At 49.3% G+C, this 71,538-nt stretch overlaps 1 protein-coding gene across 6 annotated transcripts; it reads left to right on the forward strand.

The window, feature by feature from the left end:
• The first annotated feature begins 2,605 nt into the window (after positions 1-2,605).
• Positions 2,606-48,441, forward strand: GJA5 (gap junction protein alpha 5). Of its 6 annotated transcripts, none has more exons than XM_084867132.1 (2): positions 2,606-2,665; positions 45,518-48,441. In XM_084867132.1, the coding sequence occupies exon 2, from the start codon at positions 45,542-45,544 to the stop codon at positions 46,622-46,624; it is 1,083 nt and encodes a 360-aa protein (XP_084723258.1). In that variant the 5' UTR covers positions 2,606-2,665; positions 45,518-45,541; the 3' UTR covers positions 46,625-48,441. The 6 variants fall into 6 exon arrangements, with proteins under 6 accessions (XP_084723258.1, XP_084723260.1, XP_084723261.1 ...); XM_084867134.1 differs by lacking the exon at positions 2,606-2,665 and adding an exon at positions 31,347-31,370; XM_084867135.1 differs by lacking the exon at positions 2,606-2,665 and adding an exon at positions 31,565-31,591.
• Positions 48,442-71,538: the final 23,097 nt, after the last annotated feature.

Genomic DNA, 71,538 nt, shown 5'->3' on the forward strand with positions numbered 1-71,538 from the left:
AGTGACCCCGGCGAGGACAGTTCACTCATTCCGCTGGTGTCCTTGGGCCTCACATGTGCCGGGCGCCGTGCTCGGCCCCGGAGACCCAGCAGTGAATTCAAACCTTTCCTCTCAGAAGCTTGCATTCTAGTTGAGAGAGACGAGTAATGAGCAGGGGGGTTGGGGGAGGGGCTTGCTGGGGTTTACCGTTTATTTATTTATTTTTTTAAAATATATTTTATTGGTTGTTTTTTTTTTACAGAGAGGAGGAGAGAGGGACAGAGAGCTAGAACCATCAATGAGAGAGAAACATCGACCAGCTGCCTCCTGCACACCCCCTACTGGGGATGTCCCTGCAACCAAGGTAACTGATCAGCCCTTGACCAAAATCGAACCTAGGACCCCCGAGTCCGCAGGCTGACGCTCTATCCACTGAGTTAAACCGGGTTCGGTGGGGTTTACAGTTTAAATCAAGATGGTCCAGTATGCCTCCCTGACGTGCCCTTTGAGAAAAAAAGAAAAAAGAAAAAAATGGAAAGAAAGAGAAGGAGATAAGGGTATCTCTCCCAGAGGAACCGGGCCGCCTGGGCCCCGGAGGTGGTGGACCAGGGGGAAGGGCCTGGCAGGAGGAAGGGTTGCTGCCAGGTCCCTGGCTCCATCCGGCCCTTCGTGGCTGGTGACGTCAGAGGGCAAAGGGCAGCAGGTGCTCACAGGGATCCTCTCTTCTCCCGGCGGTGGCCAGCGCAGCCGGCTCTTTGCCTGCCTCCAGCAGCCTGGTCTTGAACACGGCGGGTGGACCAGCCCCTCTCTGAGGTAGGATTGCTGTGTGTGGTTGTGCAAGTTGGACGCTGCTCGGGTGATACCTCTGAAGGGGTGAGCTCACACCTCGACATTCTAGATGGGTGCATTATGGCAGGTGGCCATAGTACCCATTACAACAAAGGCCATATATTACCTGACTTTCCCGACACTCGGAATAAAGCATCTGAAAGGAGGGGAACCTTCTCATTCATAAGGGGCACCTGGCAGCCCTGGCCGTCCAGATTTCCAGGAGGCCCTCCCGGTGGGTTTGGGGACAGATCTTGTGGGTTAAAGTCAAATGGCTCCTCTGCTGGGGTTTCTAGTGTGGCTCCATCACACACTGGAGAGACCTCCCGGGACAGGCATTTAAGTGGTGGGAATTCCAGAATTCCTGGTGGGAAGGGCTTAATGCAGCGATCCAACTGGAGGCTGAGGGAGCCAAGGAACTCTGCAGAGAAGCTGCCTTTGCAGGGCACACATCCAGCGAGGGTATAGTTGAGGGAGCAGCTGCTGGAGATGCGGGCAGTGAAGTCCACGCCCCTGAACCCCAGCCCTGCAAACCGGCTCCTCAGCTTGATCTCTGCCGCTTCCCTGGCCTCCGCTCCCCGCCCTGCACCGAGTCACCCCAGCTCCTCGAGGTGGAATCACTCGCTTACATTTGCACAAGATGCTTCAGCTGCTGGGTGGGCCTGGGCCCAACCGCTCCTGCCCCGAGGCGGTGCCCCGAACCAGCTGCCCGGCTGCCCGGAGTCTCTGCTCCCTTTGAGGGCCTTCCCCGACGCCCAGATCCTCTTCGCCCACACGTGGTCGCTCTGTCCTGGCGCTCACAAGCATTTCACAGGAGTTCCTTTCAAGCACCTTTTTCTCTGCATTAAAAGAAATACGCTTCTGTCCATTCATTTCACCGCACCACGGGCTTCTCAAAGGCTTCATGCGTCTTGCCAACCGAGGCAACTGTCCCTGAGGGTGGATAGTTGTGCTGGGGCACTAAGTCCGCTTTTGGCAGGACAGTCCCAATTTTAACAATTTGTCCCGTGTCCCAGTCAGGACCTTTTTAAAACGCCAAGGGACGTGGGACAAATTGTTAAAAATTGGGTTAAATTGGGACCTTTTTAAAGCACCACAGGACTTGGGACAAATTGTTAAAAATCGGGACTGCCCCGCCAAAAGAGGGACGTCTGGTCACCTTACACTAAGCGCAACTGATCAACATCTTCTGCGATGATAGAGAAAACGGTCCTTTCAAAGTCTGCATTTCAAAACGCGGGCACGTGCCCCAAGCTGCTTCTAAATCCCTTGCGTCCCAAGAGGCTGCTTTTCCCACCTGACCCGTCAGCGCCCAGCCTGACCACCTCTCAGTGCCCGGGACGGAAACAGGCACCGAACGTGCAGGTGCAGAAGAGAGTAACTGGATCAGACGTTCCAGCGGCAGCCTTCACACGTGAGGGTAGATGCTCACGCCCCTTTGGGGAGAGAGAAGAATCCCATACCCAATAAGGCAAGCTCGCGTCCCCGGAGCCCTGCGCCCATACAGCTGGCTGGGCAGCCCCCTGGGTGCCGCTGCGGCCCCGATCACTGGGGAAACACACAGAGTATGTGGCCTCGTCACCCCGGCGCATAAGTCCTCATGGAAAGTTGCCATTCTCAGGCACCAGGCATGCCCCTGAGCGCGCTCCCCAGGGTGACGCGGGGACAGAAATATCCCGATGTAAAAATATTCTCCAAGTGGTACAAGTTCAATTACCCTTGGCCCCCATGTGCTGTGGCAGCTGGACTGTCTGTGTTTATTTGTTCCCCGGCCTGAGTATTCCGAGGGACTGCATTTGTCTCCCCGTCTCCTCCCCAGCAGGCAGGGAGCCCGTAGACGAGGGGTCGGCAGCCTCAAGTAAGTGGTGGGCGCCGGGGTGGGGGCGGCTGGGCCCCGGGGTGGAGATCAAAGGAGGGCTGCTCCTCCTGAGGAGACGGAACGGTCCGGCCGGGCGTCCATGTGGCCACCAAGGGAGGGGCCTCCCGGGTCCCACTTACTGTAGATGGACAGCCTGCTTCTCTGTGTCCTCGGCGATGTGGGAGGGAATCGCTCGTCTAATAAGGAATAGTGTAAGGAGAGTTGGCAAAGACAACCAGTGATTTAAGCAGTGGGACCCATGGCTGTCTCTGACTCCCCTTTGGCTGGCCGGTGAGGAGTAACAAAACAAAAACAAAAAAAGAATACCCTGATTGGTGTTGTTCAGTGGTTAGAGCATTGGCCTGCACACCAGAGAGTCTCTGGTTCAATTCCTGGTCAAGGACATGTACCTGGGTTGCAGGTCATCTCCACTCCCATCAGGGTACATGCGGGAGGCAACCAATCGATGTGTCTCTTTCACATTGTGCCCCTCTCTCTCTCTCTCTCTCTCTCTCTTTTTCCTTCTCTCTCTTTCTTCTTCTTGTTCCCTCCCTTCCACTCTCTTTAAAAATAAATGGGGCCGAAACCGGTTTGGCTCAATGGATAGAGCGTCGGCTTGGGGACTGAAAGGTCCCAGGTTCGATTCCGGTCAAGGGCATGTACCTGGGTTGTGGGAACATCCCCAGTAGGGGGTGTGCAAGAGGTAGCTGATTGATGACTCTATCTCATCGATGTTTCTAACTATCTCTCTCTTTTCCTCTCTGTACAAAATTAATAAAATATATTTAAAAAATAATAAAATAAAAATAAATGGGCAAAATATCCTCACTAGGGTGAGGATTAAAAAAACAAAGAACAAAGAAATAAGAAAGTGGAGTCCCTTGGCGTAGCCTGCTGGGATTGGGCCGAAACTGGCAGTCCAATGCCACCTGCCACTCCTGCTCATCCCGGCCCTCTGCGGCTGCCGCTGCTGCCGCTTGGTAGGTTACTTCCGCTCCTCTGGGGTCTCCGGGAGGCTGTGGCCAGCCATGAGCCCTGTGTCTGTTGGTCAGCTGAGAGGCACTCCTGGTGTGGGAGCACACTGACCACAAGGGGACAGCTTCTGCCCTGAGTGTCTGCCCCTGGTGATCAGTGTGCACCATAGCAACCGGTCAACTGGCCGTTCAGTTGTTCAGTCACTTAGGCTTTTATATATATATATATATATATATATATATATATATATATATATATATATATATATATATATATATAATATGCATAGCACAAGGACACAGACAATAGTGCAGTAAAGGCATGAGTGTGGGTAGGAGGGGTGGAGGGGGCCAGTGAAGAGGAAAAGGGCAATATCTGCAATACTTTCAACAATAAAATTTAAGAAAGGAAATAAGAAAGAGCTAATAAGCAGCCATGGAAGCTCTGGCCAGGAGTCAGACCAAGGCAGGGTCAGCAGGGAGAGGGTTCGGGAACTGCCCCACAATCACCTGGCTGCTGAGTGGTCACTCACTGAGCCTACAGTATGAGAAAGACGAGGGCTCAGTTCATGCTGCTTCTGTGATTTCAGCAACATCACTCACTGTCTGAGCTCCCACCTCTGTGAGAGGCTCCGGGCACAAGAGGCTGGGCTCTGGAGCTGGATTAGTTACAAAGCTCTGGGAAGTTACTCACCTCCTGGGTGCCTCGGCTTCCTCATCTGTCAAGAGGGGATAGAAACTGTGACTGCTTCATTGGGCCCTTGTAAGGATGGAACGCAGGAAGGGCTGCATATCCTTACTATTGTTAGAACCATTGTTTCCTCTGCCATCCTCTTCCTAGACTGATGGGGTCTGAATCCCAGGGCCCCAGCGCCCCCATTTCCATCTCTCACTCCATCTCAGAACACGTCTGAATGCAAAGGTTGCCACATCCCTTTCTGGTGGGGATGTGAAAAAAGGGCAAACAGTTTTGCCACATGCTGCATGTGACAGGAACACAATCCGATGGGAAGAGTGGGGTGATGACTCAGGAAAACAGATTTTAGTACAAGTCCAGCCACACTGGACACGTCTGCTTCCCTGGCCCCAGTTCCATCGTCGCCAAAGGGAGTGATTGGGAGCAGGTGATCCGAGGGGCTCCTTCCAGAGCTGACATTCTGACTGTGGTCTGATTTACTTTGAGGTGTGATTAGTTGTAAAATTTTGAATTTCAAACACTCTCCTAGATTTAAAAGCTGATCATCAGATCTTCTCCTTATCTTAGCTCGACATATGCCACATCACCACGAGCCTCGTGGCATATGCCAGAGTAACCTTCAAAATAACAAACTACAAATATGTATTAAACTTTAAAAAAAGACACAAATGTGTCACATTTTTTATTATACATACATGATGATGGGTGGGTTGATAATAAAGGAATTCATACAAGGATAGCAAATAAAAATAAACAAGTCATATAAGCTGAACTCTATTTATGCAGTTGTATAGAGCTAGCCGTATATATCTCTATCTACAGATAGATATTTTGTGATACATATGTCTAGTAATATATAGGTAGATAAATCTAAGATACATCACACATAGCCACCTAGTTCCTGGACCCTTCTGTCATAATTACCTGGAGCACTGCACTTAAGAAAAAAATGTTCATGATTTAAAAAATCCACCACTTTTATGAAGTCACATGTGTCTATATAGTTTATATAGACATTTAATGGTGATTAAATGACTTTTAATGGTGATTATTTCAAGATGGTAGCATTTCAGATGATTTTTAACTATTATCCAATGGTTTATGCATTGTGAATTGTTTTTTACATTGAGTATCCTATATAATAAAAGGCTAATATGCAAATTGTCCCCTGATTGGGGAGGGCTGGCTGGACCCCACCCATGCACAAATTCATGCACTGGGCCTCTAGTTATATATACAATCAGAAGAATGAGCCCTTTTCGTGGTGAAAGAAGAGTATCTAAAAGTCACTCATTCAGAGACTAGTATAAAGATAAAACTTTGAAAGGGAAAAATCAGCAAAAGGTCTGATGTAATAACCAAACTTCACAAAAACTCTGAGTCTCCCAAGGTAATAAACCCCTAACACGTGTCTCTAAATGCGGAGTTTATGATATTTTGTTCCATGGTTGAGTTCAAGGGCTTCATGGACAGCTCAGGGGACTGACTACAGTGGAAAAGGCTCAGAAATGCTCAGAGTTGGGCAGTCGAGCCTTTGAAGACAGTGGAGTACTTCAAAGTACTTCGAGAAACGCTTTTCTTTGTGTAGATTATTCATTTTCTTTCACTTTACAAAACTATTCATCATCACGTTTGCAGTGGATGCTTCAAAATGTTAATACTGGGGAACCCTTACACTGGGCCCCCCATCTCAGCCTGTCCCCCCAAAACACACACACACACACACACACACACACACACACACACACACCCCTACCTCAATCCTCCTATGAAAGTGCCCCCTCCCAACTGCAGTCCTACCCCAGCGTGGCCCAGGCAGCGTGGCAGCCGCTCCCACAGCCAGGCTGTCGGAAGAGTGCTGAGTGCTGAACAATGGTGGAGGAAGCTGGAACAGGGCGCTGGGCTGATAGCCTCACAGCCGGCGTCTGGGGCAGGTGCGGACCTGGGCCCACTTCCTCCACACCGGAGCTTGTCTGGATCAGGCTCTTCTTGGGAACAAAGAGTCTCAGCAGCCACGGCTCCGAGAGTGGGCAGGGGGAGGCGAGGCTACCATCGTAGGAGCTGGTGCCTCCAGCCCTGCTCATTCCCCCCTGTGAGCTCATGTGAGGGACCTTCCAGAAGCCACTCAGCAACATCTGGGTGGCCTGGAGAATTCTCCTTAATGAGGGCAGCCCTACACAGTCCTCTTGCTTCAACTCACTCTTTTTTTTTTTTTTTTGAAAAGAATTCTGCTAAAAAATACCCACTCAGTGCTTAAAACAGTAATAGTAACAAATGTCTATTAAGCACTTATAAAGTGCCAGGGGTCAAGCTTTATGTGTGTAAGCTAATTTAATCTTCACAGCAGTTTTTGCCACTTTTATAGATGAGAAAACTGAGTAATAGAGAGTCACTTTCTCTAAGTCCCATAATGCGTGAGTAGCCGATAGAATTCAAACCCAGGTCTAGCTTTCCCTTGAACCCATGCTCTTGACCTCTGCTCTATGCAGCCACATGCTGCCCTCAAGCTGTGAGCAAGGCAGGCGTGGCCCTGTCTCCCTGGAGCTTACCCTCCAGCAGGAAGGAAGGACCAAAGAGTTGACTGTGGTGAAGCATGGTGAGAGAGGAGAATGGAAGGACCCACAGCAAAGAGCTGACCACGCTGGCCAGATGGAGACATGTTTTCGTGAGACACACTCTAGAATATTTCATGGACATAAGCCAAGTTTAAAAGCATACTCTGGCTTGCCAATACCTTGCCTGAATCTTTGATGTTAAGGAGCTACCTTCCTTGGATGATTCAAGGCTCAGAATCAGTTGGGGTTGGTGGGTGGGAGCAAGGTGAGGAAGAAATTCATGTAAATTCAACGTGGAGATTAGGAAACTTTTCTCCTTCAAATCCTTTATTTCATCTTGTCCACAAATTGTGTGTGTGTGTGTGTGTGTGTGTGTGTGTGTGTGTGTGTTTTAAATATATATTTATTTATTTCAGAGAGGAAGGGAGAGGGAGAGACAGAGAGAAACATCAATGATGAGAGAGAATCATTGATGGGTTGTCTCTTGAACGCCTCCCACTGGGGATCTAGCCCGCAACCCTGGCATGTGCCCTTGGCCAGAATTGAACCTAGGACCCTTAAGTCTGCAGGCCAATGCTCTATCCACTGAGCCAAACTGGGTAGGGCAGTGGTCAGCAAACTCATTAGTCAACAGAGCCAAAAATCAACAGTACAACGATTGAAATTTCTTTTGAGAGCCAAAATTTTAAAACTTAAACTTCTTCTAACTTAAAGTTTTTCTACTTCTTCAAAATAGACTCTCCCAGGCCGTGGTGTTTTGTGGAAGAGCCACACTCAAGGGGCCAAAGAGTTGCATGTGGCTTGTGAGCCGCAGTTTGCCGGCTGCAGGGCTAGGGCATTGTCCGATAATTTTGGAATTTCCTCTGGCAAGGAGAATGGGAGATTCTCTTCTCCCCAAAACATTTCTTTTGACCACTACTTGGGGATTCTAAGTGTGCAGCAGTGAGTTGGCCTTCTGGAATAGAAACTTAATTACAAGAAGATACACGATTGTCCATATTTCTTTCTGTCTACATGAAAATCAAACCTTACCTTTTTCATTCTAAGAACTCTGGTAAATAAAGGATTTGCTCCCTTATCTGATTCTGCAAAGACAGCAAAAGATAGTGTCAAACATATTGCAACTGCTGGAGCCTCTCCAAAGCAGGAACATGGACGGGAGCGTCATAGAGTGCCTACGGAGGGATGGAGAATGTCCAAGGTTTCCTAGGAAGCTTGTAATTGCCAAGTCAACAATTCCGGGGAAATTGCAATCGAACTCTGTGCTGGCTGGCGAATCCCCTCTGGCCATTTGATTCATTTCAACCCGCAACTACTTAGCCCCTACGGCATAATGCAGGGGGAGAAAGAAGCGTTAACTTGGAGTCCAAAAGTCTGGGATCTAAACCCTGTTGTTAGCGACTTGACCTTGAGTAAATTCTTTAAACTCCCTATTCTTCAGTGACTTTATCTGTCAAATAAAGGTTACGCTTACCTGACAAGATCATTTAAAGGATCAATACAATAATTGTAGGGGCCCAATAAATGACATCCCCATTCTCTGTCCAAGTCCGGAAACAATGGGAGAGCTGGGTGCAGGAGTGGGCAGAAGGGGGTCAGGATAGGACCTTTATTACTGCCGAAGCCTAGTTCCAATGCTTAGCTTACTGTGTACAGCAACAGTGAGCTCTTCTTCAGGGTCACCAGCTATGCCACTCAGATTGGTAACTCAGGCTCTTTGTGCCTCAGTTTCTTAATTATAGTAGAACCTACCTCATAGGGCTATTGTGAGAAGAAAATATGTGTAAATACAGTGCTTAGAACAATGCGTGGTAGAAAATAAACATACCATAAATATTAGCGATTTTTATCATCCATCTTTCTCATAGCTAAGATGAGGGGATGTTCTTTTCCTGACACTCATCTTGAGCAGCATGGGAAAGAAGACAAATTTCAGATACAGCTATGCCACTGTCAAATAGTGAGCAAAGAGGAGCAGGTTAAATGCTAGCTTCCTGCCCACAGGAGGCTCCCTAGGAACAAAGTGTGTGTGTGTGGGGGGAGGGGGGGCGGGAAACTGGGAGGGGGGAGGCAGAGATACTCATACCCATGTGACTGGTGGGTCATTGAAACTTTTGCCTTCAGGGGCCCCTTCTGCATAAAAAGGGGTGAAAATTACATATGCATTGGCATACTAGTAAAGATAAATATACTAAGATGATATTTTAAAACATTTTATTTGACCTAACTTAAATGTTTCTTTTCTTATTTAAAATTTTTTTTAAAACATTTTTTTTTTTGTGGCTCCTAAAACTATTAGGGACCCTAGCCACTGTGCCAAGTCGATAAGTTGGCTTTGCATGTCCAGTCCTTGTTCCCAAATTTCCCAAAATCCCCTCCTCCTTTCTTGGGGAGTATTGAGTGAGGCCCAATGGAGAAAGGTATTGCTCCAGAGGAGAGATGAATTCAGGAGATAGGGTGGTTCCTAGACCCCCAGCTAACATGCTAAAAAGAAATGTGTGACATAGCCGAGGTGAATAAGACATTCTCACTACTCCCAAGAACTAAACAGAACACAAGGCAGAGGGAAAGAAATGCAAAGTTGGAGAACAAGTCATATGCTGAGGAATTTCTAGAAACAATTCCTTCAGGGAATGATTGAGCTTGGCCTTGAAGTATCAAAGATGTTTTCTAGACAAGAAAGGCTGGGGTGGGAGGAGAGGTCATTCTGGACTGTGAGACTGGCTAAAGATATGGTTTCACACACAGGGATGTTCTGGGAATTGAATTCAAAAGCATCCACTTACCTTATTCTTCTGGCTCAGAGGACTCTCTGTTTGATGTATTGTTGTTGTGTAACAATGGGTAGAAGGCAGGAAAGTTATCATTTATTCAGTATCTGTTGTGGGGTTGAACCCTGGAGTCAAAAATAAGACCACCGGAGGCTGCTAATTGATTTAAAAAGCAGGCAAGGATTTATTGAGCTGGCCAGCAATGGCCGCGAGAGCACCACACGCAGGTGGAGTCCACCCTCATGACCATGCCGTTCCAGGTGTAGGCAGTCCCTTTAAAAGTCTAAACCACAAAATTTTTCCTTTGTTCTAAATTCTAAATCCTACATGCTGGGAACAGCCGGCAGGGTCATTCCCAGCCACATCCTGCTGGACGTAGGAATGTGGACCCATCTTGCGAAAGCAGATAGTTCAGAAGCAGAACTGAGCAAAGTTAATCTCTAAAGGTTATCTGCACTTTCAACTCCTGGAGCAACTGAGTCAATAGGAATCAATTTCCTGTGGTCCTGGTCCACAGGCTCAGGAAAGTTACCTTTGTGAGTTTCCAGGTCTCAATCTGGAAGCTGAGGCAACTGCCCTATTGTTTAAGCAAGTAAGTGCGTGCAGAAGCCAGAATAGCAGGGTTAAAGCTCAAACAGCAGTTTTTACCTAAGTATGGTTGCTCCCATACTTCAGTATTTCCTATGTTTCCAGTGCTTTATAGGGGGCAACTCATTTAATCTTCACCCAGTGGTTTCAGGTGGAACTCATTGTCCCCACTTTTTCAGACGAGAAGGTTGAGACCCTGAAAGTATAAATGACGTACCGAAGGCCACAGAGCCTGGTTGGCATCTTCAGAAGATACAACAGGACACCTGAGTGCCGAACCAGGGCTCTGTTCCCTGCTTCCTTGAAGGTTTCAAAGGGGTTTCCTAAGGGGTCTACAAAGGGAGTTCTTACAATTGCATTGTAGATAGAAGTTGTCTTGGGGCTTCGTTTCTGTCATTCCACTAACCACTCTCTCAGACCCCGGGGCATTTTCCCTCTCTTCACCCCATCTCTGTTGGGGGCCCCTCCGTGCCTGCTTTCATCTGTTGACAGTGCTGCCCTTTAGGACCCAGAACTCTGCTCTTCTAGGATCTCTGCGTATGATTCCAAGAGGGATTGGTTCTAGGCATCCAATCACGGATGCTCCTGGTGCCTGAACCAAGACCGTGCTGGGTTTTGGGAGCTGACATTTCATGTTCAAGTAGCTCATATTTAGCAAGTGCCCGCTCTGTGCCAGGCACTGGGCTTGGCATGTTCTCACATATCTTCCTACCCTTTCAGCATTCCTCTGACATAGGCATTATTAACATTTTACTGGGAAGGACCCTGGAACTCGAAGAGATCATGTAACTTGTCCAGGTGACATGAATTTAAACCCAAAAGACTCCAAACTACTATCTTTAGCCACAATGGGGTCCAGCCTCTTTTAATACCTAGAGCTTTACATCAAATCCTTCTGCTATTTGTGAGTAACCGGCCTCTCTGCCTTTCTCCAGTTAATTTCATTTTCTCAAAGTTGTTCATTGCTTTCAAGTTATCTTTTACATGGCTCTTAGTCTCTCAGAGTTTTGTCTTTTGGCTATTTCCTGTGAAAAATTTATTAATTATCTTATATCTGTATTTCATTCATCCCTTTTGTTATAGATATACAACAATCTAATTGCTATGTATCTGTTTTTTAATTGTCTTTTTGCTTCTTGCTTTCTTTCATCTTCTCCTTGCAATGACCAGAAGAGAAGGATGGCAATTTGAATGTGGAATTCATGGGCAGGAAGATTCTTTAAAAATAAATAAATAAATAAATAAATAAATAAATAAATATATATATATATAAAATTGATTTCAGAGAGGAAGGAAGAGATAGAGATAGAGATAGAGACATCAATGATAAGAGAGGATCACTGATCGGCTGCCTCTTGCACCCCCCTCCCCCCCATTAGGGATTGAGCCCACAACCAGGCATGTGCCCTTGGCCAGAATTGAACTTGAGACCCTTCAATCCACAGTCTGATGCTCCATTCACTGAATCAAATGGGCTAGGGCTGGAAGATTCTTTTCCCTCTAGCAGGACCAAGCCATGAGAAGGCATCTGTGGGTTTTGTCTCTTAGCATCCATTGCCCTTCTTCATCAACACCAACATTCTGCTTGGGGGGCCCTCTCTTTCCTGTTGCTATTAGAGGGAGTGTAGCGATGGTGAATGTCTCAGCTTGAATCCCAGTTCTGCCATTAGACCACCTGTGTAATCTTGGATTGGTAATTCAAGCTCTTTGTGACTCAGTTTCTTAATTATAGTAGTATCTACCTCATAGGGCTATTGTAAGAAGGAAATATGTGTAAATACAGTGCTTAGAACAATGCGTGGTAGAAAATAAACATACCATAAATATTAGCAATTTTATCATCAGTCTTTCTCAAGGCTAGGATGAGGGAATGTTCTTTTCCTGACATTCATCTTGAGCAGCATGGGAAAAAAGACAAAATTCCATTAGAGCTGATTTATTTGGATAATCGTGCCTTGAAGAAATGGTTAGTTACTTCCTGCTCCCTTAAATCTTCAGAAATTTCTTTTATTCTGTCCCCACAACCAAACTTTCAACTGATTTTCCTCCTCGTCATTTTCCTCTTCCTCTTTCTTCTCCTTCTCATCCGCCTTCTCATCCTCCTCTGACCCAAAGTAATAAGCATTGATTTATGATACTTCCTGCCAAGGAATGTTTACTGAGCATCCCTTGCACATGGCCCCTTAGCCTTGGCTTAAATACTTCTATAGAACAATTGTCTCTCTCACTTTGAAAACATTGGTAAACCTATGCAAGGACTTCCTTATATCAGGCAGAAAGTCTTTCTGGGACTCTGGAGCCAGAATGTTTGGGTTCGGAGCCTAGCTCAGTCATTTAGTTGCTGTGTGATTTGAACAAGTTGTTCAGCCTCTGTGCTTAGAGGATGACAGTAGTAGCCAGTTTACGGCATTATTGTCAAAGATTCGGCGTCATGATGCTGTGAAGCACCTAGATGCTGGATAAGAGGGAGTTAGCCTTCTTCCTTCCCCTCCTTCCCATCAGCCTCGGCTCCTCTCTGTGGTCTACACTGAACAAACTGGGAAGATCCAAACCTCAGTCTTCAACTTGCCTGCCTCGTTACCTCATCAAAATGAAAACACAACAAGGCTTTGTGTTAAAATGTGTCCACTTCCATACATAATTTTAATTATGCAAGATGGGTAAGTCATAGAGGTCTACAGTAAAGCACAGTGCATACAGTATTTACAATACTATATTGTGAACTAAATTTGTTAAGAGGGTATAATTTATATTAAATGTTCAATCAGAGAGAGAGGAAGAGAGAGAGAGAACTTTTAGAGGTGATAGTTAAATCTATGGCATACTTTATGGTGATTTCATAGATGTATACTTACTTTCAAATTCACCAAGATGTAGACATTAAATATGTACAGCTTTTTTGTATGCCAATTATCCTATATAATAAAGAGGGAATATGCAAATTGACCATCAAGCCGTCACAAAGATGGTGGCACCACAGTGGAGTCAGGGTTTCTATAGCACAAGATGGCTGCACCCACAGTGGAAGCTGAGTTCCTGTAATGAGCCTTAAGGAGCAATCAGCAGGGACCTGATGCTGTGTGGTGCTGGGCCAGGGCAGGGGACCTGAGGCCATGCCCCCCACTTAGCAGGGCTTGACAGGGGACCTCAAGGTGCACCCCCTGTCCTGGTGCTAGGCTGGAAAACCTCATGCTGCTCCCCCCAGCCCTGGGCCAGGGAACCTGAGGCCGCATCCCACACCCCAGCGCTGGGGGACTTGAGGCCACGCCCCCTGCCTGGTGGGGCTCCACAAGGGACCTCAGGCCGCACCCCTCGCCTGGCAGGGTTTGACAAGGTGTGCCCCTCATTCTGGTGCTGGGCCACGGGACCTGAGGCTGTGCCCCCCCACCTGGTGGGGCTTGATGGGGGGATTTCAGACTGCGCCCCCTGCCCAGTGGGGCTTGACACGGCACCTCAGGCTGCACTGCCTGCCCTGGTGTCAGGCTGAGGGACCTGAGGGTGCACTGGGGGACCTGAGGTGTGTGCTGGGGGACCTGAGGCTGTGCCCCCTGACTGGCGGGGCTTGATGGGGATGAGGCCAGCTGGGTCTGGGTCTTGCACAATTTTGAAGCACCACGAGTGGGCAGGGATTTAACTCTGGGTCCTGCATCATGCCCCAGACTGACAGGAGGAAGGTTTTCATATACATCTTACTAAGTTTCTTTCATCGCTGACACTCCTATTATAGAGAAAGGGCAAATAGCAATATTAAAATATTTCCTCTAGTTAATCCCCCTTTAATGTGCATGAATTTCATGCCCTGGGTCACTAGTACCTCAATAATAATAAAAAATAATTATCCAAAAAACATATATGCATAACCCATAGACACAGACCACAGAGCAGTGATGGGTAGAGAAAAGGGCGGGTCAGGCCGGGTGGAGATGGATAACACTGGGGGAAATAGGGACTTCTGTAACAGTGTCAACAATAAAAATAAAGAACAAAATAAAAAAACAACAACAATAGAATGTTGGGGGGAAATGACCCACTTCCTTCCATCCCAGGAGGGTCTGTGCCAACAGCTTCTGGAGTCCCAAGCCTTTGGGTGCTGCCTGGGCCTGAGGGTGAACACGGTCAGAAGGAAAATGGCTCAAGAAGGTGCATGAGCACAGCAGCCTGTAAATGGCCTCCCAGCCTGTCTGGCTCATCCCGCCCAGGCCTGTGCAGAAGCCGACCAGACCCTTCCCTCACTTCGCCTGCTCTGCCCCGGGATCACGGGCAGGCTCTGTGCTAAGCTGTTTCCGGCTACAGACATGCCACTGACAGGCCTGAATAATGACCACTGACAGGAAGAGCTTTCCCTGTGGCTCGGAGGGCGAGAATCTGATGGATAGAAACATCGGTTGCATGGCACTTTGCATTTGGGAGACATTAGTTCATTACGATATAGTGATGGGTTGTCAGAGGCGGAACAGCCATTTTTCAAAAGGTAGACCCGTTTACAACGAGGACAGCTTAGCTTAAAGAGAGGCAGGGACTTGCCCATGTCACACAGCCACCAGGTGACAGAGCTGGTGTTCGAGTTGGTGTTTGCAGTTCTTTGTGATCTGCTTGTTCTGAAGGCTTTTGTGGCTGCTGGGGGGTGATTCCTGGTATCTCATCACTTTGCCCTTGAGGCCATGGGGCCAAGACATCAAGAAGCAGGTGGGTGCTAAGTGAAATAAGCCAGGCAGTGAAAGAAAAATAGCACACTATCTCACTCATTTATGGATGATAAAGAACATTATAACTTGATGAACAACAATATAGATACAGAGGCAGAGAAGCATCAAAAAGACTGACAAATTACAGCGGGGAGGCTGGGGAATGTTGTGAGCGAGGGGCGAGATAAGAGATCAACCGAAGATCTTGTATGCATGCACATAAGCACAACCAATGGACACAAGACATTAAGGAGTTGGGGGTGTGGGGGGGCGGGGGCATATTCCAGGGGATAGGGGAGGCCTGGGGAAGGTCAATGGGGGGAAAAAGGAGACATATGTACTACTATTTGTAACACAATAAAAATAAATAAATAAATAAATAAATAAATAAATAAATAAATAAAAGACAGTAAGAAGAATAAAAAAGAAATAGGTGGGTAAGGTAGGAGGGAGGTTTCAGAGGAAAACTGAATTTAAGAAGTGAAGGGATTAAGAAGTACACATTAAGAAGGTAGTTACAAAATAGTCACAGGGGTGTAAAGGACACAGGGAATATCGTCAATAATATTGTGGTAACTAAGTATGTGTACTAGACTTTTCCTGGCAATCACTTGGTAGGTTATATAAATGACTAATCATTACATTGCACACCAGAGACTAACATAATATTGTGTGTAACTGTAATTGAAAAATAAAATTTAAAAGAGAATCAGGTGGTCTGAGAACCCTTGGACTTACAGACTTCCTACTTAGAAGCAGGGGAACGTTAGGAGGTAGGACACAGCTTGAAAGGCTCATTGTATTTGGTGAGGCTGCAAGGGTCCCCTGGAGAGAAGGAGAATAGACTGGTGAGTTGGATGGAAGTGGTGTCATGGGGAGAGTCAACTTCCATTGTCTGTTCCTCCTCCCAGCTGTGAAGTCTGAGGGAGCCTTCTCACTGAGAGGCTTCGTCTTAGAGATCTTCCCAGAGATTTTAAGGAGAACAAGTTCTTTGCTGGTTTCTGTTTGGACTTTCTTGGACCCAGGGCTCCCAGAGTGAACAAAGAGCCCATTATTCTATGGTGGAATGCTGCTGGGGTCTTCTTCCAGCCCTGCTTGTGAGCTACAATGCGGCCTTTACTTCCCAGCCCTGGCCTGGCTGTAGGACCGACCTCTACCTGCCATTGCTGGGGCTGCTGAAAGCAAGGAGCAGGTGCCAAAGCAGAAGTGATTTTCTTTTTTCTTTTTCAATTTAATTTTATTGATTTTTTACAGAGAGGAAGGGAGAGAAATAGAGAGCTAGAAACATGGGTGAGAGAGAAACATTAACCAGCTTGGGGATGTGCCCGCAACTAATGTACATGCCCTTGACCGAAATCGAACCTGGGACCTTTCAGTCTGCAGACCAATGCTCTATCCACTGAGCCAAACCTGTTTCGGCCAGAAGTGATTTTCTATTGAGTGTGATCCAGAATAAAGCACTGAGAAATCATCCTGGAGAGCCCTGAAAACTGGAGTCCTGACTCATCCCTTTCCTCAGCTCCCGCAGAACAAATGAATGCGGTTTGTAAAGTTCTTAACAATCTGGCTACAAACTCTAGCTGCTTCTTCTTCTTCTTCTTCTTCTTCTTCTTCTTCTTCTTCTTCTTCTTCTTCTTCAATATATTTTATTGATTTTTTACAGAGAGGAAGAGAGAGGAATAGAGAGCCAGAAACATCTATGAGAGAGAAACACTGATCAGCTGCCTCCTGCACACTCCCCACTGGGGATGTGCCGGCAACCAATGTACATGCCCCTGACCGGAATCGAACCTGGGACCTTTCAGTCCACAGGTCAATACTCTATCCACTGAGCCAAACCAGTTTTGGCAACTCTAGCTTCTTTGCAAGCCAAGCTCTCACATCCCTTTTGGTCCAGCTGTGTAGGATTATTCTCTGCTCGTCAAAGGCTACACCCCACATCCCTCTCCCTCTTCGTGCATTTGTGCATGCTGTCGGATGCTGCCTGGGGTAGACTTCCCCTGTTCTCTGTCTGGAGAACTTCTATTCACTCTTCAAGACACACCACTTGAAGTGGCATCTCCTCTGTGAGGCTTCCTGGCACGTCCATTGCCTGCTCTTTTCTCATCCTGTTCTTATCTCTACTGGAGCACTTCCCATATTGTCATACAGTTTGTTTTGTGGTGCACAGACATTGAAACCAAACTGCCTGCATTCAGATAGCAGCTCTACCACTAACCAGCATGTGACCTTGACAAGGTCTCTGTTCTTGCTTTCCTCCTATGTAAAATGGGGACACTAATACCTATGCCACAAAAATTACTATGAAGATTAAGTAAGCTAATGTGTCTTGAGGACGTAGGCCACTGTCTGGAACTATGTGTTAGTCATCATGATCATCTGTTTGAAGTCATCTGTCATGATCCCCTACTCTTCAGGCCTAACTATCTGTGCTAATAGTTATCTGTACTTCAACCATCGTGATTAGGCTGCTTGCAGACCTGGAAGTGAATGGAAATCTCTCTCTCTCTCTCTCTGCATCCTTCCAGACATACATGGTTCCTGTTTTCCATTCTATGTTCCTCTGAGGTCAGAGCTCCAACTCCATCCCCTTTATAATCCTTGCCTCTCCTTCCAGCATCATTGTCCAGCCCCCGTGGTCCAGATATACCTGTTGGAAATCACCATGTCCTGGTTGACTTCACCCTCTAAACCAAGATACCATTTTTCTTCCAACTAGTGTTCCATGCCTATGGGACCTGCAGCGGTAACACCCTCAGTTGGCTCCCAGAGAAGACTGGGAGCACCTTACACTTTAGGACACCTCTAGGGTTTTACTTCTTTTAATGATTGAGTCACTTGAATATCTCGTTCCCAGCACAGTACCAAACTCTGTCTTTTTTTTTTTTTTTTTTTAATGGATGGGTGGATGATGGAAGAGTAAGTAAATAAAGATCAGTTACAAGTGGGCCATCCATTAGCTTTAACCACCCTATACATTCCCACAGTGTAGTGGTCAGTGTGTTTGACTGCACCTAGGTTTTCTGTTACTGACAGCAGAAAGCATCCTAATTGAAACACCTCATTGGGCATACTTTTGAGTTTTCAATGCAAGTGCAATTGAAAATGCCTAAGAACATATTTTGTGTTCTCCAAAGTGCCGGATGCATAAATGAGGGGAGCAGCTATAAGAGCATAATAGTTGGGCACCCAAAACAAACGTCACCTCCTTCCAAGCTTGACTGACTAGTATGGAGAGAACCAATTACCTTGAGTCATAGAGACATCACATTTTAGAACTGGAAAGAACAGCCAGTGTAATTTAGCCCAACCCCTTCCTTTTACCAAGATGGAAACTGAGGGCCAAAGAGCATTCGTGACATCTATGTCTTGACTGCGGATGTGTCAGTTAGGCCTGAATCTCTGAGTAGTGCATTTCTCCCCTACCTCGCTGTCCCATTAGCACGTGTCTTTAATGCATGTCCTCGATGTCACAGGCAGAGCTGGTACCTTGATCCCAGGGACATGTGGGAGCTCATGGAAGCCTGGGCAGGACTGGAGGCAGGAGGCTTGATGGGGTTGGCAAGAGCTTTTACAAAGTTTGGTGAGAGTTGTTCTGGGCAGCAGGCTTGATGGGGTTGGCAAGAGCTTTTACAAAGTTTGGTTTAGCTGTATAGGATCTAACCTTCTCCCCTATTCACCTATAGAAATTGTCTCCCACGATTGTTGAAAGGCTTTCCAGGCTCGGTCAAGGTCAGTCTTATCTCCCCCAGTGTTTCCCCACTCACCCGCACACTTCCTTTTGTGTTTATGTGTGTGGTGGGAAGGGGTGAGCTGATCGAGAGAGGCTGGCAGTTTTGTTTTGATTTGAATTGTTTTGTTCAGAAATTCTGCTTTTTCCCATGAGCTGTTGGCAAGGCTCTGAAGCGAGGGCTCAGAATCCCACGGAGGAATTAATGTGAGGTGGAGAGGAGATGGGCACCAGGTTACTGTCTTAGAGATTAACCTTCAATGTGGTGATGGTTATATTCATAGAGAAATGAATTGTCCAATGACAGGCCATTAAAATGAACTTTGGTAAGTCCACAGAGTAGGAAACGATGTGAGCCAAGGCCTTGGCAATGGGCGGAGAGTAAATTGCTGACATCAGCCAGGGGGTACCACATTGATTTCCTCTCACTGCACACCTGATAATCACTAAAACGGAGATGTCTCTCCATTGACATAGAAAATGTCTCTGAAATATTGCTAAGTGGGAAAAAGAGCATAAAATAGTGTTTATAATGCAATTTCAAATTTATTTTAAAAAATGTGTAAGAATAAAAACGTGTTGGATAAAAAAAAGTAGCAATATCTTAACTGCAGTTATAGGTGATTTTAACTCCTGTTTGTATGTTCCCTGTATTACTAACGTTTTACAACATCACACTATTACTTTTTATAATTAGGAAAACACTATAAGGGTTTGAAAAGTAAAGCTTTCTGTGTGTGGCTGGGCTCAGAATTAGATTTTATGAAAGGGATGATGCTGAGCTGGTCAGTCCTGGCACAGGAAAGTGAAGTGATCAGTAAAGGTTCTCTTTCTTTCCTATGACGAAAGGAAGGCAGATGAGACCGTTCTCAGTAGAAACCCCTGGAGGGCAAGATATATTCCTGGAGTTCCCAGTCAGAATTTGGCCTCATTATTTCCCAACCAGAGACCACCTTACTAGGTTGCTAGAGCCCTCAGCATGCTCGGCACTGCTGTTTAAGCAGTTTTATGCCTTAAATGAACTTTTAAGGGCTAGCCTGAGAAGCTAACCATCCTTTACAACATTGTTTCTATGGGAAAATATGCTCTAAATTCCACATTGCCAATTCACATCAGAGCTTTCAGGATGAAACCATTTTTAGTTTGAAGTCTTGTAGTCCTTTCCCTTTTATTCACTAACTAGTGGCCCAGTGCATGAGTGGGGTCTCTAGGCCTGGCTGGTGATCAGGGCTGATCAGGGCTCGGCTGATGGGGGCCCGAAGGCCCCAATGGGGTTGGGAGAGGAGGCAACAGTTGCCGGGCCAGACGTGGAAGGAACAGATGCCAATGCTGATGCCACCATTGTTGGCGCCCACCACCATGCAGTTCCCTACCTTCTCCCCCTGCCCCAGCCCTGATGGGGCCTGTGGCTGCAGGGAGCGATGGGGCATGAGAGGTTGTTGGCCAGTGGCCCCAAGGAGGGAGCCATCTCTCAGCCCCCCTGGGAAAGGAGCAACATCCACTGCCACCCACCCCCAGTTCCCTGTCCAAGCCCGGGGCCTGGCCCCAATTGGGTGATTGGGGCCTGCTAGCTGGGGGAAGGGACTGCAGGTGGTTGGCTGGCTGGGGGAGGTTGGCTGTGGGAGTGCTCTGACCACCAGAGGGCAGCTCCTGTGTTAAGTATCTGCCCCCTGGTGGTCAGTGCACATCATAGAGACCTGGTCATTCTGTAGTGATGGTCGCTTAAGCTTTTATATATATCAGTTATTTCAAGAATTCCCTCTTAGTTTGTAATAGATTGCAGACTTGTGGACAAATCCTTTAGCTTATGTTTCATTGTTAATCCAGCACAGTCACTAGGTTTTCAAAACTGGAAGGATGGTAGAAATGGGTACCAATCATTTTTAAATGAGCATTACTTCTCATTAATTGAGCTGTTAAGTTGCCCAGCGATCAAGAAGTTATGCTAGTGATTTATGTCTTCCCAACACTCCTCTTATTCTCACTGTGATAATTAATTTTCTGTGTCGACTTAACTGGGCTGAAGGTGCCCAGGTAACTGGGTGTGTCTGTGAAGGTGTTTTAGGAAGAGATAGCATTCGATGCAATAGACTGAGTAAAGAGATCTTCCCTCACAAATTTGAGTCGGCATCATCAAATCTGTTGAGGGTCCCGATGGAACAAAAAGACATAGGAAGATGAATTCTCTCTCTCTCTCTCTCTCTCTCTCTCTCTCTCTCTCTCTCTCTCTCTCCCCCCCCCACCCCCCCCACCCCCCCCCCCCCCGCCTGAACTGGGGTACTCATCTTATCCTGCCCTCAGCTATTGGAGCTCCTGGTTCTTGAGCCTTGGGCTACTAGGACTTATATTGCTTCCCCCCTCCAGTTAGTTCTCAAGCCTTTTCGCCTTACACTGGGAATTATATCATCAGCTCTACTGGTCCTCAGGCCTTTGGAGCCAAATTGAATCATACCACTGGCTTTCTTGGTTCTCCTGCTTGCACATGGCATATCCCAGCCTCCATAATTTCATAAACCAATTCTCATAATATCTATCATCTATCTATCTATCTATCTATCTATCTATCTATCTATCTATAATATCTATCTATCTATCTATCTATCTATCTATCTATCTATCTATCTATCATCTATCTATCACCTATTGGTTCTGACTAATTCTTTCATTTGCCTTTCCCCAATTGTTGGGAATGGCTTTATGGAAACAATTCCTTATTTTAAGGCTGTGCACGCATTTCCCCAACATATCTACAAATTCATTGAGGTCAGGGCTAAGTCTTACAGTCTTGAAGCTCCCTTAGCACTTGGGACTTGACCATTAATAAATACTTGGAAACCTTCTGAGGTATTGGAAAGAGTACTGCTCTAGCTGTGATGAAAGCTGGGTGCTGGACTTGGTTAGCTGTGTGAGTTTTGAGAAGTTGCAAAACTAAGGAATGGACAAGCTGATCTCAGAGGACTTTTCCATATCTGATAAGTGTTTACTGAACTGAGAAGTACACGGCACCTCTCTGGGCAGATTTTAATCTGTTTGATAAGAGACTTCTAGGTCAGGGAAGGTGTCGAACATTGAACTCTGTCAGATTTGTTTGCTGTTTCAGTTTCTTAGGAGATGGGCAGAAAAGAACCTTTTTTGACCTTCTAGACCTGGAGCAGTGATCTTTGACCTCTTCTGGGTCAAGAAAACTTTGTGAATCAGATTAAGACTATATATAGTCTTTGTTTTTGAATATGGGGTTCTTGAGGACCCATAAAACCACCATAAAACTTCCAGGCGTCCATTCGTGTAATACTAAAATTGCCTGGCAAAAATTCAAATCATCAAGTTCTCTATTTGGTCAAAGATGTTTAAAAACAGCATAAGAACAAACGTTTTTGCATCTCCTCTCAAAAACCTTCAAGATCTAAGGTCCTCTCTAGCTCTCGGAGACAAGTTGTTCCAGGAACTAGAGAGTTCAAGAAATCATGTCTTTTCTCTAGTTTTTAAGAAGATAAGCTCCAGGGACTTTCAGTTCAGGGCCCTTGCAGAGGATAGAGGATCTATCCAGCTCTAAGGGAAGTCCCCAGGTTTCCTCTATTATTTGAGAAATTTGGCTCCTGCTCCTGACCTTGGCCTCACTATCCTCATTTGGTCCAATCACCCTTTAAGTTCTTTTCAAGCTCTAGCATCTTGCTATCTGTGAGTCCTTGATGCCTGTGTGGCGCTGATACCACCTCTACGAAGTCGTGATTCTGGATTCTAACGTTGGTCTACTGCTGTCGCCGAGGACGTTTCTGTGCACAGAGAAATTTTGCAGAGCAACCTGCCTGAGAAGCATTTGGTTTCCTAGAGGCCTTTAAGAGGAGGGCAGAGGACAGAATCTTGGGGCTCTTCTGCTCTGTTCTAAGAAGAAGGAACTTGTTAAGAGCCATCTCAGGAGGCAGATGTCCACTGGGCACATCTATGCATCTAAAATTCAGGGGTCCTCAAACTTTTTAAAGTGAGGGCCAGATCACGGTCCCTCAGAGAGCTGGAGGGCCGGACTATATGAACTACTAATTCCTACTGTAACACCGTGGCTGCACTCACTGCCCAAAAAACCTGGCAGGCAGGATCAGACTCCCCTGGGGGCTGCATGTGGCCCGCAGGCCGTAGTTTGAAGACCCCTGATCTAAATGAAACCCTTGTCCAGAGGACCAGGAAAGGCAGGCTAGCATCAGGGCTTTAGCTGTGGCTTGAAGAAACAGAAATCTCTTCTCCAGGCACGGCCATTCCCCCACTTCCATGACTCACCTCCTCTTCGTCCAGAAAGTCTTGTACAGAAATTAGTTTATGGGTCCCGTCCAGAGGTCTTTAAGTAAACAGTGCTCCCAGGCCTTTCAGCTATCCAGACAAGCTCCATTCCAGGCCCTAGGGAGGAAGCTAATGACTTGTAGTTACTTTGCTATTGTTTTCCGAAAACAATTTGACTTCCTTTCAGATTAGCCTCAGAGTTCCTTCTTTACAAATTAAGGCACTGGAGCCAAGGAAGGGCTGAGCTCACCAGCTCGGTAGCACAATGCTCCAGGGCAAGATCTCCTTGCTGTAACAAGTTACAGAGGCCCCTTGGGGATGGGGGGCAGGGAGCTCGTGCCTCTGCTTCTCTCCTGAGATCTCACGGCCATCAAAAAAAAAAAAAGTGAAAATAATGAAGGGGTATGGTGTCCAAAGAATTTGTGAAGAGGGTGTCATTGTGACCATGTGACCTACAAGGGTGTTGAGGCTCAGTGGTTTGCCTGACATAGCACAACTAAGGGACAGGACTTAGATTCTGTCTCCAGTTTCCTGACTCTGAATGACAATCTTTTTTGATGACCTCTTTGGAAGAGGCCATGCAGATGCAAAGAGAAGTCATCTGTCCAGAGCTGTCAGTCTGGTCTATCCTATGAGAACTGAAACCTACATTTGAAATTCACTAGGTGTGGGGTTAAGTGGCAGATCCCTGTCCCTCTCTTCCTCTCCTCCACATCTTCCAAAGCTGGGGCTGGATTGAACCTGGTGTTGGGGGAGCCATTTCTGAACCTCCCTCCTGCTAGAGGCACAATGGAGGTTCTCAGCCGAGTGGCCAGTCCCTCTGGCCATAAAGGTAGATCCTTACTGGTTTTTCCATGACAGAGGCATCTTGACTACTTTTTATGGCACCTGTGGGACTTCTTTTTGAAGGGAAGTGGACCTTCTTACATTTTTGCTACTGCCGATCACCACTCTGCCCCCTATACCACTACCACTGTCACTTAGAATCAAAGCTGGTAACCCTCTAATCTCTCGTACCCATCTGTACATGTGCCCACTTAAGCACTCATTACATTGCATTCTACTTACTGGTGCACAGCCCGTGTGCCTCATTCTTCTTTATATACCCAGTTCCTGCACATGGTATGTCCTCACTGTCACCGAATTATTGATTAGTGATCGAATGACTCTACAGAGCAGATGGTGTTCTTCAGACTCTGGGAGGAGGGTGCTGGAGGGAAGTGTAGGTTACTCTGGAAAAGCAGTTGTTATGTTCTCAGACACAAAGGGGAAGGAAAGTGTGATAGTTACTTTGGGTGTACAACCTGTATGGCCATAGCTGGTGGCCTTGCTCCAAGAAGGCAATGAAGGCGTGCATAACAGTTACAGCTGTAACAAGGGTAACAACATGTTTCTGTGGTAACACTTAGAACTCTTTCCAAAGTACTTTCCCTTCTATAATTGACTTTGATATTTAGAACAGATATATGATTCGTTGCATGCTATATGTGTGTATTTATCTATATCTATTTGTCATCTGCCTATCTAGATATACATGTTTTATATATGTATTACATATATTTATTTAGCACTCACTATATGTTAAATATATATATATAATTCATTTTCATAACCAATCTATAAATGTGATAGTTACTTTCATTATCCTTTTATAAGTTAGCCAGAAACAGTTGTATTTTTGCCTACCCTATAGGTTCATTACTTAGAAGCATGTGAATTAAATTGACAAAGAGAGATCAATGGGAGAAAAGGAGGCTTATTCACATGCGTAGAGAGCTAACAAAAAGAATTAGCTTATTAAATGATTAAAATTAGAGGCTTTAAACTTGAACTTAGTACAACTTATTTAGGAAAAAAAAAAGGAAAGAAAAATAGGCTTCTATGGGAGGAACAAATAGGTTTTTTAAAAAAGACAAATAAGTTTTGAGAAGAACCAATGGGGACAAGAGAGTGTGTGATGTTTATTCATGCGGGTGCAGTGGTCTTCTCACCTTCTCCATGGCCGTGGGGCCCCCTCAGAGAGGGATTTATGGCAGCCTCCTTTCTCAGTGGCCTCTGCTTCCAGTCAGATAAAATCCAAGAAGGTTTCTTCCTACATCTGATGAACCTCAAATATCTTCAACTTAAAATAATCTTCATACCAACTCTGAGTTTCCAAATGAGTCCCCACATGGCAAAAGCCCCCAGACAGCTGCGGAGTGGGGAGTCAAGACCTGAACGCAGGCACTCCTAACCACAGGGTTATTTGCCTCTGGTCCCATCCGTTGGGACTTGTATATTTAGCTGATTGTGATACTAATCTTGAAAAGACAGGGAATAGTTTAATCTCCTGACTGTCTCTAACCCTCTGTAATAACTTGACACCAGCAGTACAAGTTGTATATAGATGCCAATGTGGGAGGAGATGTAAAAACCTCTGTTCTTGAATTAGGGTCTGACTGCCGTTGGTTAAATGATCAGGACAGGCATGGGGTGTTCTACAGCAAGGAAATGCCTTTCCTCTGGAGTGATGGGTCCGAGGGCACCTGAGTTAATAGCATTTTTGGCGGAGTTTCTTGACCTTGTATTTTATGATTTTTGCCACTGGAACCACAACCTTAGATTTGACTGAAAATAAAAGAGAAGCAAGCGCTTTTGTGAGGGAGGTAGAAGACGGTAGACCAAGGATTTCTTAGAGAAGAATGAGGCATGCTCCAGATATGCATTGCAAAACCTAAACGTTGCTTATAATCAAACCACAATATCTTATGACACTTGGAGTTCCTGCTTTCAAGCACTTCCTTCAGATCTAGAGGGCAAATACCATACCAGCATTGTAAACAGACAACCAAGGGGTCCAGGCTGTCGGTCATTACTTGAGCCAATTAAGCAGACATCAGGTTGAATCGTACTAGTATTTGAGCGTTTATTCCAATAATGCCGGCAGCATGGGAGAGCAGCAGGTCATCCACAAACATCTGCTCTGAGCCCCCCATCCGCCAGCTGCTTATATTGGGTAGGACAATGGTAACGTGGAGAAGTAGGAATTACAGGCATGAGGAAGTAGGCACAGGATAATCATCACAGGTTACAAGTCATGCGGGCGGTTGGGGGGATGGCAGGAGGGTGGGTGCCTTTGGGCACCCCAGGAGCAGATTGCAGGTAATAGGGGCTGGGGTTGAAAGAACAGGTGCCTCCAGGACTAGATTGCTTCATCCAGGAGGTTGTAAATCTTTCCACGATGACAGGCAGTTCTTGGGAAAGGAGGATGGACTGCATTCCGACGTTAGCTCCCATGTCCCAGGGCGTGCAACTCCCAGCCAGGTTAGAGTGTGCCTTCTTTAATAAGAACGAAATAAGCCAGTCAATGAAAGAGAAACACCGCATGACCTCACTCATTTATGGATAATAAAGAACATTATAAACTGATGAACCAAAAGATAGATATAGAGACAGTAAAGCAACAAGCAGACTGTCAAATTACAGCGGGGAGGGTAGGGAGATATGGGGGAGATAAGAGATCAACCGAAGGGCTTGTATGCATGCATATAAGTATAACCAATGGACACAAAACTTTGGGGAGGGAGGCCATGTATGAGAGTGGGGGGAGGGGCAATAGTAAGATATGTACACATATAATAGTTTAATTAAAAAATTTTAAAAAAAGAACAAAAGAACCATGGTTAACAGAGCATGATTAATATTTCTTATCTCTAAGGGTTGTCGTCAGTAGTGTATTTCTGCCCCTAACAACATCTCCAAGGAAAGGGCCGAACTTCCGTTTTAGGATGAAAGCCCTGTACCTGGGACTACGGATTTCCAGTGAGACTGTACCCATCAGTTGCCTCCAGGCCCAGCCTTCGGTGGGAGGTAGATGACGGTAGATCAAGGATTTCTTAGAGAAGAATGAGGCATGCTCCAGATATGCATTGCAAAACCTAAACATTGCTTATTATCAAACCACAATATCTTATGACACTTGGAGTTCTTGCTTTCAAGCACTTCCCTCAGATCAAGAGGGCAAATACCATACCAGCATTGTAAGCGGACAACCAAGGGGTCCAGGCTGCCGGTCACTACTTGAGCCAATTAAGCAGACATCGGGTTGAATTGTACTAGTATATGAGCATTTAGTATATGACATTATATAGTATTATATATATGATTATATATACCTAGATTATAGCATATATTGATATAATCGTACTAGTATGTGAGTGTATAGTATATGAGATTATATAGTATTATATATATGATTATATACACCCTAGATTATAGTATATATAATCATACTACCATAGTATATGTGAAGGATTTGGGTTCGCTCCACACTGGGTTCCTTCCCCTCCTTGTCTCTCATCCACGGAGGCCACTGATCCAAGCCAACCACAGACAGCTCTTAAGATTGGGTTTCCAAAAGGTCCCATCGGCCTTACACCCACACGGAGGGATAGCTGTGACGTTAACCTTTTCTTTGGGATTAAAGCTTGAGATATGTTGGGAGTAGATCCCTAGGCCAAAGCACCAGGGACAAGGAAGTCTGTATTTCTTTCACGTTCAGCTCTTGGAACAGGGTTTCCTTGCCCACTTCAGCCACTCTTCGGGAAGTAAAAGTCTCAAAGGGAACCACCTATTTGTGTCTGCATAAATACGTGTGACCTCCGCCCACTAACCATGGCTCCAATTACCAGTTTTGTCCTCCAACGAGGCCCAGGGGACTCGTTGCTCTCGCAATTAGATGCTTACAGAACGTATTTGCATGTGTTATCATTGTAGGCTCTCAGGGAGAAGGCTCTTTAAGCATCTGGATCACAGTGTCTGGGGAAGGATAGTCGTAGATTCTTGGGATAAAAGAGACATTGAAAGGTCTTCTTGTTTGCCCTCTTGCCTCTAAGGAGAAGCAAAAGAAGCAATTTTCAAAATGCCACCTTTAAAAGACTTGTAGAAAAGGTGATTGTGTTTCTTCTCGACAACCTCAGGGGTGCATCACCTTTGCAGTCATAGCCAAACACAATCCCTCTTGGTAGAGTCCCTTTGCTCTCCCCTGGGGGCCTTGTTACCGCCTCTCTGACCAGGCCAGCGTGTTTCGTGAGAATTTCCTTTACAGCCCTGGGCGGGTAGAGCCTGTCCTTTTGGCATCAGGCAAACCCGTTGTTCCCTTACTGGCTTCGGGCAAGTTACTCAACTCCTCCGAGTCTGAACTTGCTTTTCTGTGAAATGGAAACCCTACCAGAGCGTCTGTCCGATGATGTCGTGAAGTGAAAACGCCCGGTTCCTGGGAATCCTTCGACAAACGCACCTTTCCCGCCATTACAGTGCAGCAAAGAGATGGCTCTGTCTGAACCTGTTTCCCGAATGACCTCGTCCTCGCACATCTTAACACTATTACATCATTATGCATCGAGGACAAATCCATCGAGAACATGGCCATGTATGGTAACTGTTTTGTGTCATGAGCTCTTCTCTGCAACCAGAATGGCAGCTTCCTGTGGACAAGGGATGGCCCTTGTCTCCCTCTGAGGACAGGCTGGACCCCGGGGCGTGGCCTCTGACTCCCTGCCCAGGAGACCCGGTGGCTGGTTCCCATGCTCAGAAGGCCAGCTTCCTGTTTCCCATCTCCAAGGAGAATACTGTGAAGCGTGCCCAGCACAAAACCAGGCACGTGATACACGTTGAATAAAGTCTATTTTGTCCTTCCATTTCCTTAGCCTTTCCCTGCAGGAGTTACTCACCGATTCTTTGACCAGATTTTGGCATCTTCTCTAAGTCTCCTCTGAGTTCTGCAGGCGTTTTAATGTGGGGAGCACAGGCCTAAGACCCTTTGTTAAGTGGAACTTGAGGATAAAGGGGAGGATGTGGCAGACCCTCAGTTTCCACCCTTGGCCCTTGCCCCACGCCTCTTTTGTGGGGCATCAGGCATCTCCTCATGGTGTCCTTCTGAGACATGTGGTGACTGCCAGATTCAGTTCTTTTTTAAAATTGATCTTAAGAAGGATGAAGAGAGAGAGGTAAGAGAGATACACCAATCACTTGCCTCCCACATGTGCCCTATCTGGGAATCAAACTCTAGACTTTCTAGTTCCTTAGACGGCACTCCAACCAACTGAGCCACACCGGCCAGGGCAGATTCAGTCCCTTTATTATAATTATCATTATTATTATTAATTATTATTACTAGAGGCCAGTGCACTAATTTGTGCACAAGTGGGGTCCAGTCAGTCTGGCCCCCCAATTGGGGTGGTTTGAGGCCAGGCCTGTCGGGAGGAGGAGATGGCAGGAGGTTGGCCCAATCAGGGCCAGGTTGGCTGGGGGTAGGGGCTGAGGGTGATTGGCCGGTGGGCCCTGCCCCTGATCGGGGTGGGGGGGCCGATTGGGGATGGGGCTGGCTGTGGGGAGGGGCTGCAGGAGGTGGGCCCCCACCACTCCAATAGGGGGTGGGCCTGGCTGCCCCACTACCCACAGCCCCTCCCCATGACTGGCCCAATCGCAATGAGCCTCCACCACCCTGATCGACCCATGGCCCCTCCTGCCAGACAGCTCCACCCCTGATCAGCACCCCCCCACACACACACCAATCAGGGGTGGGGCTGGGAAACCTGCAACTTGAAACCTGCCCTTGAACCTGCAGTCCTTTGAACCAAGGGCCAATGCTCTAACCATTGAGCAAACAGGGCAGGGCAGATTCAGTCCCTTTAGACAATCACCTTACACGCAAGCCCAAATGCCATTTTCCTTGATTGTGTCAGAGTCTTTACCTGAGGCTGGGAGGGAACCAGGTGAGGAATACACCGGACTGCTGGAGGCCTGCCCAAGCAGCTGAGCTTCGGGCCACCAACATGCTAGTTTCTCTGCCACAGAGGCCAGCCTGAGCGGTGCCTGGCTGGAGGCTGTTCCACTTGAGTTGGATGGTTTGAGTTCGAGATCTTCCTCTTTTCCCCCGCTCTGATTCTGACTTCCTACAACCCAGCCCGTTTCTTCCCTGCTTTACCGCTACCTGCCAGTGGAGAGCCGCTCCTCCCGGGCCCTGTGCTCTCCAGATCATGGGAGCCTGCATTTCGGCAATTGTTTCCCTCTGGGGGAAATGGCACTTCCTTCATCCCAGCCCTGCCCCAGCTAGACTCTCCTTTGGCAGCCAACGAGCCAGGAAACCTTCCCCACTCTCAGACGATCCTTCAACTGAGACTTACGGCTCTCTAACTGGCTAGAGACAATAAGGGGTTTCCAGGATCCTTGGCTTTTGTAGGGTGGGATGGAAAGGCAAAGACTTAGTGTCGGGGAGATCTCTGTTTTGGAGAAAGATCTAGATATCACCAGAGCTTTCTATGGTTTTACATGAGAATTCTACCTCGGAGTTTGGCCCAGCCAGGGTAGACACAGGCCAGAGGAAACAGGCATTGTGCTGTATCGTATTGTATATTATGTTGTATTGTGTTGTTGTGTTGTATTGTACTGTGCTGCATTGTTTCATATTTTGCAGTCACATCCATAGCACTCACCATGCATCACACAGTGTGCTAAGTCCTCTATGCGTATCCACTGTCCTCATGGCAGCCCTGGGAGGCAGTTATTACTAGGTACCCCCGTTTACAGGGGAGGAAACTGAGGCGCACGGAGGTGAGCTTGCCCAGCGCCGCACAGCCAGTGAGGGCGAGGCCAGCATCCACACCTGAGCGAGGCCCGGGGTCTGCTCTGACGCTTCGCTGCAACGTGGGGAGGTTCTGGCTCCAGAATCAAGAACCCTGGTCTTATTTTCAACAGGCTGTGCGTCTCTGGACACAGGAAAGCTGGCCCCCTTCTTCCCCTCCTGAGAGCCTGAGCTTACCCACGTATGGGAGACAAAGGGCTCTGCAAACTGCTGGCCTGTCTGTGAAGGTGCTAGGAGATGGAGGCGATGATGTGGAACAGGACATGGAGCTGGGTCTGACCTTGCCTCAGCTACTCACTTCACTGGGCGTGACAGCGAGTGGATTGGAGTGTTCGGGCCTCAGTTTCCCTGGCTGCTCCAGATCGTCTCTGGGGGTTCCGCGTAGCTCTTGCCATCCGTGGGCTCTTGGCGGTTGGTTATCGAGTTTCTGCCCGGTCCCCGCCGTCCCCGCCATCGGGAGGTGTCCCATCCGGGGAGTGTGGCTGTGTGCTCGGCGAGGAGTGGAGGGAGGAGTTGACAAGAGGAGCTGCCTTGCAATTTGTGCATTTGCTCAGCGGTGACCGGGATCCAACGAGAACCAGACAGAATTACTCCATCCGGTCCGTGCCAGCGGGGAGAGCGGCACTCTTTTTGTGGGAAGAGCGAAGAGGTGAATTTGGAACTGGCTAAAACTCTTAATGCCGACTCTGTCATTACTGAGTCCTGTGATTAACCAGGATTGTTATTCGATGTCTCTGAACCTCAGCTCCCTCAAATGTGGGATGCAGAAAGGTCCGTCTGCCTCACAGCCTTGGAAATGCGATGATGAGGTGAGAGAAATAGAACATACACATCGAATGGCACCGCCTCGCCCAGTGCCTGGCACGTGGCAGGTGCTCTCGCCTCCTCGAAGGAGGAAGGAGGGTGTGGGATGCCCATTCTGTCCTTGGAGCTGGCAGGGACCCTGGTGTCCACTCTGGATGTTGGTGGCTGTAATTGGTGACAGCGGGCTCCCCTGCCAGCTGGCACTCAGCTCGCTGCAGTGGGCACGGTAAGAGTCCCCAGAAGACCTTTCCAGGATCCAGGGCCCTTTTATCTGAGCAGGAAAAGGATGAGGAGGGACCTCTGGGCAGTGCCAGCTTTCCCGCTCTGGCTGAGGTGGCTGAGGAGGCGGCAGAGGGAGGGCAGGCAAAGCCCAGACCGTGCACCTCCACCCGCCTCCAGGGAGCGGGGACCGGGGATCACGGGGCAAAGGCGAGCGCTGTGGCCAGGATCACAGTGAGAGGGCAGCGGGGGAGGAGGAGGAGGCTCTGCCGCCCTCAGGGGAGAACTCGGCTAGGAGAGGCTGCAAGGAGGTGGAGGAGAGAAAACTTTTTAAGTGAGCAAAGACTCCGAGAGCACAAAAGAGAGAAGGGAGGGAGGGACCCGGGGGAAGGGGGTGGAGAGAGAAAGAGTAGGAAGAGGGGGGAGGAGGGCGGGTGACAGATAGGGATTCAAAAGAGGGTGGAAGAGGGACAAGTGACAGGCTGGAGAGCCAGGAGCCGTGGCGGCTGGAGGAGAGGCCCGGAGGACTGACGCCCCGGGAGTCCCAGAGCGGAGAGGACGGTAAGGGGGCACTTGCCTCTTCAGAGGTGAGACCACCAGCTGAGGGGCAGGAGCCAGGAGGGCGAGCCCAGGGTGCAGGCTGGAGAACAACCAGCTCCTTCTCTGTGCCCTGGGCTCGCGCCCCACCCGCCGTCTCCCCTGAGATGCTGGGGTCCGAGGTGCTCAGGAGGGTGCTTTCCGAGGCCAGAGGAACGGCTTCCTGGGTCGCCAAGGAGCTGTGGGAAGGCGAGGGGGGGTCGCAGGAGGTGGTCCACCCCTTGAGGGGTTGCAGGGCTCCAGGGGCCACGGGACAGGGGTCCACTGTCCACCTCCCAGCACTGGGTTGAGGTGGAATTGGCCCTTTAAAACAACGTCATTGCTTTCGGCTTGTCCTCCAGGAGGGGAATCCTTTTTGAAATGCTCTCTGCAGCATCTAGGAGAGTGTTTGGTTTTCCCCTAAGGCATGCTGGAGGCTTTAAAAATACTCCTGCTCCGTTTCCTGCGTGGACCATGCCCCACTGCGCCCTCAGAGCAATCTGGCCTGTCTCTCTCGTCCCAGGCCAGAGGCTGGGGGACCCTGAGGCAGGAGAGGCACCCGCTGGAGTGGCCTCCCCTGCGGAGCAGACAGGGCAGAGGGCTCGGGGCTGGAGGCTCTGTCGGCTCCTGACCTTTCTGAGCAGGTGGCCAAGACCCGGCCTCGGTGGCCGGGTGACCTGGGCTGCAGCATTCTGAGTGACTGTCCGACCTGGGGCACAGCCCGGCACGCCCCTCCGGGCCTCAGTTTACTCATCTGTACCCGGAGGGGCGCGAAGGGGCGGGAGCCCTCTGGTTCCACGCAGCAGTAACGTCCTGCAAGGCTATGATTCCTCAGGCTCAAGTGCAACTCAGAGAAACGGAGAAAGGGAGCCGGCAAGAAGCTCTGTCCTGCCTGCACCTGGTTCCGCTCGCCCTGTCTCCCCGCGTCGGGGAGGGCTCCGGGCTTGCTCCTCAGCCTCTCCGCTGGCTGTTCCCTGAGGCTGGGCCCCGGGCCTGGGGGCAGGAGGGCAGTGCGGGGAGCACTGGAGGGGGAGGCAGCAGACCTGGGAGAAACGCAGCAAAAGGAAACGGAAGAGACCAAGGTGGGGCTGTGGGTTGTGGCACTCCTGTGTGCTGGGGAGGCTGGCACTCCTGGGTGCTGGGGAGGCTGGCACTCCTGTGTGTTGCGGAGGCGGGCTGGTGGCTGGGGACCCAGCTGGCACTCAGAGGCACCCAGCCTGACTCTAGACCGGCGGCCACGCAGTCTCCATGGCCTCACTCCCTGCCCAGCTCACAGCCCAGCCCCTGACTCACTGCCCAGGGGACAGCTCTGAACTCTGCACCTTCCTGCAGGTTCCCTGGGGGCAGCGCCCTGGCCTGCCCGCCTGCTATCCCTCCAAGCTGCTTCCTCCCGGCAGCTGCCAAGACAGTGACCAGGGAGAGCACAGCAGAGAGTGCCCGGAGGCGGTTCCCTGGTTCCAACAGGCCTTCTCCCCTTGCCCCCCGCCCCCCTTCCCCGGGCACCCTCCCCAGACACCTGCAGCTCAGAGACCGTGGCGGGAGCACCAGCGAGCTCTTGGAAACCCAGGGTGTTCTTGCCGGGCTCCCCAAGCAGGTCTCTATGCCCGTCTCCTCGCTGCCTCCCCTCCGCCTCCCAGTGCTGGGCATTCGCACCAGAGGAGTTTCTGAGATGGCCTGCCTGGCTCCTCCTGACAAATAAGGGAACAGGCTGGCAGAGGAGAGGGACTTGCTGGGGCCGCCGCAGGGAGCCGGGCAGTGCAGCTGGGCGAACGCCCGCTCCGCTCACTTGCTCCAGCCCCCTGACTCTGCCCTGGGCTGTGGTGTCTGAGCCGCCGTCCCTTCCCCAGCCTCTGCTTCTTCCTTAGCATCTCCAGTCTATGGGAAAGCAACGCCTGCCTGCCCACCGCTCTTTCATCATCAACACTGGCAGGGGTAGTGGGGGGTGGGAGGCCCATATAAAGGGAAGACCTGGGCGTTAGCAGCCAGCAGATGGCCACGGTGCAGCCTGGCCTCCTGGGTACCAGCTGACCCACCGCTGGACCCAACCAGTCCAAGCAGGACAGGGAACCTGTGTGTTGGATCAGCCAGGACAGGGCCTGGAAGACCCCCAGGCCTCAGGGCCAGTGAGGCCCGGGCCCAGGCTCTGCCCTCTGACCCCAGGATGACCTCCGCCCCCGGGGATCCCCGCAGGTCTCTGTGTGAGCTGGCCCCTCTGAGGCTTGAGGACTGAGCAGACCAAACGGGGAGACGCTCCTTGTCCAGGAGAGCTCAGGTGTCCTGGGAGAGATGCTGGCTTCCTCTCTGCAGCCAGCAGCTGCGGCTCCCGGCACAGGACAGCTGGGCGCCACGTGGCGGGTCGGTTATTTCCGACCGGCCAGCAAATGACGGCGAGAAACCTCCAGCCTCCGCCACCGCTCGCCCTCGCGAGGAGAGGGAGTCAGGGGCTCGGGCTCGGGTCCTGAAATAGCTCAGAGGGGCTGGGAGCGCCTGGCGCTCAGGGGAGGGAGGATGGAGAGCCTGGGCCAGTCCCGTCGGGTTAGCCTTCCTGCCGTGCGACCTTGGGTGGCATTTCACATCCGATCCTTCGTCGCACCCTCTGCCAAAGAGTTAGTAAATGCTTCCGTGTGGGGTTGGTTAGGGTTAAGTATAACAATTCATGGATAAGGCCCTCCCGTCAGTCAGTGCTGTGGCTCCGGGCACAATAGAACGAGGGGGGATCCAGGCCGCCCGGCCCTCGGCCCACGGGTCATCACATGGCATTGCGTGTCACGCAGAGGCCTCTCCGCGGCGTGTCCCTCGGGCGTGGTTGGTTTTACGACCTCGGGGTTTTTCTGAGACTCCTGTTGCTGACCTGGAAGCCGGGAGTCAGAAAATCCGGCTTCGCCTCTTGGTGTTGCCGCTCGCTCGCCGTTCTATGACACGTGGGCAGGGACAAAGCCTCCGGGGACTCGAGCCTGGAGCTGGAAGGGCCTTCACAGCCACCAGCTCCACCGCTGCTCTCACACCCGAGGGAACCCAGAAGGGGACTGACTTGTCTGGAGCCGTGGTCGGCAAACTGCGGCTCGCGAGCCACAGGCGGCTCTTTGGCCCCTGGAGTGTGGCTCTTCTACAAAAATACCACGGCCTGGGAGAGTCTGTTTTGAAGAAGTGGCGTTAGAAGTTTCAGTTTAAACAATTTGGCTCTGGAAAGACATTTCAATCGTACTATTGATATTAGGCTCTGTTGACTGATGAGTTTGCCGACCCCTGGGCTAGAGTCACGAAGAAACGGGTGACCCTGAAAAGAGCCTCTTCTCGGAGCCTCTGGTCCACAGAGGACTTCCAGGTTTTCCATCAAACCCGGCGACGTCGTGGACACAGACCCTCCGGAGAGGGCAGGCGTGGGGGGGGGGGGCAGCCCCCGGGAGAAACCTCCCATTTCTCTCCACGCAGAACGTAGCCGGTTCCAACCCGCCGCTGCGGGTGTGCCCCCAGACTGGAGATTAGGTTCAAAGTGCAGCTGCTCCTGGGAGGAAGGGCCGGCAGGAAGCTCACATTGTACGGTCGGGAGTCCACCTCCAGGCCAAGAGCTCTGGTGCAAGGCCCGTGAGGAGGCTGCTGAGGCCGCTGCATCACTTCCACCAGCGAGAGGGGCCTGGTGGGAGCAGGCCCTGCACCTCCCTCTTCTCCAGCCCTGCCTCCGGGGGCCTCATGGCTGGTGAAATCACCCATGCACAGCTGAGTTAATCTCCTTCCCATTGCCCCTGCTTCCCCTCCTCCGACACCTCCGCTCGGTGCCACATGGGGCCCTGGCTGTGCCACTCTCAGCAGCCTGCTGTCCTATCAGATTCTGCACCAAGAGAGCCAATTGGCTCACACGTGAGAGAAGTTTTTACTGGAAATGTCAGAAAAGAAAAAACAAGGAACTAGCATTACCAAGTAGCTTCTGTGCGCCAGCTACTGTTCTGGGCAATTGCACATATCCACACATAGTTCACCATCCAGGAGCAAACACACCCCCCCCCCCCCCCCTTCCAGATGAGGAGGAAACAGAGAAGTTAAAGGACTTGCCCAAGGTCACTCAACCGGAGCGAGATGGAAGCAGGGTTAGACTCACCACTCCTTAGGGATCGCGCCTCCCCCTCACCTAACTAGTTCTGTTTCCTTTGTTCTCGTTATGATTTGACACAAATGGAACACCAGAGCCTGCTGCTTAGCCAGCCGGGAACCTGGCAATGGACACGGCCTCGGCCAAGAGCACTTAATGGCTAAAAAAGGAAATAGCTTTCTATATGTGAATTCTGGCCAAATGGTGGCAGATGCTGAAAGTCTGGGAATCCTGACCACTGTGGGCGGAGGGCCCGGATGGGATCATTAATTCTGGGAGCAGTGTGTGCAAGAGGTGGCCAGCCACCGAGCCTGGCCTCTTCTGGGAAGCAGGGAAAGCCCTGCCTGGGGAGTAAGAGGCTGGGGTCTCTGGTCACAGGCTTGTCACCAGCTGTCAGTCCTAGAAGCTCTTTGATTTCCTTTCCCTTTCACAGACAGAGAAAATGTAGGCTTTGGGACCAGGCTCAAGTGCCTTAGGCAGTCTCTGCTAGTTGTGTGACTTGGTAGAAGCTACTTAACCTCCGAGCCTCAGTTTTTCCATCTGTAAAATGGGGTAATACTTCTTTCCTAGCAAGGCTAACTGTAAGGGTTAGGAAGTACAGTTGTACAGCGCTTCCCACGTGGAAAGCACTTAACTTAGTGGTACCTGTTCTTACTTAACTACCCTTGACCCTCGCTTCATCTGGTGTAAAAATAAGGGGTTGAGTTTTTATTGATCTCTATATTTCAGCTCTACTGTACTGTGAATCTATGACAAGGTGGTGGGAATAATAAGGAAATGAGTAATCATTTAATAAATATAATTTCCATTAGTAATTGTATAGCTTCTAATCCACCCCTCTGAGGACAATTAATATAGACCTCTCAGTATTTAATTGTAATTGAATAGCTTTATTTGCCATCCTCTCCCACCCACTCCTTATAAATATTTTTTCTTCCAACATTTGAAGGAGAAAAAGTACTTAGCTTAGCGCAATCCTCTTTCTCCACTTTGCCTGTTCCTTCCCCCCTCCTTGGCCTGGAATAACTGTCTGCCAGCGGGGTGTCTCTGAGCGGACCCCTCTGTCCGTGCCGGAACTAAATCATTAGATTGGAAGAAGAGTTAATTATCTGCCATTGGCCAGAGTAGGAGGCAAACTGAAGTGACACGTTGTCTCAGCCATCTGTCTCTCCTTTCTCTCATCTCCATCTCCCTCTCCTCTCCATGGTGGTCAAGGTTCTGACAGAATTGCCCCAACCACTTACAAATCAATTCTGACTGTGACTCACAAACATCCCGAGGCAAAGTCCTTCCAGGCAAAGTGGCGAGCCTTCTGTAAGGATTTGCAAGAAAGGAACTTCAGGTGATTTGGATAGTTCGGCAGGGTTGTTAAGACAGGACCGTTCTTGCTGGATTAGACAAGAGCTGGGTTTGAAGCCAACTCTTGAATAGCAGTGCTTAATTCATTCTCTTTGAGCCCTCTACAAAGGGGCGGGGTTCCTCACTGCCTCATGTGTCTGAGAGAATCCAATGGGGAAAACATATAGGAAGAAACTTGCAAGCGCCTCGTATGTAGAAAGGCCTCAATGAGTGTTAGCTTATTTTATTATTACAATCTATTACTATTATTATTACTATTACTATTACTACCTAGATTCAAATCCTCTTTTTGGGTAGCTCTGGGTTCACTAGATAAGAGAGCTGGACTCTCCAAGGTTAATGGGGATCCCTGAGGTCTCTGAGGACCAAGACCACTTTCTCGTGTCATTCTTCCTGGACGTTCATTTCGGGGAGAAACTACTAGAATGAGGGGAAATCTGGAAAAGGCACATGGATGATTAAGTACAGAAGAGTTCTGAGATGGCGGTTCTATCTGGCACTGTACAAGCCACCTCTGATGTCTGACACAGCCCTGCGGCCCCACAAACACTTTCTGAACTAAAGGCTCTGACGTGATGCTGTGTCTACGGCCCCCACGAAGGGAGGTCCTTTGAGTCTATTTTATAACAGAATTCTCTCAGTTGGGAAGCGAGTCAACCCTGCCCCGTGGCACCTGCCACCGTACAGTGAGCTGGCTTACACCATGGAGCCAGGGGCTGTGTCTGGGACTATGAATAGCAGTCTTTGTGGCGAACCAGAGATCGGTCAGATACAGCCCAGAACGTGCGTCACTGTCTAGAATTAGACTCAGACTCCGAGGAGTGGTCTTCACGTGTAACTTTGACAAACTTGGGTGAGCTCCCCAGGGACCCGGGGGAGGAGGCGGAGAAGGAGTGGTCCCTGCGGATGGCGTCTCTGCTGCAGACACCCGGCCCTCGCCCACCCCCACCAGCAGAGGGCTCTCCCACGGGCAGAAGAAAGGCGCAGTGACCTGTCTCCTTGATGCCCTGGCCCCCACAGTCATTGTGGAGATGCCTCTGAACCACGTTCCCAGAGAGACCCCTCTGCTGTCATGAGGTGTTTTGAGGAACCCAAACACGGTCATTCATGAACTGTTGCTGTTTTTTAAAAGTGCACCCATCGACTCTCAGGTGTGAGGCTCAACGTTAAGCAATAAGGGGAATAAAGAGGGAGGGGATTTCAGGAGCAGGATGCGATGAAGAACAAACACGGGGCTTGTCTTGAAGGAGATTCCGGTTGAGCTGGAGAGAGAATACACAGCCAGTAGAGCAAATAATTCACTTTGTAAAACTGAACTGAGTTATTCTTTTCATTAGTCCCCTCAGCACCCCACCCGGTGCAGGCCACATCCAGGGAGCGTCAGAAATGTTGGCTTGACTGCCTGGAAGTTGACGCCCAGGCCTTCCTACCACTACATGGCAGAGCCCTGTCTCAGTCACTCGCTGCCGAGGGTGAGCAGGAGCTTTTGAAGTTCCAACGTGGGAGGCCTAAGAGCTGATGGGCTTTGTCCTTAGAGGGAAGATGGAGGGACACTTTCTGGAGTGCACCGACTGGATCAGAAACGCTGGAATGAAGTCCTGGGTCTGTTCCCATTAGTCTTTGAACTTGCCTTATCTTCTCTACATGTCTCCTCCTTTGCAAAACAGAGGTAATAACCATCACCCCACAAAGTGGTTATGAGGCGTCCTCATTCAATAATAAAAATTGAGCCCGGTAGGCATGGCTCAGTGGTTAAGCATCAACCTATGAACCAGGAGGTCAATTCCCCCTCAGAGCACATGCCTGGGTTGTGGGCTCCATCCCCAGTGTGAGGTGTGCAGGAGACAGCCTATCAATGATTCTCTCTCGTCATTCATGTTTCTATCCCTCTCACCCTCTCCCTTTCTCTCTGAAATCAATAAAAACATTTAAAGAAAAATTTATCATGTACCTAATGTAATAAGTATACAAAGTAGAGGACAGGGCATTGGACTTTTGAGAAATCTGCCAATTTGAGGGGGAAAGCTTTTCCATTGTTGAGGGCAGAAATCATGCCTGGTTTTATTAATTCTATAGCTATCATTGAACCTATTCTGTGGCAGGCCTGGTACTTCTTAGGTATTATTTTCAGTACCTGGAACAGTGATTGACACATAGTAGGAACTCCAGAAAGTACTTTCGAATTGGCTGATAGCAAGAAACTTTTGGAGAACAAGTGTAAGGCAGCATATAACTAAGCCTGAGAATGTACCCTACTTGCTGGGTGCTAATTTAGTCTTCAGAGTTCAGGAGACATCAGAGAGGGCTGAGGTCAACTTGAGGAGTCTTCTCCATTGTCTACTTAGACGTGTGGGGTCAGAGGAAGAGGTCCTGATGAGTGTATGCTAACCTGGATAGCTCTAAAATGATTTTTTTTTTTTTTTTTGGAAACATTGGCTGCACAGGGAGGCAACAGTGCTAACATGAGGAGGAGCACTGAGCTGGAAATGTAGATACCTTCGATACCCAAACTTTCCTTCTCGCCGTGTATTGCATGAAGTAAGGTTACAAAATGATTCATGTTCACTATACACCAAAGCCTTCATTGGCCTTTTCCATCTTATCCAAGAGTCATGTCTTGTTACCAATCAAATCCTCTGTGGATTCCTCCAAAACTTTTGCTTTGTCCCAAGCTATGGCCCATGGAAAGAGGATGTGGAAGGTTGAGTAGTGAAGAACCTTCGGAGCTGGGATGCTCTTGTCCAATTTCTAGGGACCACCTCCTCTTGGCCGGGTCACTTCAGAGCTGGCATGGGCTGCAAAGGCTATAGAAATCGGTTTTCCAGAGCTCCCTGACGGGCCCTGCTCTAAGAAGGCCCTCCTCAACCCCCTGACCTAGAGTTAGCCTCCCGCCATGTACTCTTATACTGCCCTGTACTTCCTTAATAGCAACACATCACAGTTTACTGCAGTTATGGGCTTAATTTCTCCACCTCATGAAGGAAAATAAGGGCAGGCAAGCTCAGAAAAGACAGGGAGTCTTTGTTTGTCTTTTATTGCTGTTGTTTGTTTGTTTATTCAAATGTATCTTTATTGTTTTTTTTTTAAAATGTATTTTATTGATTTTTTACAGAGAGGAAGGGAGAGAGATAGAGAGTTAGAAACATCAATGAGAGAGAAACGTTGATCAGCTGCCTCCTGCACACTCCCCCCTGGGGATGTGCCCGCAACCAAGGTACATGCCATTGACTGGAATCGAACCCGAGACCCTCCAGTCTGCAGTCAATGCTCTATCCACTGAGCCAAACCAATTAGGGCTCAAGTGTATTTTTATTGTTGAAAGTATGGTGCATGTCCCCTTTTTTCCTCATTGACCCCCTCCAACACCACCACAGGCCTTTCCAAGCTTCTTGGGCTAAGGTTGTGGGAGAGCCAAAGGGGACTTAGTGTAGTTAGAAAACTGACTTCAGTCAGAGATCTTTCATGTTATAAACTGAGCAGCTGGTTCGTGGTAACGATTTTAAGTCACTCAGGAAGTCACAAACGAGAGGTCTTTCACCCTGTTTGCTGCCATCAAGGCCTTGTGAAGTAGCCCTCGCCAGTTTTCTCTTATTGTTTCCTGAGGAGCCATCATTTCCAACACTGTCTTTCTGAGATTCCATGATGTTCCCTTCTGTCCCTGCTTCACTCCTTCCAGGTGACCCACCAAGGAGGGAGTCCGCAACGAAGACTATTGGCAGACCAAACCAGAGCATCACATTCTTTGCCTGAAACTATTTTACACTTCCCTGGGGACTTGCAAGGAATAAGTGACAGAGTCGGAAGATCAGAGGAAAAGTCTTCGGGGCCTGAGGAGAGTTTGTAAAACGTGCCCCAAATCCTACAAGTGTATGACATTTGTTTCTTTCTTTCTTTTCACTCACTTTGTATTTGCATCTGTTTTCCTCCCCCCTCCTCCCTTCTGCTTTTCCCTCTGTTTCTCTCTTCTTCTTCTTTGTAATCTTTCTACTTGCTCTTTCTCTTTCCTTTTCCCATTATTGTTCTTCCCCACCACTGTCCTTGCTGGTAATGGCTGCCTTTTATTCAGTCCTTATATACTGAGCACTATGCTAAGTGCTTTGTACCCACCACCTCATAATACTCTCTGAGATAAATAATATACCATTTTGCAGGTGAGGTTATTGAGACACAAATACAATTACTTCTCCAAGCTCAGCAGTTAACAGGGATTTGAGTTCCAATTAGCTAACCCCCAAGCCACCTTCTCTTAATCGATACATGGTATATTTTTCTCCATTTCCAACTTCCCCTCGTCTTTTACCTCTGTTTGTTCCTCCTCGTGCTCTTCATCCTCTCTCCTTCTCTCCCATCCCCTTCTCTTCCTCACCACATCCTGGTCCCCACACTGACCCTGAAGGTGCTGAGCACTGTGCACGTGCCCAGAAGAGATGACAGCCCGTTTAAACTTTTATCTAATCGAGCATTTTCCTTCTGAGCAAACGCTTCACGTTTTCCCACATTGTCTGATCCAAACCAGAGGAAAGGCCTCAAGAGCGGGCTGGGCCTTTGATATGGAGGGGAAGAGAGATAAGGCCCTTTCCGCTCACGCATGGATCCCTCATTCCCAGAGACTCTGTGTGCTCTCAGGGCTGGGGAACATGAAGGGAGGTTAGAGGTATTGGTGGATCTCTGTCAAGGAATCAGCTCAGGAGGCAAAGAAACCCGGGCCATGAAATGTGGCACTTCCACCCACTCCTTCCTCACATGTATAAAGACCATTCAGATAGGAACCAGGGCATACTGGCAGCAAAAATGTGACCAAGGTTTGAGCTTGACAATCTTTAATGCCACATCAGAGTCTGAGGTTTTATGATTCTAAGAATATTCCTCCCCTCCCCTATCCTCTCCTCACTTTCTTCTCCTTTTGTCATTCGGTTGATTAGAATTGGTTAGAAACTTGCCCTGCCTGGTATGGCTGTTGGTTGAATATCATCCCATGCACCAAAGGCCACTGGTTTGATTCCTGGTCAGGGCACATATCTGGGTTGTGGGTTCAATTCCTGACCAGAGTACATGTGAGAGTCAACTGGTCCATGTTTCTCTCTCACATCAACATTTCTTTCTCTCACACATCAACATTTCTCTCTCCTCTCTCTCTCTCTCTCTCTCTCTCTCTCTCTCTCTCTCTCACTCTCCTTCTCCCTCTCCCTTCCTCTCTCTAAACAAATATTTAAAAAATCAATGAATATATACAGAGAATTGATTAGAAGCTTAAGCCATAAGGACATTTATTGTTCAGCAATAAGAATTCTAGAGGTAGGAGAGTCAGTGGTTTCAGAGGCCTCAGGGCACTATCTACTATTTCTGAGATACTCTGGGCAACGTCAGACATCTTGGCTCACACAACCCTGTCCACGGGCAGGAAGGGGTGGGGGTAGGGAGGACTTCTTCAGAGGCTCCCTCCATTTACTGAGGGTTGGAAAAACAATTCCTAGAGCACTCCCTCCACATCGGTCTCTCCCCACACCTCAATGACCTGAACTAGATGCAGTGGAGACTGAAAAAGTGACCTCTGCCCTTTCACCCTACCGATGGGACCAAGGAAAGGAATAGGGACTGAGATCGCCTCTGGGTAGGAAACACCAGTGCTTGAAACCCCTTTCTTAATTCACTCAACAAAGATATACTAAGTGATAGATTAAATAGAGAAGGTAGCCGGAGACCGGGATGGCTACCTTTATTGGAGAGAAGGGTACCCCTGCCGGCTGCTTCCAGAGAAAGGGTGCGGAAGAGAGCGAGGGCTGGGGTACAAGCACCTTTAAGGATAGGGGGCGGGGCTTAGGGCACTCAGCACACACTGATTGGTGATTAGGGACCTAGGGACTTAGGAATCGGGGGTTTAGGGTATTTGGCAGGTGCTGATTGGTGGTTCCGTGCTCAGAAATGTCTGGCCACAGGTGGGGTTTACGTCTGTCCATCAACTGGAGGAAGAGAGAATCTATCACTAAGCACCCACTCTAGGCCAGGCTCTGGGTCAGGTGATGATGATACAAAGGAAAAGACAGTCCCTGGTCGCCATGAACCCTGACTGGAAGAACACAGCCGGACAAAGGATTACAAAACAAGATGGCAAGTGTAGGGGAGGAGTGAGTGTCCCCAGGGCCACTGCAGGAGCTGAAGAGGCTCAGCCTGAGAGAGCAGAGAGGGTAGAAGCAGCCAGGACTGGGTCAATTCTGAAGGGTACATGGGATTCAGCTGGGATGGAGGGGGCTATCGGAGGTGGTTTGGAGGAGGACATCTGGGAATCTTCCCGACTTGGCATGGTGGGATAAAGGCAACTAAAAGGGACAGGCAGGAAATGAGGCTGAGAAGCAAGCAGGGGCCTAACGAGGGAAGGTTTTGTATGGGACATAAGGGATTGGGGCCTTTATCTAGATATGAGCATGAGCAGGTCTGTGGTGGGTACCTTCTGTGTGTGTGCAGGAGGCCAAGCCAAGCTGTACAGCTGCAATGGCGCTGAGGTGCAGGAGACCCACACTGCCCACTGCTTGCAGCTGGGAAACCTGAGCAGCCATCTGTGATACCTACCTGGTGTGACCCAAGACGTTTTATTCGCTACTGCCCAATACACCTGGTCCATACTGGATGGTTCTGATGATTAGAGAATGCTTCCTGAGGGGGGCTGCATTTGGCACTCGCTCTTTCCTCCTCCACCTAGTCCTGCCCTCTGGAGACATAAAAGTTTTGTTTTCCACCTAACAGCCATTCAAACACATGGGACATTTGTGGTATTTCAACATATCACATTGTTGGGTACACAGGTCCTGATCCTGCCCAACTCAGCCAACTGTTGGATCCAAGCCCCTCTGCCAGGGACTGGACCTCCTTAGATGCCAGGTGGTAGATGAAGATATAAGAAGTCATGGATATATAATAGTCTTTATTACAGGCCAAATAGCCATTGCTTACAAGGAGCCCTTAGACAAAACAGCTCTTCAAAGTAGAATCCCATAGGCAGGCAGCTGCACACTGACTGACTCATAAATACATCTTTCCCATAAAGTAGCCTCCAACATAGGAGCTACACAAGAGCTATTATTAGATCTACAGCCTCAGACTAGGGGCTAATCCAGGAGCCTCACATAGTAGCAGCTGCATACTGCCGGTTGGTCAGTGGCAACTTATATATTGTACAAGCACAAACAAGCTTAAGCGTATGAAGCTTTATGCCAAATAGTGACCTGAATATTATTTGAATTACAGAAGGGTACGCTGGCACAGTGCATAGATTGCTGCATCCTTGCTTTTGCACCTACATATAGCAATTTAACCTTGAACATTCTGATTAAGATCCCCACTCTCAGAGTGGCCTTGAACATCCAGCATACTCTGAAAAGGGCCCCTACACTCCAATTGGCCTTGAGCATCCGGGGTGTAGCTTTGGTGTAGCTCTTCCCACCCCCATTTCACAGGCAAGGAACAGACTCAGAGAGTTTGTGCCAAGTCACATTTGCAGATTTGCAAGACTCGGGGTCTTGTTCTTGACCAGACTGCCTCAAAATCACCTGGTCTGCATATCGCAAATCCAGATTTGGGGGGGAGGGGGGAAGACACCAGACCCACTGAAGTACAATCTCTGGGGGTAAGAGCACAGCATCCACATTGTAACACACATCTCAGTTCATTTCTAGATCCATTGGAGTGTGGGAACCATGCTCTGGTCATGCTACTCTAACCACTTCTCATCTCTTTCTTTGTATTTTTGCTGGGGGGAGAGGAGGAGGGGGGAAGAGAGCTTTTTAGCTGAATTTGACGTATTCCTTGCACATTCTTAGAGCACGCACTGGTTTGCATCAGTGGCCTCCCAGGGCAGGACTGGAGCTCCCAGACTTTGGCGGAAGCACCCTACTCCTCTTCTCCCCCTCTTTGCAGGTGTCTGCCCTCTGCTGAGCCACCATGAGCGACTGGAGCTTCCTGAGGGAGTTCCTGGAGGAGGTGCACAAGCACTCCACGGTGATCGGCAAGGTCTGGCTCACAGTGCTCTTCATCTTCCGCATGCTGGTGCTGGGCACGGCGGCCGAGTCCTCCTGGGGCGATGAGAAGGCCGACTTCCAGTGCGACACCATGCAGCCGGGCTGTGAGAACGTGTGCTACGACCAGGCCTTCCCCATCTCGCACATCCGCTACTGGGTGCTGCAGATCATCTTCGTGTCCACGCCGTCGCTCGTGTACATGGGCCATGCCATCCACACAGTGCGCACGCAGGAGAAGCGCCGGCTGCGCGAGGCCGCCCCCGGGGCCCGGGAGGGCCAGGCTGCCGGCCCCTACGGATACCCGGCGGCCGAGAAGACGGAGCTGTCCTGCTGGGAGGAGGCCAACGGGAAGGTCGTCCTCCGGGGCACGCTGCTCAACACCTACGTGTGCAGCATCCTGATCCGCACCACCATGGAGGTGGCCTTCATCGTGGGCCAGTACCTGCTCTACGGGATCTTCCTGGACACGCTGCACGTCTGCCGCCGAAGCCCCTGCCCGCACGCCGTCAACTGCTACGTGTCTCGGCCCACGGAGAAGAACGTGTTCATCGTATTCATGCTGGCCGTGGCTGGGCTGTCCCTCTTCCTCAGCCTGGTTGAGCTCTACCACCTGGCCTGGAAGAAGCTCAGGCCGCGGCTGGCCCACACAGGGCAGGGCAGGGCCGAGTGCCAGCTGCCCGGCTCCTCCGCGGGCGAGGCCCCGGGCTGCACGCCGCCCCCCGACTTCAGCCAGTGCCTGGAGAACGGTCCCGGGGGCAAGTTCTTCAGCCCCTTCAGCAACAGGATGGCCTCCCAGCAGAACACAGACAACCTGGCCGCCGAGCAGGTGCACGGCCAGGAGCAGATGCCCGGGGAGGGCTTCCTTCACATCCTCTACGCCCAGAAGCCCAAGGTGCCCAACGGCAGCGGCTCCCTGGGGCATGGCCTCCCCCAGGGCTACCAGAGGGACAAGCGCCGGCTCAGCAAGGCCAGCAGCAAGGCCAGGTCAGATGACCTCTCGGTGTGACCCGCCCGTGTGGGGGCCTAGGACCAGGTGGGGACCACGGAGGCTCGGAGAAGGAAGAGGGGTTTCTTCCGACCCCACCTGTCCTTTCTCATCACCGCTCTGCTCCTTTTGGGCCAGGGCTGTCCGAGAACTAGCCAGGCCTCTGTCTCTTCCCCATCCTCTACCCGGTTCCCTCAGTGGACACTCTCAGGTTACCGTACTCGCTGAACAGGGGGGCGTAAGGGAAGGGAACCTAGCCAGAGAGGCAGGCTAATTCTCTCCATACCAGCCACACGCCAGAGGGTCCTCCCCGTCTCTGTGGCTCCTGTGAACTGAGTACCCTTCCTCCTGCAAGGAAGGCCCCGGAGCTCCCAGCCAGGAAAGAGCATGAGCCACGGAACTTGCATGAGGAGCGCTCTTGAATCTGTGGTTTCTACGGGCCACGCCGTGGAGGCGGGGAGGTTGCCAGGGGTCCCCTCGGCTGCCGCTGCCTCTGCCCAGTCTTACCTAAAAAGAGGTCCTTAGAGCTTGCCCAGCCGCCTCGGCTTTACAAGTGCCTTGGAACGTATGCCTGGCAAATGTCCCCCCTTTGCTCGGCCAGGGGGTGCGCGCTCCCCTCTGGAGCCGCCGTGCGCAGACCCGCTGGAATTCTGTCACCACCTGTCCTGTCGCTCCTTACTGGTCAGCCCGATGACAGAAACCGTCCCTCCTGGCCGCCCGTGGCTGCTCCCCCAGCGCTCCCCTAAAGGCCTGACCAACCAGCGCGCCCGAGGAGCCATCGTCCTCACTCAGATCCTGACCAGATCACCAGCCACAGAGGCCAGGGGAATCTCCCCAGGTCGGATTAAAACAACAAGAACATTGTGCTTCTCAGATGCCCCTTGGGGGAAAAAAAGCAAGTCTGCTGTGAAGATGAAAATTAAAAGAGGAGAGAAAATACTGGAAAATGATTCTTTTTCTTCCTATTTATTTCCCTTGCTGACTGCCAATTAGAAAGTGCCAGAAGAGGGATGATGACAGCGATGGAAGCCCCCAGATCCTTCTGCCCCTGAGGGCATAGTCATCGAGGGGAAACGCCAGCTCTTGTGGCAGGGCTCTCATTTAAGAGCACAGAGATCCCTGTGTCCTGATGAAACCGCCAGGAGGCGACTTCTGAGAAGCCCTCTCTGCCCAGGGACTGGCCTGGTTTCTCTATTCAGTCCATCCCTGATGGGTTGCCATTTTGGATGACAGTCAAGGATGCTCAGAATTGGACTCTGAGATGTATAGGGGAATGGTTACTTTTAACAAAGTGTGTGTGTGTGTGTGTGTGTGTGTGTGTGCGCGCGTGTGTGCACACACACTCACGCACGCTGACGGGGTGGGTGAAGGGAAAAGGAGGTCTGACATGAGGAAAGGAAACCTTGGAGAAACCTGCGTCTTTCTCCTGCCCCTCAGATGCCTCCCAGAGGGGCGAGCCGCACTGTCTTCAGCGTCATCAGCCCAAATGGATGGGCATGAGAGGCTGGGACAGGAGGGTGTGGGCTCAGGCGGAGGCTGGGCCTGTAGCCCACCTGGCCATCTCCTGGCCCCTCTGCTGGTGTTTGGAGGCCATTGGTGGGTGGAAAGAAGGCTGATGGCAGAGGGAACTGACTGCGATACACTCTTATCTATTGTCCGGCGCTGGCCTCAAGACTCTCCAAAACAAAGCACAAAAGACGCTCTCTCCTTCCATCTCTGAAATCCTTGTCTTGTGAAATGCGTGTTCTTGATTTAGAGATGCTGTGAGATCAGTTTTTTGATGATGGGAAAAGAAAATATCATGTGCCGTTTGTCTTAATAAAGTCTGGCTCTCTGTTTCTCTCTCTCCTTGTGTCTCTTCCATGCTGTGACTGCAGGAGAAGGATGGCAGACTTGGTGGGGGAGGGGAGCACGTGGGCCCCACACACCAGTCAGTCGGTAAAGCCTAGAGCTTTCCAGTCGGACATGCAAGGGTTGAAGTCCCACCTGCTGACTGACAGCTGGAGTCCAGCAAGCTGCTTGATCTCTGAGCCTTGGTTTCCCCAGCTGTAAACTGAATCTAGTCATTTCTGCCTCGTAGGGTGGTTAAGTGAGAAACGTCACAAAGAATTCAGCAGAGTGCCTGGGAAATAATAATCAGGCACTAGGTGGTAATTGTTGGCATGGTTGCTACTATTATCTTTAGGATTTTTGTTATTATGTTGAATATATTGTATTTGAAAATCTGGTATGTTAAGAGATGATCCCAGAACTTCCCTTTGGGGACCTCACAATCTCCCTAAGGTGGTCAAATTAACTTACATGGAGGAAACAATTAGAATAGAATTAAACCGGAATTCATTTAGTGTTAATCTAAGAATCACAAGGCTCAAAAAAAAAAAAAAATGATACCGATGGAAAAACTGCATAGAAGAGGAGAGACCCTCCTCCCTGAGCCTGAAAGAGCAGCTGAGGCTTCAGAGGAGCAAAAACCTCAAGTGGGAATAGGCCGTGGTATCCCACTTACTGACATGGAAACTGAGGCTTGAGATTTCTTGGTAGCGGGGCAGCTTTTCGCTGGCCTTTCTGATTGGGACCATATCTTTATGAAAGAGGAGAAATGATTCTTGCCCCAAAAGGGTCAGGAACCACCCTGCCCTTCACCCACAAATGGGTGCCATTTCCTAGAGAAAGAACAGAGGCGGGGAACAACTGCCAGTCAGTCTTGTTTGTCAGGAAAGGAAAACCTTTTTTAAAAGGGTGGCAGAGCCCTAACCGGTTTGGCTCAGTGGATACAGCGTCGGCCTGCAGACTGAAAGGTCCCAGGGTTGCGGGCACATCCCCAGTGGGGGGCGTGCAGGAGGCAGCTGATCAATGTTTCTTTCTCATCGATGTTTCTGACTATCTCCCTTCCTCTCTGTAAAAACCAATAATATATATATATATTTTAAAGGGGACGGCAGAGAGTACCCATGTGACACAGTATTGAGACTCTGGTGCAGTGGCCTCTGTCCAAGGGCCAGGCGCCTGCCCAGAGGTGTCACAGTCCAACTGGAAAAAGCATCTGGATCCTTCTTTTCCTCCCAGAAGAAAAAAAAAAGTGCATCTCGTGGTTTTATAAACAAAGCTGTTAACACTTAACAGTTTACATCACACCCAGACTGCACCCGCCAAGGGACTTGTTTTACAGTGACTTCAACCTCATGTCTCTCCTCTCATCTCCTCTTTCCTCCCCACAATGGTTCACCAATTAAGATGGCGAGCTGATTAATAATATAGAGAGCACACTAAATTGTAGGCTCCTTTCCTTAATGTCCTTCCTCCAGTGCCAGGTAAGACCAGCGTGTCTACCTTGGTGTTTTATTCCTATGGCTAAAGTGCTGACGTGGTTAAACTGTTACCAACCCTTCTACAAAGCATCACACTAGGAGTGAGTTTCAGACTTCTCCCTAAAAGCAAATCTTGAGGGCAGAGAGGAAAACGAGAGCACAAAGGCACCGGCACCTTGCAGGTGTCTCGAAGGGCCACTTTTCTGGATGCGGAGACCAAGAGAACAGCTGGGCTGGAAGGCGCTGCTGACGGTAAGCTGCCCGCCGCCCAGTCCCTGGTAGATCCTGGAAGCCCCCATTGGTGGCCTGAGTATTGCCGTTGACACTGAGCAGACTTTACAAATAATATGTAAGTAGAATAGGGTCAGGGGTTTTACTTCTGTTGGTCACTAATGGGCAACAGAAATGGGGATGGTCTATACATTTTTTTTATTATCATTTCAATTGGAAAAGAGAAAGACGCTCATTCAACAAGCATTTATTGAGTGCCAAGAAGGAAACAGACAGAGGGCTGGCAAAGGTGGGTGGGCAGGAAGTCCTGTCTGAGGAGGCAACACGGATGCCGAGATCTGCCCGTGAGAAGAAGCCAGGCATGAGGAACCCCGATTCCTGCCAGGAGATGCCAGGAGACAGCGTCCTTCACCGCTCTTTGGCCCCTTGAGCATGGCTCTTCCACAAAATACCACGGCCAGGGAGAGTCTATTTTGAAGAAGTGACGTTAGAATAAGTTTAAGTTTAAAAAATGTGGCTCTCCAAAGAAATTTCAATCATTGTGCTGTTGATATTTGGCTCTGTGGACTAATGAGTTTGCCGGCCACTGCCTTAAGCCAAAGGAATGCCCAAGCATGAGCCGCCCAGGCACCCCCTCAGGCATGGTGAGTCGGGGGATGGTTTTGGTGTGGAGCCTTTGGAATGATCCCAGCTGGCACTCACCTCCTTCACCACACGTAAGGCCAGCACAATCCTGGGGGCCATGGCTTGGAAACAAGGCATAAGTCCCCTCTGTCCCTTCAGCTTAGCTGACTCTTCTGTCGCTCTGATCAAGGACCTGGGACGGGCACATTGTCTTCCCAACAAGGGCTTCCCCAGACAGAAGCCCAGGCCCTGCCTGAACCGGGTCAGGAACTCCTCGCCTGCGCACTGCCCCTGGTCACAGGCAGCGGGGCATGCAAGCTGTTCCACGTCCTCCTGGGCCTTTTCCCCAAACGGGCTGAAATATAACGTGGAGGGGTTACACTTACAAATGCTTGGGGTAGAATTGCACGTGTGGAAACCAGTGGAGCAACCTGTATAGGGCATGTGGCTGGGGAAAAGTCAATTGAAACCCTCCCACAGTCCTGCTGGTGTGGCTCAGTGGTCGAGTGCCAACCTATGAACCAGGAGGTCCTGGTTCCATTTCCGGTCAGTCAGGGCACATGCCGGGTTGCAGGCTCCATCCCAGTGTAGAGCATGTAGGAGGCAGCCGACCAATGATTCTCTCTCATCACTGATGTTTCTCTCTCTCTCTCTCCCTTCCTCTCTGAGATCAATAATAAAAATATATATTTTTTAAGAACCCACATATTTTGGTAATAGTTATAAAATAAGCTTGTATTTGTTAAGTGCTGTTTTCTAGGTGTTTTTCCTAAGAGATTTTATTTTATTTTTTAACAGATTTTATGAATTACTGTTTCATCCTTACAGTAGTCATATGAGGCCAGATGACCCCACTTTACAGAAAAGGAGACAGAAGGGCCCTTACTGGTTTGGCTCAGTGGATAGAATGTCGGCCTGTGGACTGAAAGGTTCCAAGTTCAATTCTGGTCAAGGGCATGTACCTTGGTTGTGGGTACATCCCCAGTAGGGAGTGTGCAGGAGGCAGCTGATCAGTATTTCTCTCTCATCAATGTTTCTGATTTTCTATCCCTCTCCCTTCCTCTCTGAAAAAAAAATATCAACTATATATATATATGTATATATATATATATATATATATATATATATTATTATTATTATTATTATTATTATTATTTTTTTTTTTTTTTAAGAAAAGGAGACAGAAGGATTCCGTGAGCTGCATAGCTAGTAGATGGTGGAACTGGGATTCAAACACCATCTTGCTCTTTACAGCAGGCTTCCCTTGAGTGCTCACCTTAGAGTCTTAAAAGGCAAGATACAGAATCATATGGACACCCTGATGGCAATGCGAACAGACAGGCACTGGTAAGAACAGAGCGGAAAGGAAGGAAGGTGACAGCGGTTGTGCCAGAGGGTGGATCAGTGGGGGTGCTGTAATTCTCCTTGTTTTCTAAACTAGGTTAATGTTATGCTTTTTGTAATAAAAAAAAATTTAAAGTATACACTGAGTGGCCAGATTATTATGATCTCTGAACGCATAATAACCTGGCCACTAATTCATATTAGAGGCTGGTGCATGAATTTGTGCATGGGTGGGGTCCAGCCTGCCTGGCCAGGGGGGGGAGGGGACATGGGCGGTTGGCCGGCCTGCCTGCTGGTCAAAATCCTGGTTGAGGGGACAATTTGCACATGAGCGTTTTATTATATAGGATATGCACTGGCCAGATTATTATGCGTCCAGAGATCATCATCATCTGGCCACTCCGTGCAGATTTGTATTCAACCTTTGGGCTACATTTGATGTTTCCCCAGGGTGCTGCCAGGACTGCTCTCCTCACTCCCACTGCACTCGTGCCTGGGAACATTCTTCTTTACTTGGGCTCTGACTGCCACCCTTAAATGGAATCAGGTTAGCGAGGGGCGCCACGCCGGGGTCTGACTGTGTGACCACGGCCTGCCTGCCAGCTGTGCCTCCGGAAGCGCCGGGCTTCGGAGCGAGTGTGGGAAGCAGACCTGCACCACGAGCTCTTGCACACCCTCAGGTGGTGAGTGTGGAGGGGCCAGGCCCTGGGGGAGGGGGGGTCAGTGAGAGAGGAGCTCAGAGGGGAGGGGAGAAGGATGCCAGATCCCAAGGGAAAGCCCAGTGTGTGCGAGAGAAACAGTCCCGAGGCTTCTCAGAGCAAGGGCCTGGGGAGGGGCAAACCCAGAAGGACTTCACAGCATAGGGAGCGCCTGCAATGGGCTGGGAAAGGTGAATGCATTTATGATAGAGAGCGGAGGAGACTTTTTCTTTTTTTAAAAATATATTTTATTGATTTTTTTTTTTTACAGAGATGAAGAGAGAGGGATAGAGAGTTAGAAACATCGATGAGAGAGAATCATCCATCAGCTGCCTCTTGCACACCCCCCACTGGGGATGTGCCCGCAACCAAGGTACATGCCCTTGACCGGAATGGAATCTGGGACCTTTCAGTCCGCAGGCCTATGCTCTATCCATTGAGCCACACCGGTCTCGGCGGAGGAGACTTTCTAGGGAGAGGAAACAGCACGCATTCCAGCAAAACCAGCAGCAGAGCCTGTGGCACGCCCCAGGAGCTGGCAGGACACTGGAGGGAGCCCTGCAGGGGAGGGGAGGCCCAGAGGCGGGAGCCGCACATGCAGAGGAGTCTGGAAAGGGTGCCTTCCACGCAGTGAGCAGCGAGGAGCTCTTTTGTTTCTTTGGGCGTCTGGGGAGTGGGGTGACGGGAGCTGTGCTGGAGGGGGACTAACGGCAGCAGCGGTCAATGCTAAGGGGAGACCCTGGAGGGTGGGAGGCCACGGTCATCCCCGGGGCTCCCTTCTGAACACGGATGCAGTGAGCAGACACGAACAGAGCCTCGGCCGTGGGGATTGGTGATCGACTGGTTAGGTGTGTGGTGGGGACTTGGCAAGAGAAGGAACGACTAAGGAGCTCAGGCCTCTGTGGCCACTTACTCGTTGATTCAACAAAGATTATTTCACTCATTTATTTAAGGAATGAATTGTGCGTGCGGCCTGCTCTGTGCCTCACGCAGGGCCGGGACGTGGGGGTTCAGAGGAGAAGTCTGCGGTAAGACAGAGATTCTTACACAGGAGAGCAGTGGTTCTCAACCTTCCTAATGCTGCGACCCTTTAATACAGTTCCTCATGTGGTGGTGACCCCCAACCATAAAATTATTTTCGTTGCTACTTCATAGCTGTAATTTTGCTACTGTGATGAATCGTAATGTAAATGTCCCGACCCACAGGTTGAGAACCGCTGCTGTAGAGCCTGAGACCATCGGAAAACACAGGTATTTACACCCTCCGGCATTAGGAAGGTTGAGAATCATAGCAGGAGAGAGTGCTCGGTGTATCAGACCCTTTTATGCATCACTTCAGGTGCCCTCAGCCTCACCTGTCTCTGAGCCAGTGGCCTGTGGGTGCGGACCAACTGCCCTCGGCGCATCTGACCCCCTCAGACTTTCCCTACTGGCTCAGGGGTGGGACTCTGCTTAGCACCTAGAGGCGTGGCATAGCCACTGCAGCACTGGCCAGTGGGAGACTGAGGCCCTTCCTCCACCGGATCCCACTACCTGGGGGTCTCAAGACCCGGTTATAGGGCTTCTCCGGGGGCAGCCTTTTGCAGTCTAGCTGGCAGGGCCTAGATGGGTAACACCTTCCCATAACTCATCCTCCTCCCCTCCTAAGAGATCTGAGCTCCGCCCGCTTCCCTGCCTCTCTCCCCTGGTCCCCACTCTTGCCTCGGAAACTGACACCCTAAGAAAATATTAGCACACCAGCCTCTGCCTGGCGCTGCTTCCGGAAGAATCCAGGCTGAGCCACTGACTCCTATTGGACGTCTAGCCGTCCTCACGCTGCTCTGGTCCTGCACTTCCGGAATAAGGGTGGGTGTGCAGGTCAAAAACTCTGCCATTTGGTCCTTCTGTTCGGCGTGGATGGCGATTCCCAGTGTTTCTCGTGTGTTCGCCTGGATAGATCTTTACCTCCGAGACCCTGCACCTCACAGAAAACGCTGGAAAATACCAGCCAAGCTGCACTGAAGTTGTCCTTTTATTTCTCTGGATTCCGCGTTTGCTCCCGCTGCCTCACTTTATCTACAAACCAGTTTCCAGTGGGCATTTCCTTCCTGTCCTTGGGCTGCTGGTGGGGGGACAGCGGCGCCGATGGAAACTTCACTGAGCGTGCGGGTGACCGCCCCCCACAGGCCCTGTGTGATCACAGTGGCTTATCGGGGGCCTCCCTGCCCCCAGCAGTTCTGCCTGAACAGCACCCCCTGCCCCAGTTCTGCTCACATTTCCAGTGGGAAAGGGAGCTAATGTGCAGAAAGAAATTATCCCCCTCCCCAGTTACCCAAGGCCTTCACTGCCCTAACTTGTCTCTCTTCTTCCCCATCCCTAAAATAGTTTCAAGATTTGGGGGAAATAAAAAATTAGCACACACACACACACACACACACACACACACATGCATACGCATGTTGGGTCCTATGTTAGCATGTGTGGCGGCCCTCCCCTGCTTTAGCATTCATAGCCCACAGGGCTCTCTGGGAGAGGGAGGCAGCCAGGCTGATGGCCACTGGGGCCTCCTGTGTGGGGCTCGGGCAGAGGAGGCGGGTGGAGTGTGGAGGTCAGGCTAGGAAGGCACTTGAGCTGATCGGAGGCAGTGGAGGCGTTTCTGATGGCCAGGCTGGTGCTGTCAGGGGTGGAGGGGGTAGAGCTGCTCAGGGGGCAGCTCATCCCTGAGAGAGAGAGAGAGAGAGAGACACCTCTGGCTTCTCAAACACGAGCCCTTTCTGTTTCCTTTTCCTGGCACCCACTTAGACGCTGCCATCCCAAGCCCTCTGCTCCTTGCCTCCCACACCTCCCCTCCACCCGGCACAGCACTGGGCCACGGGCAGCTGGGTTCATACACATGTAATTGTCTTCCCAGCTGGACCCTGGCCCATCGCAGAGCACATCGGACATTCCTTTTCTGTCTCTCTCCAGCCCTAGCATATGAATCAGCACATTAAATTTACTCATATTTTCCAGGAAACTGAGCTTGGAGAATCCGGGGTTCTCAGTGCTGAGCACTCATCCAGCCCGACCTCCGAAATGTTGCCATGACCTTCCCCTGTCCACTCCCACCCCTGCCTGCCAGTGGCCACCCAGCTCCTCCCAAGTGGCAAAGCGGTTGGGTGCAGTCATCCGGGTTCCACAGGCTGGGGCTCAGAGTCCAGCTTCCTCCTAACATAACCTCTGTGAGCTCCTGTTTCTTGTCTGTGAAATGGTATAACACAGTGGTCGGCAAACTCATTAGTCAACAGAGCCAAATATCAAGAGTACAACAATTGAAATTTCTTTTGAGAGCCAAATTTTTTAAACTTAAACTGTATAGGTAGGTACATTGTTATTAACTTAATTAGGATATTCCTAAGCTGGCCTTTGCTAAAAACTCAAGGGGCCAAAGAGCCGCATGTGGCTCGAGAGCCGCAGTTTGCCAACCACTGGTATAACAGGATCTAACGAGTGCTGTGAAGAGAAATTGAGCAAACAATATCTAGTATCAAGTGATTACTTAGTAAATGTTAACTATTATTATGCCATTTCCCAAAACAGCCCAACCTGTCTGCAGATAGTTCTATTAGAAACTTCTTAACCTTCTTTTAGTTGAAACCTTTATTCCTGGAGTTGCCATCTTGTATGAGTTGCCCAAAGTCACTCAGTGAGTTAGAGCTGGCGGCAGACTTGGGACCAAAACCAGATTTCTCCACAGGCCAGGCTGTCTCTGAAATACAAATGAAAAGGAAGCCAATCGGCCACAACGAACAGCTGTTATCATTTTCCCCATTTTAGAAGCTGAGACAACAAGGTGATTTTCACTCGTCTGAGAGCTAGTTAGTAGGAGACCAGCTACAACTGCCTGTGTTTGCTCTGGCTTGGTGCCCTGTCACACTATGGTCTGGCTTTGAGGAGGTTCTCTTTGTTCCTTCCGTAGCAGGCAGACAGGGAGGCATTTGGAGATTCAGGTAGAGAGCAGAGTTCTATAAGGTCCCACCATCTCCCCTGCTCACACCTTCTTATGCTGAGGAGCTGGTAAAGGACAGGAGTGGTTCTGGCCTGCAAGTGCATTGGAGAGACCAGATTGGTCCTTCAGGTCTACGGGGGGTCTTACATCAAAAACTAGAACACATTCTGCTCCCAGAGAGCCTGTTCTGTAGTGATGATGATCCAAAGGACGTGTGTGTGTGTATGTGTGTGTGTATATGTGTGTGTATGTGGGGGGGGGTACCCCAGTGGGAGCATCCTGGGGGTTCAAGGACAGGAGGGGCACTCTGAGCATCTAAGGCACATGTGTCAAACACAAGGCCCGCGGGCCAAATCCAGCCCGCCAGGCCTTGCAATGTGGCCCGCACCGCACTGTCATCACTGCACTCCGCTGTCAGTTTATGACATTGTCAGTTTATGACTGTTCAGTAAACCATTCGGCCTGCGATTTAGGCTGGATTTTAGATTTTGGACCCTTCTCTGATTGAGTTCGACACCCCTAATCTAAGGGGATTGCTGGAAGGTAGTTTGAACAGGCATTTATCAAGTGTATGATAATGATGTGCATTGAACACAGGCAGAAGCTCATTCCACATCAGTGGTGATAAACAGAACATTTAAAATTGTGTTCATACATAAAACACTAGAAAAAGAAGTCTTTGTGGACCAGAAATAAAGCTGTTACTCCCCCCCACCAAAAAAAAAAAAAAAAGGAGAAAAGGAAATATACAGAGAGAACCCATAGTCACAGGCAAGGGTTGGAGCCTTGTGGTCCGTGGCTGGAGGAAATATAATACTTGGACATTATCCAGGCAGTTTCAATGCCCAAGCAAGGACAGAGGCCAGTGCTCCTATTGGGAGCTCCATTATTGACAAGGGGCTTGGACCAGAATCTCTGAGGAAGCTGACACCTAAAACAGAAAGCTGGAAGAGCCTACTTCTGGAATTACATGCAAAATCGGGTGCCTACCCTTAACTAAAAAGGAAAAACCACCTTTATAATACTCAGTCATAAGCCTCCATGATGAGTTCGGGGCTCAGCAGTATTCTATTTCCTCAGAGCATGGGTCTTGTGCCACGTCTCAAATAAAATAATGGAGCTCCCAATAGGAGCACTGGCCTCTACATTGGTGCTGTGCATTGATATAGCATTAAATTTAAAAAATAGTTCAAATTATAGATTGGATAGAGCTGAAGAGAGAATTAGTGAATTGAGAAATAGATGAAACCTCTTAGAATGCCAGCACAATGAATTAAAAGATAGAAAACCTGAAAGTAAACTGAAAGACATGAAGTGCTCCAATATCCTATTCTAATAAAGGGGATATGCAAATGGACCATCACACCATCACAAAGATGGCGGCGCCCATAGTCACAAGATGGTGGTGCTCAGTCCCCTCAGCCATGTTGGATTCCCTCAGTCCTTACAGCCCAGCCGGGGCAGTGGAAGGCACACAGTGTGGCTGAACCGCACCAACGAGCAGGCAAGCATCAGATGTCAACTGCCCAGTCGCCCAGGGCCACCTGAGGCTCAGGTAACCGGGGCCATCTGAGGCTTTCACTGCCAGCAGTGGTAGCAGCAGAGATGTTATGGGGGCATTGTCTTCCCCTGATCACCAGGTGCCTCCCCCTCCTGAGGGCTCCCAAACTATGAGAGGGGGCAGGCTGGACTTAGGGACTCCCCCGACCAGTGCATGAATTTTCATGCACTGGGTCTCTGGTAGAGTTTAAGAGTTTAAGAAAAAAAATAAAAGAAATGAAAAACCCACACAACAATTGAAGATAAAACGATGCAGATATTTGCAGAACTGAAGAAAGAAATGAGTATTCAGCTTTATAAAACTAGCGTTAAATATTGATAAATCTCCAAATTCCACATAATAAAAAGCTGCAAAATATAAAAATAGTCCGGCCCATGTGGCTTAGTGGTTAAGTGTCATCCCATGAATCAGGAGGTCATGGTTTGATTCCAGGTCAGGGTACATGTCTGGGTTGTGGACTCAATCCCCAGAAGGGGGCATGAAGAAGGCAGTTGGTCAATGATTCTCTGTCATCATTGATGTTTCTATTTCTCCCTTTCTCTGAAATCAATAAAAACATTTAAGAAGTGAAAAAATATATAAAAATATTAAACATTTCTAAAAGTTATGAAAGAGATATTAACCTCAAAAGAACTACAGCAGACTTCTCTTCAGCAATAACAGGAATTCTTTGGTCTAATGGAGAGGAAAGAATACAAAGATTTAGGGATCTAGGATTGTTGGAGCATATTTTTCATGTGGAACCTCACTCAATTACCTCCTAACTTTTCCCAATGAGGGCTCAAAGACACCCTCTCGACTACAATATTAATCAATTCATACCTTTTGGAGAAAAAAGAATGGCATGGCTCTGGAGAACTGCTGTAATTCTGCAGCAAGAAGGAGGAAACTTTTTTTTTTTTTTTTTTTTTTATCATGGTGCTCTTTCCTTATTATTATGGAAATAAAGTCACTCTTAGTTGAACAGTTGCATACTAGTGCCAGGGTATGTGTTGATTACCACATTACTTCCTGATTACCACGCTATCCTTGATTCGCTTTGTGATAATCATGCCTTTCCTACCTTTGACGGTTAAGTGCTGCTACTTTGCCTCCTCCATTTCAGGATCCCATCATCTCCTGTGAAATCAGGGAGCCCCTTTCAATTGCAGCATCTGCCACTGCCAGTCCCAGCCCAAAAGGACCCGACTTTCAGATGGGTCTGCACAATATGCTGACACCAGCCATGAGTGGACTGCCATAGTGTAACAGCTCTACTTAAGGGATGGTTCGAAAGAATGTAGAGGAGGGATAGCCTCCTGCTGTACAGGCCTTTGAAGAGTACTCGTCATGGTGGAAACAATGGGAATTAGCTATTAAAGTAAAGATTATGAAGTCTTTGAACCTGTTGGAGGAAAGCAAGGGTCAGACTAGAAATAAAACTAAATTAGGAAACAGTCACCTGGAATTACCAACTGAAGTCCAGCTGAGGAAGCATCACTTCCAATCTCTTTTCATGAGGCCAGCATTATCCTAATTCCAAAACCACTGCAAAGAAAGAATTACAAACCAGTATCCCTGATGAACACAGATGCTAAAATCCTCAACTAAATATTAGCAAGTAGGATCAAGCAATACATTGAAAAGATCATACACCATGACCAACTGGGATTTATTACAGAGACGCATGGCTGGTACAATATTCACAAATTAATAAATGTGATACATCACATGAACAAAATGAAGGACAAGTGTCACGTGATCTCACTCATGTGTAAAATCTAGTGAAACAAAATAAACTGACAAACACAACTGGTCCAGAGGCATGGAAGCGTGGCACGGACTGACAGATCTTAGAGGAAAGGGCATGGGGCACAGGAAGAGATTAATCCAAGGACTGATTTGCATGTGGACACAGGCAATAGTGTAGTGAGGCCTGCGGTAGGGTGGGACTGGGTGGAGGGAAGCAAAGGGTGGGTGGGGGGAAGTGGGGAACATCTGCAATACTCTCAACAATAAAGATAAATAAAAATTAAAAAAATAATCCATAAGATATCTTGCCCTACGAATGTTAGTCAGCCTCTTTCCCAGTTACCTTGTATTTGATCCATGAGGTTATGAACATCCCATGGTGGGAAGGGCTAAGATCACAGGTAGGCTGGCCTGGCCACTGTCACTGATGAATATCCAGTTCCCCAGAAGCAGCAACTAACTTCGAACCCTCAACATGTACCATGGTCTAGAGCAATAGTTCTAAACCTTTCTAGTGCTGCAACCTTTTAATACAGTTCCTCATGTTGTGAAATTATTTTCATTGTTACTTTATACTATAATTTTGCTACTGTTAATGAATCGCAATGTAAATATCTGTGTTTTCCGATGGTCTTAGGCGATGCTGCTAGCAGTTCTCAACCTGTGGGAAAAGAAAATGTGGACATTGCCAATCAGCTTCTTAAAAGTCCCAGCTTTGCCCTGGCTGGTGTGGATGTGTATGAAAGGTGACCGAGGGATATTTCTCTCTTCTCTCTTCTCTCTTCTCTCTTCTCTCTTCTCTCTTCTCTCTTCTCTCTTCTCTCTTCTCTCTTCTCTCTTCTCTCTTCTCTCTTCTCTCTTCTCTCTTCTCTCTTCTCTCTTCTCTCTTCTCTCTTCTCTCCTCTTCTCTTCTCTTCTCTTCTCTTCTCTTCTCTTCTCTTCTCTTCTCTTCTCTTCTCTTCTCTCTCCCTCTCTCCCTCTCCCCCTCTCTTCCTCCCTTCCTCTCTCTCTATTCCTCTCTCTATATAAAATCAATAAAAACATTTTTAAAAGTCCTAGACTTGAAGTGGCACACACCATTTCTACTCATATTCCACAGTGATAGTAGTTAAGTGGACGCAAGGGATGTTGAGATGGTAGTCTACTCTAGTGTCAACTTCATATCATGTGAATATTGTGTGGACAGCTAGTGATCTAGGCATAATGTTATTAGCCTGCCTCACAGGTAGACTGGTCATCAAATATCAGTGCACACCTCTCTTCCCATATTTACACACACACACACACACACACACACACACATCACTTACTCACTACATCTAGTTCAAAGTCCAGGATCTCTGGGTGATGTACAGTTCTCTCTTTCAAGTCCGGATGTACTTCCTTGTGGTTCAGAGACCTATGAACTCAAGCAGAAGTATATTTCCTCCTCTAACCAGCACTAAAAAGACATTGCGGAGGCAGAAAAAGGGCAGGCACAATAACATTTCCTTTCAGAAGAGAGGAATGGGAACTACAGAGCAATCACTTGTCTAAAGCATTGATAAAATCTTGCTGGATAGACACACTAAAAGCTGTCTACTCCATTGTGAGGGTGACATCTCTTGATTAGATCTTAGTCCTGATCTCTGGAGGAATTTCCTCGTCCATTATTCTCCTGGCACCTGCCTCCACCTTTGCAAGTTTCATCCATGCCCGTCTTCCTCCTTGGTCTCTGTAGTGAGCACTCTGAGACAGCCGTCCTTGGAACTCCACAGCATTGTAGCCTGCATCCAGCCGGTGCGCATGTGGGAGCCTGAGAGAGGTTTTATGTTATAAAGTAGTTTTTTGTTTTTGATATTTTTTAGTTTTGTTTCTAGCCCAGGATCATGATCTCACTGACAAGACTATTCTCTCTCTCTCTCTCTCTCTCTCTCTCTCTCTCTCTCTCTCTCTCTCTCTCTCTCAAAAAAAAAAAAAAAAAATTATATATATATACTTTTAGTCTATTGGCTTCCAGTCAATTCCATGTGGCAGCAGCTGTACCCAAGTCTTCCTTGACATGTCTCCATATCACCTTATCTCTCTGCCTCCTCATCCTCTCGCTTCTCTCAGCTCATTGGAGACTATCAAGGCGTCCTCAGTGACAGACTGAGTGCTGAGGTGGTCACTTGAAGTTGATAGTTTTCACAGAGTCTCTATGTAACTGTGAAATCTCAATGAACCTTTGCTGCACAAAGATATTTTGCACCTTAACTCTCATTGAGGCCCAGAAGACTTGACTTTTCCAGTTCTGCAAGGTCCCATATCTTTACCATCCCCATCACCTTTAATTTCCACTTCACTAGCACATCTCTAAGCCCAGATCATCTCCGTGTCTGCCTGAATCTAAGATTCCTGTCTATGTTCGTCTCCCTTTTGGGATGTAAATCCCACCATGGTGAAGACTTTGTCATGCTCACCACTGTATCCCAGTGCCCCGACTAGCATGTGGCATGTAATAGAAAGTGCTAGAATATCTATTGATTGAAAGAATGCAATAGGCGCAACTAAATATTTATGTAGTGAAAATAAATGTAGTGCTCACCTGGAGAGATGTTCTGGTAAACGCACTTTCTCTCATTTCATTATATTCAGTGATGCTTTACAGTCCAGTAATTCGGTAGCACCTTTTTGATGGGCGGGTGGAAAGCTGCCTGGTGGGCCTGAATGAATGAGCATGGTGTGTGCCTGGAGCTTGGGAGAACAGGGGACACACAATGGGGGGAAGTGAGGTAAAGCAGAGCCTGCCCAGATGAGTGGGGACAGCCCCACCACTGGCAAGAGTACAGAGGGGGTTTCTGCAGTCCCCCCCACCCTCCATCCAAGCAGCCACACTTCCCTTTGGCCAGGCAAGGAGCCGGCAGTGTTTCCTCAGCGTTATGGGAGGGAAGGGAATATCCAGCTCTAGGTGTTTCCCTTTGATAAAATAAACTCTGGGGCTGATGCCTAGTCCCAACTAATCCACAGCGTTTTAAGCACTTTGTAGAGGTGGAGCAGGGATGGTGGCAGCTAACATTGGCTGAAAATAAAGTCGAAGAGAAGCAGACATTGTCTGTAAGGAGCGGGTGCTCTGGGGAAGTGGAGTTTGACTTCTGAAAACAAGTTTCTCACGGGGCCTTTGCAAGGGGAGCCTGGGCACTTGGTGACAGCAATGACATTGACTTTCCTGTCTCACGCCCCCCAAAAGAAGGCTTTCTGCCAAAACCGGTTTGGCTCAGTGGATAGAGCGTCAGCCTGTGGACTGAAGGGTCCCGGGTTTGATTCTGGTCCAGGGCATGTACCTTGGTTGAGGACACATCCTCAGTAGGGGGCGTGCAAGAGACAGCTGATTGATGACTCTCTCTCATCGATTTTTAAAAATATATATATTTCATTGATTTTTTTACAGAGAGGAAGAGATAGGGATAGAGAGTTAGAAACATCGATTAGAGAGAAACATTGACCAGCTGCCTCTTGCACACCCCCCACTGGGGAAGTGCCCACAACCAAGGTACATGCCTTTGACCGGAATTGAACCCGGGACCTTTCAGTCCAAAGGACGACGCTCTATCCACTGAGCCAAACCGGTTTCAGCTCTCATCGATGTTTCTAACTCTCTGTCCCTCTCTCTTCCTCTTTGTAAAAAATCAATAAAATATATTAAGAAGAAGAAGAAGAAGAAGAAGAAGAAGAAGAAGAAGAAGAAGAAGAAGAAGAAGAAGAAGAAGGCAGCTTTCCAAGGCTTCCATCCCATCCCCCACCCCTAACGCCACTACCTACCACCGCCCAGCATGGCTCCCCCTGGGTGCTTCACCACCTCCTGCCCAATATAAACTCACAAAGGCACCACCTTCTGCCTCCAGGATTACAGTCTCTCAAAATAAGTCGGACTGAACAACTGCTGCCCTCGGACACAGACCGAGTGGAAATTCCAAGGGACCAGGCTCACACTCCCTCGTTCTAAAGCCCCCGCGCCTGTGTCCCCGCAGGCGCCAGGCCAGGAAGCAAATAGAAAGAGCAAATCTTTCCACGCCTGCGCTCCATTTTTACATCAGAAGGAAGCCGGGCAGGTCTAGGTCAATGTGTCTAAAGCCCCTTTGTCATATGAAACTCCTCAGTTACAATCTCCTCTGAGCTCGTAGGTAGAGCAGGCCAAACGGAGCAGGCTGGCTGAATGGGGAGGCAGGGAGAGGCCAAGCCTACCCTCTGCTCCAGCTCTGCCGCTCCCTCCTGGGGCCCTGGAGGAGCTGCGAGAATCCGCCCCATTAAAGCTCTGGGAAGCGCAGTGCGGGCCCGGAGACTGCCCACAGGAAGGGACACACGGACAGAGCCAGACCTGGAACTGCACTGTACACGGCAGGCCCTCCGACCTCACGTCAGTATTTCACCACAGGAGTGGGGCCACACTGAGCCGTCAGCCTGTGTGGGGGCCGGACACAGGGGTGTCAGGAGGCTCAGCTAGGAGGAGAGAGGACTGCAGAGCCAGAAACCAAGTCAGGGCCACAGACAATGAGCAGACCGTTTTGGCCCAAAGAGAACTCAGTGCTGATAGTGTTAGGCTTGGCGGAAGACAGTGGAGAGGAAGGGCGTCATGAAGGATCCAGTTAACGGACAACGTTGAAGGCTGGCATGGGAAGCCTGGGTTTGACCCAATAGGCAAGAGGGACCCACCATAACCTTCTGGGCAGAGGAATGCCTCAGGAAAGAGCCCCAGGAGATAGCGGCAGGACTCACGTAAAATCAGCCCTAATGGGGCTCACGCCTGGACTATGGAAACCTTTAATGAGCCCTTCACACGTTGTCTCTCAAGTCCTTCCCTTCCACCAGCTCTGCCCTAAGTTCAGGTGCCCGGACATCATGCCTAGGCTACCGATCAACCTTCCTGCTGGTGCCCACCCTCCATCACCAGCATGAGGCCATCCTCACCTGTGACCTTCCTGACACACAGGTGACCTTCCTGAAACACAGCTTGGAATCACATGGCACTCCCTCCTGCAGTGCCCCGTGGATCCTCATTGAACAGAGTTCAAGGCCAAAGTCTGGCACTCAAAGTCCTCCACAGCCATATCACAGCCTCCCTTCCCAGCTATCTCCTCACTACACCCCCCTGCACCTGTCCTTCTATGCTTCCCCACACTATCCCCATCTTCCTCTCCTCTCCTCACCCTCCGCCTACACTCTGTCCCCGCTTCAGCCTCCCCCGCCCATACTGCTCTCAGAGTCTTCTGTTGAAGATCGGTGATTCTCTAAGGACCAGTTCTGATTTCATGTCCCTTGAAAACCCTTAAGGTCTTTTCTCTACTCTGAAGTAGCCTCTCTGCTCTCAAGACCCTGCATTTGTATGTGTAGTGTATTTAGACTAGCTCTCATCTGTCTGCCTAGTATCAGCATTATTTACGTATGTCTGTTTCCCTTGTTATGTTGTGCACTCTTAGGAAGCAAAAACAGAGTTAACAAAACAAATACTTGCATTTCTTGTATGGACTAGCAGAGTTTGTAGAATTTGGGTGGAATAATAGCTCTAAAGGCATTTAAAAACTACCAACAGCCGTCCTGGGCCCAGGACAAACACTCTGAACTTTCCTGACCCACCCACTTCCTAGCCCTTGTTCTCTGGTAGGTGAGGTCAGCTCTGGATAAGAAGTGCCAGCGAGAAGGCCAAGAACCCCCGCACCCTCCCCGCCCAATGCTGTGTCTAATGGTGGAGCCAGGCAGGTGATTCGGGGAAAGGCATGGGGTCAAGATCAAAACCCTAGGAGCCCTTTGTCCCTGGGTCTCACTCTGATCTGTCATCTGAGGCTGACATGCTACTTAGTCTGTGAAGAATTTGGGGGGCATTTAGCAATGAGGAGAATGGTGACTTAAGAAAATCAGCAGTGATCTGAGATGCTTTATTCAGCATGGCTATATGTTGGACTCTGGACCGAGACTGAAAGACACAGCCCTAAGAGATTAAGAATGATGGGTAAGCCGAAGCCAGTTTGGCTCAATGGATAGAGCATCGGCTTGGGGACTGAAGGGTCCCAGGTTCGGTTCCAGGTTCAATTCTTGGTTGCGGGCATATCCCCAAGAGGGGGTGTGCAAGAGGCAGCTGATGACTCTCTCTCATCGATGTTTCTAACTCTCTATCTCTCTCCCTTCCTCTCTGTACAAAATCAATAAAATATATTAAAAAAAAAAAGAATGATGGGTAAGTATAAATCAGGACTGTCTGCAGCCTGTAGACAGGCTCTGTCCTGAACCACATTGCTTTTTGTTTGTTTGTTTTTATTTAAATATATTTTTATTGACTTCAGAGAGGAAGAGAGTAGAAGGGAGAGATAGAAACAATGATGAGAAAGAATCATTGATCAGCTGCCGCCTGCACACCCCCCATTGGGGATTGAGCCCACAACTTGGGCACGTGCCCCTGACCAGAATCAAACCTGAAACTCTTTAGTCCACAGGATGACACTTTATCCACTGAGCCACACCAGCTAGGGCCTGACCCACATTGTTGAAATTTGGCATGCTTGCTTTAGAAAAACCTATGAACAGGAGAGTAGGCTTCCAGACTATTCCATGAAGCCAATTTAACTCAGAGTGTAACTAGCTCTGGTATCTTTTTTTTTTTCTTCTAAATATATTTTATTGATTCTACAGAGAGGAAGGGAGAGGGACAGAGTCAGAAACATCGATGAGAGAGAAACATCCGTCAGCTGCCTCCTGCACTTCCCCCCTCCCCCCACCGGGGATGTGCCCGCAACCAAGGTACATGCTCTTGACTGGAATCGAACCTGGGACCCTTCATTCCGCAGGCCAATGCTCTACTCACTGAGCCAGACCGGTTAGGGCAAGCTCTGGTATCTTAACACTATAGAAGCCAAGCAGTCATTAAAGCCTGATCCCACAGAAAAGCCATTCTGCATTCTAGCCTGGAATACAGTCCCTGCCTGCCCAGGCGTGGGCCCCCTCCTTCGCCCAGGGCCTCGGCAGCCACAGGAGTCTTGAGTTCTCCGAGGACTCGCCTAGTATAAATTCGGGGTGGGAGCATCTCTAAAGCTTCTAGTGTCTGTAAGTGGCTGTCTAAGTGTCCCCAGCAGCAAGGAAGAGGGGAGTTCAGATGCTCCCCTCAGCGATCGGAGTCTGTGGCCAGAATGGCCATTTGTATGGAATAGATGCTCACTGAGCGTGATCGTAAGCTGAGCAGAGCCTGCACACTGACTTAGACCAGTTGGACACTATCAGAGTAGAAATATGATTTAGGGTCAACTAACCCAACCCCCACACTTGGTAGAGGAGGAACCGACCCCGAAGAAGTCCCATGACTTGCCTGTGGCTGCACTAAACCAGGGGCACCACCAGGACGAGCCCAAGCCTGCCAGGCACAAGTCATTTCATAGAGTGCAGGTCCTGTGTCTGCTTTTGGCGGTCCCGTGAGGACATGCGTAAGAAAGCTTCACAAACCGCCACGCGCCATGTAACGGAGCTGCTTCTATTCCCTTCCCTCCCAGCTGCTGCTTATTCCTCTCGTCAAACTCAGTGGCTCCATCAAGTGATACCAGAGCCAGGATGTGTGGTGGCAGGACCCTCAGGCAGCCCCAAAGCCTGCTGGGCCACCAGCCTGGGAAGCTGAGTGGCCTGTTCCCACTTGTCCCTGCTTTCCTTGTTTTTACCCCAAAGCTGACGTTTCTTGTTGGACACGCTTCTTCCCCAAGCAAGAGAGGCCCAACCGCCCTGACAAGGTCTCTAAGCATCGAGGGAGACCAGCGCTTGTGAGGGAAAATGCAGAAACACTCGGGGGCTGTAAGAATGACTCTGCGTGGCTCCCAGTGGGAAGCTCAGAGAGCAGGGAGTCCTCGGCAGGAGGCTCTCAGTAAATGAGCTGCTTTCCTCCACTGCTACCTTTACTCCCCTTTTCCTTCCCTACCATTTTGAATGTTTTTATTGATTTTAAAGATAAAGGAAGAGGGAGAGAGAGGGAGAGACATGGAAACATCAGTGATGAAAGAGAATCATTGATGGGCTGCCTCCTGCACGCCCCACACTGGGGATGGAGCCCACAACCTGGGCATGGGCCATGACTGGGAATCGAACCTTGACCTCCTGGTTCATAGATCGATGCTCAACCACTGAGCTGTGGCAGCTGGGTTGCCTTTGCCCTTTTGAATACACTGGGTCAGCTGCCTGCCATGGTCCATCCTCTCCCAGTTGCAGATATTCTTGCAGTAAGTTAGACACTATTTTGCAATTGCTTTCCATGGATGGGTCACGAGTGTTTTTTCAATGAGTCTATGCCACTTTTCCAAAAATGTCTCATCTGTGACTACCAGTTATGGGGTTTCCTTAGCTGTGGGAGCCCAGATGGCTGGGTGCAATAGCTTGTAAGGAAGGCCTTGTTGAGTTCTGATTGGTTGGTTTTCCTTGTGGCCGGTTGATCCGAACATCTCTCCACGCAGCCTATTCACAAGACAGCAGGTAACGGTCACATCTCCGAGAGGGAGTCCCACGGACAGTGCGTTATCTCTGTGAACACAGAGCAGCCGTCAGTAGAACCATAACGGGGCTAGCGTTCACTGAGCAGTGCGCTTCTCGGGCTCTGTGAGGAACGTGCTCCCCAAAGGTCTCATTTACCCTCACAACGACCCTCTGAGGTGGTTGGACTATTTTTTAAAAATATATATTTTGCCGGGACCGGTTTGGCTCAGTGGATAGAGCGTCGGCCTGGGGACTGAAGGGTCCCGGGTTCGATTCCGGTCAGGGGCATATACCTTGGTTGCGGGATGCTCCAGTGGGGGGTGTGCAAGAGGCAGCTGATCGATGATTCTCTCTCATCGATGTTTCTAACTCTCTATCCCTCTCTCTTCCTCTCTGTGAAAAATCAATAAAATATATTTTAAAAAAAAAATATATATATATATTATTGAATTTTTATAGAGAGGAAGGAAGAGAGATAGAAAGCCTCCTACACAGTTTCGGCTGGTCGGACTATTTTTATTCACATTTTACAAACGAGGAAACTGAGGCTTAAATGGCATTCCCAGCCAGTGTGTGGAGGAAGCAGGGTCTGGTAGCATTCATCTAGGCCAGTGGTCAGCAAATTCATTAGTCAACAGAGGCAAACATCAACAGTGCAACGATTGACATTTCTTTTGAGAGCCAAGTTTTTTAAACTTAAGCTTCTTCTAACGCCACTTCTTCAAAATAGACTCACCCAGGCCATGGTATTTTGTGGAAGAGCCACACTCAAGGGGCCAAAGAGCCGCATGTGGCTCGCGAGCCGCAGTTTGCCGACCACTGGCCTAGGTCAACGGGCATGGGAAATTCCAAAGTGACTGAAAATAAAGGCACCCTTACACGGCAGAGCTTATGAAAAGCCCTCGGGTGCATAGAATGGAAAATGGTCACCCTGAGCTGCTCCGGCTCCTGGTTCAGGCCAGCAGGGAGGTTACTGAGTCTGGCCTGAGCCCTGTGGCTCCGAGAGGACCCCGCAGGCTGGGTACAGCCACCAAGCTCGGTGACAGCAGAGGCGCCTCTGTGGGTACCCAGGGGGCAGAGCTCAACCACTCTCCAAGGTCACATTACTCTGAACGAGATCCTGGGAGCCTTCCAAGGAGTGCCATCTGTCCGGGTCACCCTTGTGTTGACACCCTTGGGTGCCTCTCAGGCTCTAGGCAAGGCTGTGTGTGCTTTGTGGGTCTAGCGCCCAAGCCAGCAGGGGGCACTGCAGACAGGCTGCTGTTGAAAACCTCCCTCCTGCCTGCCTTTCTGCCTGGCCTGCTCCTCCTCTGGCCTCTCACCTCTCCCTCGCCTCCTCCAGGAGGCACCATGTGGGATCTTCCATTGGCTCGGGGATTAGGGGACAGTCAGATGGAGGGGCACGCAGTCTCCTGTCACCACATGCACAGCTGAGGCTGGGTCCCGTCCAGCCACACTCTCATACCAGCTGCCACGGCAGCCACACCTCCCTCAGTTTCCATGAGTCACAAGTGGCGGTTCCCAGTGACCCCCGGGGGTGGACAGAGCCGGAAACTGGGCCTGAAAAGTGACTCTGTAGAAAGCAGCTGAGCCTGAGCTCTAAAACCACGCTGGACCCGCTCCCCACCCCCTCTCCTCTCCCCCCAGGTCTTCTGGTTTCTGTCTCTCATTCAGCCGGTATTTAAACTGCCTACTCCATGCAGTGCAAGGACACACACACACACACACACACACACACACACACATACACACACACATACACACACACACACGACATGGCAGCATCGTGATGGGCTTTAGACCTTCTCTGGGGAGGGTCTAAGTAAACGTGTTGCAGACACACAGGGAAGCCCAGGAGGCCATAGGCTCCAGTTACCCAGATCATGGGCAATCGCATGGCCTCTGCTGAGCTTTGAGACTCGTTAAATATCAATTTGCAAAGTGCTTGCCCCCCTCCCGGCCCTGACCGCCCTCACGCAGCTCCCTCGCAGGCGGAGCTGAGAGCTGCAGGTCAGGCTGAGGGTGTGTAACGTAGCTCTGTCTCCCACCTTGCTGCTGCTCCTCCGGGCCAAAAGGGACAGCGGGCAATGAGCCCAGAGTTTTGGCCTCCTGTGGTCTGGCCCCGTGGTCGGCAAACTGTGGCTCACAAGCTACATGCGGCTCTTTGGCCCCTTGAGTGTGGCTCTTCCACAAAATATTACAGCCTGGGCGAGACTATTTTGAAGTGGCATTAGAAGAAGTTTAAGTTTAAAAAATTTGGCTCTCAAAAGAAATTTCAATTGTTGTCCTGTTATTGATATTTAGTTCTGTTGACGAATGAGTTTGCCGACCACTGACCTAGATTCTCGATTCCAATAATTATAAGCTGTTGTTGTTCCTTGTGATTAAGCCCCATCCCAGTGGTCGGCAAACTCATTTGTCAACGGAGCGGCAAACCGAGGCTCGCGAGCCACAGTTTGCCAACCACTGGTATAGACAGTTCCTCACTCTCCACGGCATGCAGAGACCACTGCGCTCCAGGGACCAGTCTCCATGGCGACAACAAGGCAGCCACCCGGAGCCACCCAGAGCCCATGTTTCCTTCTGGCACATGCCGTCCACCAGGCTGAAGTAACTTCGCTCAGTGGGCATTGCCATCATGGCCAGTCCTCCAGCCTAGACCAGCCCGTGTAATAAATGTGCGTGAGGGGAATGGAAGGATACCCTAAAGACAAAGGACCTATGGGGCAGGGAGAGGGACGGAAAGGGGTTGAAGGGGGAATAGAATAATAGTTTAAAAGGTCCTCAAATAAACCAATCGTGATGGAGGAGCCATGAACGGAGGGGTGTGACCTACACAATTCACCACCCCTGAGGTCCAACAGAAAATAGCTGAATAAATAAAAGTTTAAATCATTTTGGTAAGTTTTACAATTTTTTCTGTCAGATGCATAAAGATACAGTAAAACTGCCAAGATAGAAAGAAATAACCATGTATACATCTGGCACTTAGCAAGTGCTTAATAAATAGTTAT

This window comes from Pipistrellus hanaki, assembly GCF_964339955.1.
Source record: "Pipistrellus hanaki genome assembly, chromosome: 18".
In the NCBI taxonomy this organism is placed as follows: Eukaryota; Metazoa; Chordata; class Mammalia; order Chiroptera; family Vespertilionidae; genus Pipistrellus; species Pipistrellus hanaki.

Coding starts and splice junctions, on each gene's coding strand:
- GJA5 (XM_084867132.1), top strand. CDS start 45,542: ATGAGCGACTGGAGCTTCCTGAGGGAGTTCCTGGAGGAGGTGCACAAG.